Source organism: Cololabis saira, chromosome 24 (genome assembly GCF_033807715.1).
Source record: "Cololabis saira isolate AMF1-May2022 chromosome 24, fColSai1.1, whole genome shotgun sequence".
NCBI lineage: Eukaryota > Metazoa > Chordata > Actinopteri > Beloniformes > Belonidae > Cololabis > Cololabis saira.
In genome coordinates, this window is record NC_084610.1 from 23,892,892 (window position 1) to 23,947,834 (window position 54,943).

A 54,943-nucleotide genomic window follows, 5' to 3' on the forward strand; every position below is an offset into this window, starting at 1 on the left:
GTTTTACGCTTCATGAAACCTTTCAGTCGCTTTACAAACCTGAGCAGAAGGACTGGTGTCAGTTTAGGACAAAGTTTTGTACTTTTGAAACGGTTCAGGCCAGGACAGTAGGACCCCCAACTATCCAGGACAGTAGGACCCCCAACTATCCAGGACAGTAGGACCCCCAACTATCCAGGACAGCAGGACCCCCAACTATCCAGGACAGTAGGACCCCCAACTATCCAGGACAGTAGGACCCCCAACTATCCAGGACAGTAGGACCCCCAACTATTCAGGACAGGACAGCAGGACCCCCAACTATCCAGGACAGGATAGCAGGACCCCCAACTATCCAGGACAGTAGGACCCCCAACTATCCAGGACAGTAGGACCCCCAACTATCCAGGACAGTAGGACCCCCAACTATCCAGGACAGCAGGACCCCCAACTATCCAGGACAGCAGGACCCCCAACTATCCAGGACAGTAGGACCCCCAACTATCCAGGACAGCAGGACCCCCAACTATCCAGGACAGCAGGACCCCCAACTATCCAGGACAGCAGGACCCCCAACTATCCAGGACAGCAGGACCCCCAACTATCCAGGACAGTAGGACCCCCAACTATCCAGGACAGCAGGACCCCCAACTATCCAGGACAACAGGACCCCCAACTATCCAGGACAGTAGGACCCCCAACTATCCAGGACAACAGGACCCCCAACTATCCAGGACAGCAGGACCCCCAACTATCCAGGACAGCAGGACCCCCAACTTGGTCCAATTTCTTTTTTTTTTTTTTCTTTTTTCTTCCTTTTTTAATCTCGACATTTCAACTTTTTTCTCGACATTTCGACTTTTTTCTTGAAATTTTGACTTTTTCTCGATATTTCGACTTTTTTCTCGACATTTCGACTTTTTTCTCGACATTTCAATTTGTTTTCGACATTTCGACTTTTTTCTCAAAGTGCATAATGAAAAAAAAAATCTTCCCCCAGTTCTAACTAATATAGAAACATGCAGCATGTGTTTCTTCATTCTAATTCTGATACAAGACTTTTCATTTTTTGCGGCTCCAGACATATTAGTTTTTTGTGTTTTTGGTCCAAAATGGCTCTTTCAACATTTTGGGTTGCCGACCCCTGCTTTAGGTGAATCATCAGGAGACACTGCTATGCAGATGACAGTCGATTATACTTATCTATGAAGCCGGATGACTTAAATCAGCTAAATAAACTTCAATCTTGCCTCAAGGACGTAAAGACTTGGATGAGCTGTAATTTTTTATTACTGAAATCGTTGTGGTCGGCCCAGAACACCGTAGAAAGGTATTTTTGGGTAATATACTACTCTGGACGGCTTTACTCTGACCTCTGGTCTACAGGACTGTAGTACTCTCTCTGCTGGTACTAATACTACAGGACTGTAGTACTCCCTCTGCTGGTACTAATACTACAGGACTGTAGTACTCCTTCTGCTGGTACTAATACTACAGGACTGTAGTACATTCTCTACTGGTACCAACACTCATACTACAGGACTGTAGTACTCCCTCTGCTGGTACTAATACTACAGGACTGTAGTACTCCCTCTGCTGGTACTAATACTAAAGGACTGTAGTACTTCCTCTGCTGGTACCTCTACATACCCTCCAATCCTTTAATGTGAATACTTCACCAGCTAGTACTAGTACACCTTTGGAGGTCCTGCTGCTGCTAGCATGTGGTTCCTCTTCCGTCCTCTCAGACTTATTTGGTCTTTGCGGTTTGACGTCAAACTGGATTGAAGCGGCGAGTAAATGGGAAGTGAAGAGGAGGTGGTTCTGCAGCAGAGCTGCTTTCAGACGACTCTGTCTAGTCGTAGCAGCTGAACCGTCATGGAGCTGCTGTGGAAGATCCTGCTGCTGGTTCTGGTGCTGGTTCTGGTGCTGGTTCTGGTATCTGCAGAGGACGAGGAGGTGACGGAGGTCCGAGGAGATCTGGGTGGAGATGTCACTCTGACCTGCTCCGTCAATATTCCGGACACTTACTGGTACATGGATATCCACCACCAGCTCAAAGGATACATTGGACGCTCTTATTCCTTTAGTCCCTGGTACTCTCTTCCTGATTTTGAAACCAAATATTTAATCCAAGAAAACAGACTTGTGATTAAAAACCTCACAGCAGAAGACTCCAGACGTTACTTCTGTGCAGAGAAGAAGAATGGAAAGATTATGTTTGTGGACACTTTCCACCTGATCTCAGGTAAGTTCCTGACTTTTTCAGTAGAATATGAGAAGCTGCAGGATGTCTAGTCAAAGAAGACTTTTATTTTGACGGTCAGACGCTGCCGTCACCGTTTCCTTCACTTCCTTCATTTCAATATGGAAGGTTTTACAATCCAAAACCATTATATCAGTACAATCTAGAGTCGTCTGCATACAACACTAGACTAGGTCTTGACTTCCTAAGCCAAACACTAATCTCCTGAAGCAGACAGTAGAATATAGATCAATGGAATTCTGTACCACTATATGACTAAATTAACCCAGAAATCAATATTCAAAATGCTAATTAAGAAACACCTTATGTAAAGGATATTATACACGCACACACAGCCTGAGCTCAGAGCTTCATTATTACACTATTAAAGGGTTAAAAGACCTCGGTGGAAACTTCCTCTGTGGTTTTAGACCTCATGAAACCTTTCAGTCGCTTTACCAACCTGAGCAGAAGGACTGATGTCAGTTTAGGACAAAGTTTTGTACTTTTGAAATGGTTCAGGCCAGGACAGTAGGACCCCCAACTATCCAGGACAGCAGGACCCCCAACTATCCAGGACAGCAGGACCCCCAACTATCCAGGACAGTAGGACCCCCAACTATCCAGGACAGTAGGACCCCCAACTATCCAGGACAGTAGGACCCCCAACTATCCAGGACAGCAGGACCCCCAACTATCCAGGACAGTAGGACCCCCAACTATCCAGGACAGTAGGACCCCCAACTATCCAGGACAGTAGGACCCCCAACTATCCAGGCCAGCAGGACCCCCAACTATCCAGGACAACAGGACCCCCAACTATCCAGGACAGTAGGACCCCCAACTATCCAGGACAGCAGGACCCCCAACTATCCAGGACAACAGGACCCCCAACTATCCAGGACAGTAGGACCCCCAACTATCCAGGACAGCAGGACCCCCAACTTGGTCCAATTCTGTTCTCTCTTTACTGCTTCCTTTAGGTGAATCATCAGGAGACACTGCTATGCAGATGACAGTCGATTATACTTATCTATGAAGCCGGATGACTTAAATCAGCTAAATAAACTTCAATCTTGCCTCAAGGACGTAAAGACTTGGATGAGCTGTAATTTTTTATTACTGAAATCATTGTAGTCGGCCAAGAATACTACAGGACTGTAGTACTTCCTCTGCCGGTACCTTTACATACCCTCCAATCCTTTACTGTGAATACTTCACCAGCTAGTACTAGTACACCTTTGGAGGTCCTGCTGCTGCTAGCATGTGGTTCCTCTTCCGTCCTCTCACACTTATTTGGTCTTTGCGGTTTGACGTCAAACTGGATTGAAGCGGCGAGTAAACAGGAAGTGAAGAGGAGGTGGTTCTGCAGCAGAGCTGCTTTCAGACGACTCTGTCTAGTCGTAGCAGCTGAACCGTCATGGACCTGTGGAAGATCCTGCTGGTTCTGGTGCTGGTTCTGGTGCTGGTTCTGGTCTCTGCAGAGGACGAGTACGTGACGGAGGTGAGAGGAGATCTGGGTGGAGATGTAGATCTAACCTGCTCCATCAGGAGACCTGACATCCACTGGTACATGGAGATCCACCATCGGTTCAGAGTCGCCATCGGACGTACTTTTTCCTCAGATCCCGTCTACTCATCTCTTGATTTTAAAACCAAATATTTAATCCAAGAAAACAGACTTGTGATTAAAAACCTCACAGCAGAAGACTCCAGACGTTACTTCTGTGGAGAGAAGAAGGATGGAAAGTTTATATTTGTGGACACTTTCCACCTGATCTCAGGTAAGTTCCTGACTGTTCCAGTAGAATATGAGAAGCTGCAGGATGCTTTTATTTTGACGGTCAGACGCTGCCGTCACCGTTTCCTTCACTTCCTTCATTTCAATATGGAAGGTTTTACAATCCAAAACCATTATATCAGTACAATCTAGAGTCGTCTGCATACGCCACTAGACGGGCAGCAAAGGGACGGTTTTCTCTTCCTAAGCCAAACACTAATCTTATGAAGCCTACAGTAGAATATAGATCAATGAAATCATGGAATTCTTTACCACTTTATGACTAAATTGACACAGAAATCAATATTCAAAAAGCTAATTAAGAAACACCTTATGTAAAGGATATTATACACACACACAGCCTGAGCTCAGAGCTTCATTATTACACTATTAAAGGGTTAAAAGACCTCGGTGGACAAACTAACTTCCTCTGTGGTTTTAGACCTCATGAAACCTTTCAGTCGCTTTACAAACCTGAGCGGAAGGACTGATGTCAGTTTAGGACAAAGTTTTGTACTTTTGAAACGGTTCAGGCCAGGACAGCAGGACCCCCAACTATCCAGGACAGTAGGACCCCCAACTATCCAGGACAGTAGGACCCCCAACTATCCAGGACAGCAGGACCCCCAACTATCCAGGACAGCAGGACCCCCAACTATCCAGGACAGCAGGACCCCCAACTATCCAGGACAGTAGGACCCCCAACTATCCAGGACAGTAGGACCCCCAACTATCCAGGACAGTAGGACCCCCAACTATCCAGGACAGTAGGACCCCCAACTATCCAGGACAGTAGGACCCCCAACTATCCAGGACAGTAGGACCCCCAACTATCCAGGACAGTAGGACCCCCAACTATCCAGGACAGTAGGACCCCCAACTATCCAGGACAGTAGGACCCCCAACTATCCAGGACAGTAGGACCCCCAACTATCCAGGACAGTAGGACCCCCAACTATCCAGGACAGTAGGACCCCCAACTATCCAGGACAGTAGGACCCCCAACTATCCAGGACAGCAGGACCCCCAACTATCCAGGACAGCAGGACCCCCAACTATCCAGGACAGTAGGACCCCCAACTATCCAGGACAGTAGGACCCCCAACTATCCAGGACAGCAAGACCCCGAACTTGGTCCAATTCTGTTCTCTCTTTAAATGCTTCCTTTAGGTGAATCATCAGGAGACACTGCTATGCAGATGACAGTCGATTATACTTATCTATGAAGCCGGATGACTTAAATCAGCTAAATAAACTTCAATCTTGCCTCAAGGACGTAAAGACTTGGATGAGCTGTAATTTTTTATTACTGAAATCGTTGTAGTCGGCCCAGAACACGTAGGAAGGTATTTTTGGGTAATACACTACTCTGGACGGCTTTACTCTGGTCTCTGGCCTACAGGACTGTAGTACTCCCTCTGCTGGTACTAATACTACAGGACTGTAGTACTCCCTCTGCTGGTACTAATACTACAGGACTGTAGTACTCCCTCTGCTGGTACTAATACTACAGGACTGTAGTACTCCCTCTGCTGGTACTAATACTACAGGACTGTAGTACTCCCTCTGCTGGTACCTTTACATACCCTCCAATCCTTTACTGTGAATACTTCACCAGCTAGTACTAGTACACCTTTGGAGGTCCTGCTGCTGCTAGCATGTGGTTCCTCTTCCGTCCTCTCACACTTATTTGGTCTTTGCGGTTTGACGTCAAACTGGATTGAAGCGGTGAGTGAACAGGAAGTGAAGAGAAGGTGGTTCTGCAGCAGAGCTGCTTCCAGACGACTCTGTCTAGTCGTAGACGCTGAACCGTCATGGACCTGTGGAAGATCCTGCTGCTGGTTCTGGTGCTGGTTCTGGTCTCTGCAGAGGACGAGAACGTGACGGAGGTGAGAGGAGATCTGGGTGGAGATGTCACTCTGACCTGCTCTGTCAGGAGACCTGACATCCACTGGTACATGGAGATCCACAACCAGCTCAGAGGAGGCATTGGACGTACTTATTCCTCGTATCCTGAGTACCTATCTCCTGATTATGAAACCAAATATTTAATCCAAGAAAAGAGACTTGTGATTAAAAACCTCACAGCAGAAGACTTCAGACGTTACTTCTGTGCAGAGAAGATGATTGGAAAGATTGTGTTTGTGGACACTTTCCACCTGATCTCAGGTAAGTTCCTGACTTTTCCAGTAGAATATGAGAAGCTGCAGGATGTCTAGTCAAAGAAGACTTTTATTTTGACGGTCAGACGCTGCCGTCACCGTTTCCTTCACTTCCTTCATTTCAATATGGAAGGTTTTACAATCCAAAACTATTATATCAGTACAATCTAGAGTCGTCTGCATACGCCACTAGACGGGAAACAAAGGGCAGGTTTTTACTTCCTAAGCCAAACAGTAATTTTCTGAAGCAAACAGTAGAATATAGACCAATGAAATCATGGAATTCTTTACCACTATATGACTGAATTTACACAGAAATCAATATTCAAAAAGCTAATGAAGAAACACCTTATGTAAAGGATACCATACACGCACACACAGCCTGAGCTCAGAGCTTTATTATTACACTATTAAAGGGTTAAAAGACCTCGGTGGACAAACTAACTTCCTCTGTGGTTTTACGCTTCATGAAACCTTTCAGTCGCTTTACAAACCTGAGCAGAAGGACTGGTGTCAGTTTAGGACAAAGTTTTGTACTTTTGAAACGGTTCAGGCCAGGACAGTAGGACCCCCAACTATCCAGGACAGCAGGACCCCCAACTATCCAGGACAGTAGGACCCCCAACTATCCAGGACAGCAGGACCCCCAACTATCCAGGACAGTAGGACCCCCAACTATCCAGGACAGTAGGACCCCCAACTATCCAGGACAGTAGGACCCCCAACTATCCAGGACAGTAGGACCCCCAACTATCCAGGACAGTAGGACCCCCAACTATCCAGGACAGCAGGACCCCCAACTATCCAGGACAGTAGGACCCCCAACTATCCAGGACAGTAGGACCCCCAACTATCCAGGACAGTAGGACCCCCAACTATCCAGGACAGGATAGCAGGACCCCCAACTATCCAGGACAGTAGGACCCCCAACTATCCAGGACAGTAGGACCCCCAACTATCCAGGACAGTAGGACCCCCAACTATCCAGGACAGCAGGACCCCCAACTATCCAGGACAGCAGGACCCCCAACTATCCAGGACAGTAGGACCCCCAACTATCCAGGACAGCAGGACCCCCAACTATCCAGGACAGCAGGACCCCCAACTATCCAGGACAGCAGGACCCCCAACTATCCAGGACAGCAGGACCCCCAACTATCCAGGACAGTAGGACCCCCAACTATCCAGGACAGCAGGACCCCCAACTATCCAGGACAACAGGACCCCCAACTATCCAGGACAGCAGGACCCCCAACTTGGTCCAATTTCTTTTTTTTTTTTTTCTTTTTTCTTCCTTTTTTAATCTCGACATTTCAACTTTTTTCTCGACATTTCGACTTTTTTCTTGAAATTTTGACTTTTTCTCGATATTTCGACTTTTTTCTCGACATTTCGACTTTTTTCTCGACATTTCAATTTGTTTTCGACATTTCGACTTTTTTCTCAAAGTGCATAATGAAAAAAAAAATCTTCCCCCAGTTCTAACTAATATAGAAACATGCAGCATGTGTTTCTTCATTCTAATTCTGATACAAGACTTTTCATTTTTTGCGGCTCCAGACATATTAGTTTTTTGTGTTTTTGGTCCAAAATGGCTCTTTCAACATTTTGGGTTGCCGACCCCTGCTTTAGGTGAATCATCAGGAGACACTGCTATGCAGATGACAGTCGATTATACTTATCTATGAAGCCGGATGACTTAAATCAGCTAAATAAACTTCAATCTTGCCTCAAGGACGTAAAGACTTGGATGAGCTGTAATTTTTTATTACTGAAATCGTTGTGGTCGGCCCAGAACACCGTAGAAAGGTATTTTTGGGTAATATACTACTCTGGACGGCTTTACTCTGACCTCTGGTCTACAGGACTGTAGTACTCTCTCTGCTGGTACTAATACTACAGGACTGTAGTACTCCCTCTGCAGGTACTAATACTACAGGACTGTAGTACTCCTTCTGCTGGTACTAATACTACAGGACTGTAGTACTCCTTCTGCTGGTACTAATACTACAGGACTGTAGTACTCCTTCTGCTGGTACTAATACTACAGGACTGTAGTACATTCTCTACTGGTACCAACACTCATACTACAGGACTGTAGTACTTCCTCTGCTGGTACCTCTACATACCCTCCAATCCTTTAATGTGAATACTTCACCAGCTAGTACTAGTACACCTTTGGAGGTCCTGCTGCTGCTAGCATGTGGTTCCTCTTCCGTCCTCTCACACTTATTTGGTCTTTGCGGTTTGACGTCAAACTGGATTGAAGCGGCGAGTAAATGGGAAGTGAAGAGGAGGTGGTTCTGCAGCAGAGCTGCTTTCAGACGACTCTGTCTAGTCGTAGCAGCTGAACCGTCATGGAGCTGCTGTGGAAGATCCTGCTGCTGGTTCTGGTGCTGGTTCTGGTGCTGGTTCTGGTATCTGCAGAGGACGAGGAGGTGACGGAGGTCCGAGGAGATCTGGGTGGAGATGTCACTCTGACCTGCTCCGTCAATATTCCGGACACTTACTGGTACATGGATATCCACCACCAGCTCAAAGGATACATTGGACGCTCTTATTCCTTTAGTCCCTGGTACTCTCTTCCTGATTTTGAAACCAAATATTTAATCCAAGAAAACAGACTTGTGATTAAAAACCTCACAGCAGAAGACTCCAGACGTTACTTCTGTGCAGAGAAGAAGAATGGAAAGATTATGTTTGTGGACACTTTCCACCTGATCTCAGGTAAGTTCCTGACTTTTTCAGTAGAATATGAGAAGCTGCAGGATGTCTAGTCAAAGAAGACTTTTATTTTGACGGTCAGACGCTGCCGTCACCGTTTCCTTCACTTCCTTCATTTCAATATGGAAGGTTTTACAATCCAAAACCATTATATCAGTACAATCTAGAGTCGTCTGCATACAACACTAGACTAGGTCTTGACTTCCTAAGCCAAACACTAATCTCCTGAAGCAGACAGTAGAATATAGATCAATGGAATTCTGTACCACTATATGACTAAATTAACCCAGAAATCAATATTCAAAATGCTAATTAAGAAACACCTTATGTAAAGGATATTATACACGCACACACAGCCTGAGCTCAGAGCTTCATTATTACACTATTAAAGGGTTAAAAGACCTCGGTGGAAACTTCCTCTGTGGTTTTAGACCTCATGAAACCTTTCAGTCGCTTTACCAACCTGAGCAGAAGGACTGATGTCAGTTTAGGACAAAGTTTTGTACTTTTGAAATGGTTCAGGCCAGGACAGTAGGACCCCCAACTATCCAGGACAGCAGGACCCCCAACTATCCAGGACAGCAGGACCCCCAACTATCCAGGACAGTAGGACCCCCAACTATCCAGGACAGTAGGACCCCCAACTATCCAGGACAGTAGGACCCCCAACTATCCAGGACAGCAGGACCCCCAACTATCCAGGACAGTAGGACCCCCAACTATCCAGGACAGTAGGACCCCCAACTATCCAGGCCAGCAGGACCCCCAACTATCCAGGACAACAGGACCCCCAACTATCCAGGACAGTAGGACCCCCAACTATCCAGGACAGCAGGACCCCCAACTATCCAGGACAACAGGACCCCCAACTATCCAGGACAGTAGGACCCCCAACTATCCAGGACAGCAGGACCCCCAACTTGGTCCAATTCTGTTCTCTCTTTACTGCTTCCTTTAGGTGAATCATCAGGAGACACTGCTATGCAGATGACAGTCGATTATACTTATCTATGAAGCCGGATGACTTAAATCAGCTAAATAAACTTCAATCTTGCCTCAAGGACGTAAAGACTTGGATGAGCTGTAATTTTTTATTACTGAAATCATTGTAGTCGGCCAAGAATACTACAGGACTGTAGTACTTCCTCTGCCGGTACCTTTACATACCCTCCAATCCTTTACTGTGAATACTTCACCAGCTAGTACTAGTACACCTTTGGAGGTCCTGCTGCTGCTAGCATGTGGTTCCTCTTCCGTCCTCTCACACTTATTTGGTCTTTGCGGTTTGACGTCAAACTGGATTGAAGCGGCGAGTAAACAGGAAGTGAAGAGGAGGTGGTTCTGCAGCAGAGCTGCTTTCAGACGACTCTGTCTAGTCGTAGCAGCTGAACCGTCATGGACCTGTGGAAGATCCTGCTGGTTCTGGTGCTGGTTCTGGTGCTGGTTCTGGTCTCTGCAGAGGACGAGTACGTGACGGAGGTGAGAGGAGATCTGGGTGGAGATGTAGATCTAACCTGCTCCATCAGGAGACCTGACATCCACTGGTACATGGAGATCCACCATCGGTTCAGAGTCGCCATCGGACGTACTTTTTCCTCAGATCCCGTCTACTCATCTCTTGATTTTAAAACCAAATATTTAATCCAAGAAAACAGACTTGTGATTAAAAACCTCACAGCAGAAGACTCCAGACGTTACTTCTGTGGAGAGAAGAAGGATGGAAAGTTTATATTTGTGGACACTTTCCACCTGATCTCAGGTAAGTTCCTGACTGTTCCAGTAGAATATGAGAAGCTGCAGGATGCTTTTATTTTGACGGTCAGACGCTGCCGTCACCGTTTCCTTCACTTCCTTCATTTCAATATGGAAGGTTTTACAATCCAAAACCATTATATCAGTACAATCTAGAGTCGTCTGCATACGCCACTAGACGGGCAGCAAAGGGACGGTTTTCTCTTCCTAAGCCAAACACTAATCTTATGAAGCCTACAGTAGAATATAGATCAATGAAATCATGGAATTCTTTACCACTTTATGACTAAATTGACACAGAAATCAATATTCAAAAAGCTAATTAAGAAACACCTTATGTAAAGGATATTATACACACACACAGCCTGAGCTCAGAGCTTCATTATTACACTATTAAAGGGTTAAAAGACCTCGGTGGACAAACTAACTTCCTCTGTGGTTTTAGACCTCATGAAACCTTTCAGTCGCTTTACAAACCTGAGCGGAAGGACTGATGTCAGTTTAGGACAAAGTTTTGTACTTTTGAAACGGTTCAGGCCAGGACAGCAGGACCCCCAACTATCCAGGACAGTAGGACCCCCAACTATCCAGGACAGTAGGACCCCCAACTATCCAGGACAGCAGGACCCCCAACTATCCAGGACAGCAGGACCCCCAACTATCCAGGACAGCAGGACCCCCAACTATCCAGGACAGTAGGACCCCCAACTATCCAGGACAGTAGGACCCCCAACTATCCAGGACAGTAGGACCCCCAACTATCCAGGACAGTAGGACCCCCAACTATCCAGGACAGTAGGACCCCCAACTATCCAGGACAGTAGGACCCCCAACTATCCAGGACAGTAGGACCCCCAACTATCCAGGACAGTAGGACCCCCAACTATCCAGGACAGTAGGACCCCCAACTATCCAGGACAGTAGGACCCCCAACTATCCAGGACAGTAGGACCCCCAACTATCCAGGACAGTAGGACCCCCAACTATCCAGGACAGCAGGACCCCCAACTATCCAGGACAGCAGGACCCCCAACTATCCAGGACAGTAGGACCCCCAACTATCCAGGACAGTAGGACCCCCAACTATCCAGGACAGCAGGACCCCCAACTTGGTCCAATTCTGTTCTCTCTTTAAATGCTTCCTTTAGGTGAATCATCAGGAGACACTGCTATGCAGATGACAGTCGATTATACTTATCTATGAAGCCGGATGACTTAAATCAGCTAAATAAACTTCAATCTTGCCTCAAGGACGTAAAGACTTGGATGAGCTGTAATTTTTTATTACTGAAATCGTTGTAGTCGGCCCAGAACACGTAGGAAGGTATTTTTGGGTAATACACTACTCTGGACGGCTTTACTCTGGTCTCTGGCCTACAGGACTGTAGTACTCCCTCTGCTGGTACTAATACTACAGGACTGTAGTACTCCCTCTGCTGGTACTAATACTACAGGACTGTAGTACTCCCTCTGCTGGTACTAATACTACAGGACTGTAGTACTCCCTCTGCTGGTACTAATACTACAGGACTGTAGTACTCCCTCTGCTGGTACCTTTACATACCCTCCAATCCTTTAAAGTGAATACTTCACCAGCTAGTACTAGTACACCTTTGGAGGTCCTGCTGCTGCTAGCATGTGGTTCCTCTTCCGTCCTCTCAGACTTATTTGGTCTTTGCGGTTTGACGTCAAACTGGATTGAAGCGGCGAGTAAACAGGAAGTGAAGAGGAGGTGGTTCTGCAGCAGAGCTGCTTTCAGACGACTCTGTCTAGTCGTAGCAGCTGAACCGTCATGGAGCTGCTGGGGAAGATCCTGCTGGTTCTGGTGCTGGTTCTGGTCTCTGCAGAGGACGAGTATGTGACGGTCCAAGATCTGGGTGGAGATGTTACTCTAACCTGCTCTGTCAATATACGAGACATGTACTGGTACATGGAGATCCACCACCAGCTGAGAGGAGGCATTGGACGTACTTATTCCTCAGATCCCGAGTACTCATCTCCTGATTTTGAAACCAAATATTTAATCCAAGAAAACAGACTTGTGATCAAAAACCTCACAGCAGAAGACTTCAGACGTTACTTCTGTGGAGAGATGAGGAGTGGAAAGATTACGTTTGTGGACACTTTCCACCTGATCTCAGGTAAGTTCCTGATTTTCCAGTAGAATATGAGAAGCTGCAGGATGTCTAGTCAAAGAAGACTTTTATTTTGACGGTCAGACGCTGCCGTCACCGTTTCCTTCACTTCCTTCATTTCAATATTGAAGGTTCTACAATCCAAAACCAATATATCAGTACAATCTAGAGTCGTCTGCATACGCCACTAGACGGGCAGCAAAGGGACGGTTTTCACTTCCTAAGCCAAACAGTAATCTTCTGAAGCAAACAGTAGAATATAGATCAATGAAATCATGGAATTGGACTAAATTAACACAGAAATCAATATTCAAAAAGCTAATTAAGAAACCCCTTGGAATATCATATGTATAGGATATTATACACGCACACACAGCCTGAGCTCAGAGCTTCATTATTACACTATTAAAGGGTTAAAAGACCTCGGTGGACAAACTAACTTCCTCTGTGGTTTTTAGACGTCGTGAAACCTTTCAGTCGCTTTACAAACCTGAGCAGAAGGACTGGTGTCAGTTTAGGACAAAGTTTAGTACTTTTTGAACGGGTTCTCAGTGTTTATTAATCGTTGTCTTTTCCAGTTCCAGTTGTGTCCGTCACTCCTCATGAGGACTTGAACCTCCAACCAGGAACCACAGACGAACCAGGAACCACAGACAAATCAGGAACCAGAGACACCAGAACGTGGAAGAATGATGCGATTGTTCTCAGCTCCTTCTGTCTGAACATCATCCTGACTTTAGTGGTCGTAGGTGAGTGTTGTTTCAGTCGTGTTGTGCCAATTGTCCTTCAACAATTATTCATAATTTATAAATATATAGATTATTTATCAAATTGAAAAACGGGAAATGCCCACGACCTCTCACCACTATTTTCCGTGTCACTAACACGGAAATGGTATAATTCCGTGTGAGCACCACGGATATTGTACCATGCAAAGTCAATGGGATCCGTTGTTGTGATATATACACGGATTATTACATTATTATTATTTATATATTATTCTTTGTTATAGTGGCTAAATTATGAGGTTTTGTCGCGCAAGGTACTGTTTGTTGCTGTCAGTTTGTAAAAGCATGTTTTTAACGCTGTTTTAGCAGTGTTTTATTGAGGTTTTAATGGGAGCACCAAGGATATAGTACTATGCGAAGTCAATGGGATCCGTGGTCGTGATATATACACGGATTATGACATTATTATTTTTTATATATTATTCTTTGTTATAGTGGCTAAATTATGAGTTTTTGTCACGCAAGGTACTGTTTGTTACTGTCAGTTATTAATGCTCATTAGGCACAGAAGTTTTGTTATGAGGTTCGACACACGTTCTGGGCACGACTTGTTCGCCACAGTATTTTCCTCATTGTCTTATGGTTTTCTTTTAATATCTTTAAAATTTATAAACACAAAAACACGAAAGTTTCCTTGATAATTCAATAATCCAGTAGGTTCATGTTAAGGACATCCGTTTTAATTACCGTAGTTCTCTTTCGATTATGACATGTTATTAATGCTCAGTAGGCACAGGAAGTTTGTCATGTATTGTTATAGGTTTGTCTATGAGGCCTATTTCGTGTCTATTTTTGCACAGTTCACTAACGCTTTGAGCTAGGAGGCTGCAATTCTAGACTCTGTATCAGGAGGTGACTCATCCACTGTACCGAGTTTCAGATCTGTGTGACCTTCGGAAGTGTCAAAGGTCACTGCGTGTGTTGCTTTTCGGGCCTGCAAAGCCTATTTCGTGTCTATTTTTGCACAGTTCACTAACGCTTTGAGCTAGGAGGCTGAAATTCTAGACTCTGTATCAGGAGGTGACTTTCATCCACTGTGCCAAGGTCCAGACCCGTGCGACCTTCGGAAGTACCAAAGGTCACCGTGTGTGGTGCCTTTTTCAGGCCTTTTTTGTGTGTTTTTTTTATAATTCACTAACGATTTGAGCTGGGAGGCGTATTTTTGACTATGTTGCAATGCAGAAGGCCCTTTGCTAGGATTTTTTGGTCCCGTGGCTGTACGACTTCCACAGAGCTAGTTGACGTTGCAGAGGGTTCACAGAGTTGAGACTTGGCAAGCCCAATCTAGGCCCCATATGGAGGCCACATGTCAAGTTTTACTTGATTTGGTCAAATGTTGTGGCAACGGCGTCCGTTCAAATGTTGGAAAAGGTGAAGTTGCAAAGCCCCGCCAATCGAAAAGTACAGGTCCGATCTGTGCCTACTGAGCATTAATAACATGGGGTTAGCCATAGGACGGGGCAATAATATCACGACCAAGGATCCCATTGACTTTGCATGGTACATTATCCGTGGTGCTCACACGGAATTATACCATTTTCCGTGTATATACCACGGAAAATAGTGGTGAGAGGTCGTGGACATTTCACAGATTTTTGTGAGATCAGGTTGGATTTAATCAGGAAAGTGATAACTAAACAGCTAAATCAGTCTCAAAGTAGCTGTTTATATAGAATATATATAGAGTAACGATGAAGGAAGGAGTCCGAGCTCAGACCTTTACAACCAGCAGTTGTGACAAATATGTATAAAATAAACACAAACAACTTCTCTCATTCAAATTAATCAGAATTTATTTACACAAGTGTCAAAAAGATGATAAAACAACACTTTCCGATGTCTAAACTACGCATAAACTAACTAACTAAGCATTAAACACAAACTTCCGATCATCTGCATGTGTCAAAACAACGTCACGTCACGTGGACCAAACAAAATGGCGTGATTTAATCAACTGTAAACTGCATGTTCATTGTCAGGAACTCAGTCGTTGAAGTTTTCTCTGTCATCTTTGTGCAGGTTTGACTTGTCGGTACTTCAGGAGGAAGAGGAGCAGCTGCAGGATGAAGGATCCTTCACGTTTCACCCCGGAGAACTCGGAGACACTGGAAAATGCACAGGTAAACAAGTTACTCTTACTTCTTCAAAGTGGGAGTTCCTCAAGCGTCAGAGGTGATTCTAATGAAAAACCAGTAAGTGCATCATTGTAAGAATGTCTTTCTGTTTTAAGGACGAGGACGTCGACCTGCTTCCATCTGGAATCATGTCAGAGTGTTTTTACCACAAAGTTCAGCTTCCTGGCCGATTCTCTGCTGATTAACACACATGCACAGGTGGACTAGACCAAACACACACCTGCACAGGTGGAACAAGACCAAACACACACCTTGTTGAGCCGCATTTTGTAATAACGGTGCATTTTGTAATAAACATCCAAAATGTAATAACTTTGTCATTTCATTTTGTAATAAACTGCTCCACACTATCTGGTAGTGTTTTATTTTTTGCTTTAAACATGATTTGCATTGTTCTATAATAAACCAAGTCAACTTCATAATATGAGAATTGAAAAATAAGGGATTAATATGATCAAAATATCCCGCTTTATTTATGATGCATATAGATCGTTTTTGTAGTAAAACAGTTATGGTTATGGTTTTAAACGTAGATCCCCATAGTTCCACACAGTAAGTTAAATAAGGAAGTATAAGAGAACAGTAAATTAAGTATAAACTTTTATGATTTAACATGTCTTTGGTTTTGTACATGGCTGAGACCCACCACTGCTGAAAATAAAAGTAACGCTGCAAATATAAAGAAACCCCGCTGCAAATAAAATAAAAAAACGACGCAAATAAAAAAGCCACAACGGAAGTGAATTACCGGGGACTATTTTTGCCGATGCACCGGTGTTGCACATTAAAAATGACACGTAGCAACGTTGAACACTAACCTTTTCACTTATTTTCTCGTTCGTTGTTCTTCTTATTCCTCGCTCTTCTTATTTCTTCCTTTTCACTTACGTCCTCTTCGTCTTCTTCTCCTCTCACGTAAAAACACCGGTGCATCAGCAAAAATAGTCCCCGGTAATTCACTTTCGTTGTGGCTTTTTTATTTGCGTCGTTTTTTTTTATTTGCAGCAGCGTTTCTTTATATTTGCAGCGTTTCTTTTATCTGTGTCAGGGTTTGACATTTCCCCCAGTTTGTGTTTGTGTTTTGCTCCGCCTGTCTTCCATCTGCCCTGATTGTTCACACCTGTGTCTCGTTACCCCCTTGTGTATATCTGGTCTTGTCTTTCCCTTGCTCCTTGTGGTTCGGTCCTGTTTCTTTCCTCCATGTGTCCTGCCAAGTTTTTGCTCTAGTTTTTTGATCCCTGTTTCTGTGTGACTTTTGATCCTGCCAAGCAGCGCTTTTGGTTTTTGGTTTTTGCCTTTTTGTAAAATAAACCCTTTTTTGTTGAACTCCTGCCTCTCGCTCTCCTGCATCTGGGTCCTCACCACACCAGCCCTGACAATTTGCAAAGCATTTATTTATTAGTTTCTTTAATTTTCAGCAATGGCGGGTCTCATAATTAAGGTTCTGATAACAGCGTTTCCACGTTTTGGAGCTGCCGGTTACCTGACATATCAACAAATTTGGAAAACGTAGACGCTTATTCTGGCTCTTTTAAAGCTGCTTAACGTTTCTGTAGGAATCAGCTGTGCAACCAACACTCAGACTGAAACGTTGCGTGAACAAAATCGCAAAATGGATGCGATTCTTGAACAGAATGGCAGGCCAGCTGTGGTTTTGGAAACTCATTGACAGGATGGAAAACACCTTGGAGATGTTGGAAGCTCGGCTTGGTGGGAACTGACCACACATTTGACTGTTTGGAGTTGCCATGGAGACGAAGCAGAGAGACTTTAAGGCAGACCTACCTCCTACAGATCACCTCCATAAACATTTCAATCATTTATGGTTCAGCATTTACAGAATGTATTGATCCAGAGATCAATAAACACACATGAACAACAAACTAACAATAATGAACAAAATAAAGGACAGGATACATTAAAGACAGCATATATGTTGGTTTGCTCTCTGTTATTTATTGATGTCTTATATACAGGTGAAGGTTGGAAAATTTGAATATATTGCAAAACTTCATTCGTTTCAGTAAATTCAACTAAAGGTGAAAAAAAAATACATTTCCCACTACATTCAAAGTGAGATATTTCAAGCCTTTATTTGTTATAATTTTGGTGATTATGGCTCACAGTTTATGAAAACCCCAAATAAAAAACAATTCAATCATCAAAATTGTAACAAATAAAGGCTTAGAACATCTTACTTTGCATAATGAGACTATGTAATATATTAGTTTCACCTTTTAAGTTGAATTATTGAAATACATTAACTTTTACACCATTTTCTAATTTTCTGACCTTCACCATACTATATTTATATTTACCTGCATAAAGTACATCTTGGCTGAATTTTCATTTCATTTTATTCTTTATTTCATTCAAAAATAAAACAAACAATTCAATACAAATGTTCCTAAATTGTGAATTAAAAGGGAGCAAAAAGAAGAAGAATCTTATCTAATCTGCCCCTTTTTCCCCAAAAAATAAATGTACAAATAACATAAATTAAAAATTTTAAAAACTACTAAGTAAATAAAAAACTAAAATAAAATAAAATTACCGCCGGCTATGGGGATGTCAATCAAACTTAACTAACATATTTCATTATATTTACTTAACATACAGGCTTTAATTGTTCTTTTGAATGTAATGTTTGATTTGATTCTTTGTTTTCTTTATTCAGATTGTTCCATAAACTGATTCCTTTCACAGAAACACAACGTTCCATCAATTTAGTCCGGAATCTTGTTTTTTTTTAAATCTCTGTTCCTTTTAAGTTATACTTGCTTTCTCTTTTTTCAAATCTTTTCTGAATGTTGATTGGTAAAGTTTTTTTAATGAGCTTTAAACATAATTTGCAGAATACTAGAACACAAGAAACATCCTCCGTTGCTGCATCCGGTTTATCTGGTTGGACCAAACAGCCGTATCTCATTCACATCAATGGAAAAAGCAGTTTTTACTGCCTTGTATCAACATTTAAATCACTGGATTATTTTATAAAAGTTTGTATTAGTAAAAGGAACAATTGCATAAATTTTCAAACAATTTCAACAATTGTAACTGAAGGAATAATGGATTTGTTGGATCTCTATATCGTTTTCTACTGATTATTCTTATGGCTCTTTTTTGCAAAATGAAAATTGATTGGTTGATTGGTTAAGTATTTTTATGAGCTTTAAACATAATTTGCAGAATACTATAATCTACTAATTCATGAAATTTCAACAATTTTAACTGAAAGAATAATGGATTTGTTGGATCTGTTATGATGTGTGGTTGTTGAGGACCCAAGCGCAGGAGAGCAGAGTAGGAGGCAGGAGTGCTCAACAAAAAAGGGTTTATTACAAAAAACAATGCTAAAAACGCTGCAGGGCAGGATAAAAAAAAACCAGGATCAGGAAAAACTACGAGGAGACATGGAGGAAGAACCAGTACGGACCGACAGGGAACAAAGGAATGACAAGACCAGATATACACAGGGGATAACGAGACACGACGAGACACAGGTGCAGACACAATCAGGGCAAATAGGAAACAGGAGGGACAGAACTGAAACTCACACTGGGGCGAAGTGTCAAACCCTGACAGGATCTCTATATTGTTTTCTACTGATTATTCAATAAGTTCTGCACAGTCACAGTCAGACCAATATAATTTCAAGGGTTTTATTTTCACCAACGTAACTTATGTTAACATAAGACAGAATAATACATTCATAAATAACCATCTTCATGTCTCAGAGAGGAAGTAGAACCTGAAGAAAGGGTTCTTGAGGTCCAGCTTGTTTCCAGACCTGAAGCCCGACTGGTCGACCGTGGCCGAGATCTGGACCTCGTAGCTCTGTCTGCTGGGAGAGAACGGACCCGTTAGTCCGGGTAGTTTTCATTTGATTTGAAGATTTTATTTCAAACATGCATGTAGGATTGAAGTAAATACTTACACTGCAAACACTCAAAATCTTACCAGGAATATTTGTCTTATTTCTAGTTAAAATGTCAAATTTTTTGTCAAAAGATCTCATTACACTTAAAACAAGACTCATCACTGGAAAAAACAACAATTTTCACCTGTTTCAAGTAGATTTTCACTTGAAATAAGTAGAAAAATCTGCCAGTGGAACAAGATTTATCTTTTCATTATAAGCAAAAAAACCTTGTTCCAAAACAAAACAAAAAGAGGTTTTTGTGCATCAGGCGAAAAATTACGTATTCTAATAGTGTCAAAAAGGGGCGTGGCCTAACGGCTCAACAGCGCCCCCTAGAAAACTTTGTGCCTCAAGCCCCACAATACGGTTTGACGTACATGCACCAAAATCGGTACACACCTGTATCATGTCGCAACTTAAAGAAAAGTATCTTGGCGCCATGGCCGAAACCAAACAGGAAGTCGGCCATTTTGAATTAATCGTGTAATTTTGACGCAATTTATGTCATTTATTCGGCCGTTAATACGGCCCGAACCGTAACGTGCACCCAGGTGTGTTATACATCAAAATGAGCGTCTCCATCCTGCGACTACGCGCATTACTTTTCTCTTTCAAAAGCGTTACCGTGGCGACGCTAGACTCCAAAAAGCGCGCCCACCCTTCATCTGATTGGTCCATATTTGATAGTTCCAGGAAGTCGGCCATTTTGAATTAATCGTGTAATTTTGGCGAATTTTATGCCATTTTCACGTGTCATACTTTAATGAACTCCTATCATTTCGTGGAATTAAACTGTGGAATGGTTTGAATTTGGAGTTAAAAGAATGTACAAACATAAAACAATTTAAGAAGAAATATAAAGAAATACCGTATTTTCTGGACTATAAGCCGCTACTTTTTTCATAGGTTTTCAACCATGCAGTTTATACAAAGGCTATTCTGTGGATTTTTCTTCCACCGCTCGGGGCGCTCTAACCAGAATTAGAATCAAAACTAAGACAAAATAAATGCAAAGAAGAATACGCTACTTTTTTTTTTAGCAGATAGAAGTAGAAGCAGATTTCAAACAGATAAACAGATAAATAAATAGCGGTTATTTTCTCTTGGTTCTGTCCCGTTTTAATCAGCAAAGTTGCTGCCGTGTTAAAAGACACTGTTAGGAAAGGATCTATTTAGGTACAAACATGTACATCATTTACAGTTCAAAATCCTTCTGTACATGTAGTAAAAATCTAATCGAACAACAGAAATATCTGCGGCTTGCATACCTTTTTTTTTTTAATAGAGTGGATGCGGCTTATATGCAGGTGCGGCTTATAATCCAGAAAATACGGTAGTTTATTTGAGGTGTAAAAGTGAAGACTGTGTTTAAAGATCACCAGCTGTGTGTGTTCTGCTATTTTATCATGTTGTCTTTGTATGTTTATATACTTAGATATATGTATTATATTTATATCATAGTTATATTATATTTATGATAGAGCTTACATCTTGTATTAAACAGGTTATTTTTGTAAAGATGATATATATTTATACAAATTAGTGTATTGTATAAAAAATAAATACAGACGTATAATTTATGTTTAGTTGTGGAAAGGGGGTGGATTAAATAAGTTTATTCTTCCTCCCACTCCTTTTCCAACATGTAACTCGAAATATGTGTTTTGATGTTGTTTTTTTTCTTTATTTGGTGGAATGCCCACCTGATTTTTGATTGATTTTGAGTTTTTATTTCGGTCCATTTGGATACAACATAATACAACATAAAAATAGTCCAATATATTAAATGGCACCGAAAAGGTACAGGCTGAAGCCAAGGCTTATTATACCAACCCTTTTATGAATCTCAACTCAGGAGGTTTTATACAAAACAAAACTAGTCATTTGGATTCAAACATTGAAAAAACCTGGATTTGTTTTCTTATCTTTTTTCTTGTTTTTTATACGTGTTAGAAACAAACAAAAATTAACGAACGATGAGTCAGACTGGGGGGTCATGTGACCCACTTGGCCCCACCAATGATCCAGCTGGATCCAGTTTCGTACCTGCTATCCGTCACCAGCAGAACCGACCCAGACAGAGTCTGTCCAATCTTGGCGAAGAGCGGCGTCTGAAACAAACACCGGACCTGAGACCAGGGGGTTAGAGGCTCGGTGGGGGCCGTGGACAACCACACCGTGGACCTGGAGACACAGGGGGAGAGCAATTAAATATGTTTAACTGCAGCTTAGATCAAACCACACCGTGGACCTGGAGACACAGGAGGAGAACAATTAAATATGTTACTGATGTATTTAACTGCATCTTAGATCAAACCACACCGTGGACCTGGAGACACAGGGGGAGAACAATCAAATATGTTTAACTGCAGCTCAGATCGAAGGTGACAGCTCAATGGAACCACAGCCTTCCACTCAAGTTATACACAAAGTAATGTCCATGAAGACGCCAACGATCGTTGAGAGATTCCCTCTCTGACCTCTTTCACCAAACATTTTAAATCATGGCTATTGGAGGAACAACACTGTTATCACAACCAGGCTTAAACTTGTGTAGTTTGTTTTAATGTTAATTATCTGTTTTTTATTGTTTTTAGTATTTTTTTTTTACTGTTTTAATTTGTACGTACTAGGGCAATGTACAATGCAACACACACTTTGTACTGTATGTTACACAACTTGGATACTCTTGGTACCATAATATTACCATCGTTGGTATTTCATTATAGTAATATGCATTTTTTTGGTCAAGTCACTTTAAACTAAAGTCACTTTAAGATACAATCCATACTGTTTTTAAATGCTGCTAAATCTATTTTTTTCCTACTATGTATGTTTTATATTTGTTCCCTGTTTGATTGTATTGTTTGACTGAATTGTTGTTGGTTTGGACTGTGGGTGGAAACTAGCATTTCTGCTAAAATCCGGTGTATTTACACTGATTAATGTGTGTTCAATAATATGCATTGACCTTTCTAAATAAACTTAAACTTAAAGTTAGAGGTGCCAGTAGGCTTGTGTGGAGGCTTCGGCACAAGAACCGAGTTCCCGTTTGGTATCTTCAAGGCCTTGAAACTGAAGCAGCTCATACTCCTTTTCCACCATACCGGTTCCAGGGCTGGTTCTGGTTCTGTTTCTGGTTCTGGTTCTGGGGCAGTGCTGAGTTTGGAACCGGGCTTTCTGTTTCCACTGACAAAGAACTGGTTCCGGGCCAGAAGAACTGGTTCCAAGGTAGAACCAACTCTTTGCTGGTCTAGTACAGGGATCATCAACCCGTGGCTCTTTAGCGCCGCCCTAGTGGCTCCTGGAGCTTTTTCAAAAATGTTTGAAAATGGAAATCGATGGGGAGGGAAATATATATTTTTTGTGTTAATGTGGTTTCTGTAGGAGGACAAACATGACACAAACATTCTTAATGTTTTCCAACGCTGTAAAAATGTGTAGAATAAATATTACAAGGTTTGTACGGAAGAGTATCAGGGCCATGCAGGAGAAAAAATATTTGAGAGGGGAAGATTTTTTTTTTTTATTATTTCATTATGCACTTCGAGAAAAAAGTCAAAATGTCGAGAAAAAAGTTGAAATGTTGAGAAAAAAGTTGAAATGTCGAGATTAATGTTGAAATACAATTTCAAAAATAAAGTTGAAACTTTTGCCTTTTTTATCAACATTTCAACTTTTTCCTCGAAATTGTGACTTTTTTCTCGAAGTGCATAATGAAAAAAAAATCTTCCTCTTCTAAAATATTATTTTTATTTTTCTAATACTCTTCCATAGATTTGCGTAACAAAAAGAGTTCATGTGTTTTCTTTTATTCCTTTTTTTCTCTTTTTTTTCTTCCTTTCCTTTTTAATTTCAACTTTTTTCTCGACATTTCAACTTTTTTCTCGAAGTGCATAATGAAAATAAAAATCTCCCCCAGTTCTAACTAACATAGAAACATGCAGCATGTGTTTCTTCATTCTAATTCTGACACAAGACTTTTCATTTTTTGCGGCTCCAGACATATTAGTTTTTTGTGTTTTTGGTCCAATATGGATGTAAAACATTTTGGGTTTAGACCCCTGATTTAAAGGAAAGAACCGCTTACGTAAGCGGAGGGGCGGAGTTATTAAGACCAACCAATAGCAAGACTGGGAGACGGAGACATTTTCAAATAAGTGAGGAATTAATGTGGATGCAGCAAAGCAGAGACGTAACTGACGTTCGCAGTGACGTAATGACGTGACTCCCCTTAGCACCCGAGCTGTGGAAAAACAAACTGGTTCTCAGCTGGTTCCAAGTTGTGAACCTGGAGTTGTGAACCAGAACCAGCATGGGAACCGGTTTGGTGGAAAAAGGGTATAATGGGCCCGAAAACAACCTAAACCAGCCTTTTACCCTATAAAATCTGCCAAACGTGGAACAGACGAGATTTGATCACTGAAAACTGATGTACTCCTGAAACTAAAACCTTTCAACGATTCTAAAAGAAAACACCAATGAATATATAACAACTATGTCAAACTGAAGAAATCGATCACTTGCTTGCAGGGCCGCTGCAAGGGGTGTGCGAACCGTGCGACCGCACGGGGCCTCGCGCTATGGGCGTTTTTTTTTTTTTTTTTTTTTTTCAATTTTTTTTTTTTCAATTTTTTTTTTCGTTTTTTTTTTTTGTTTTTTCCCTTATAAATATCAACAGTCACGTTCCATTACAGACCTAAATGTGTACTAGTCTGTGCATATCAATAAATATATGTGCAATGATGCGTGTGTCTGTTGTTCAATACAACTGATCAGACCAAGTGCAGACACAAGCTGCTCTGATCCAGACGGTGGAGGTGGAACAAACTGTCACACAATGTCGAGAGAACGAGACAGATTCAGGAAATTTCCATCACGGGATGAAAAAAGAAAAAAACGAAAGAGAATGGAAGAGTTTAATGCCTCTCTGAAAGGCTCGTTTGATAAATTTGTTACAAAAATCGGGTCTCAAGCAGCCGTGGGGCCCCGCGTCGAGGCAAGCCCAGATGATGATGAGGCAGGGGAAGGTATCCAGTATTTTGATAATTGGAGAGTTAAAATTGCGCATATAGACACCCGATCCGACCCGAAAAACCCAAAAATTTTGCCCCCCCAGCCATTTCGCACAGGGCCTCACAAATCTCCCAGGCGGCTCTGCTTACTTGGATCCCAGAAACGCCACATCGAACCAGAAGGCGAGTCCGTGGACCAGACCGGACTGGAGCAGCGTGAACACGAAGGGGATCTCTATCCTGGAAGAACAGGAAGTAATTCAGATTACTGACCGAAAACAGGAACCTCTGGATGACATCACAGCAGGATGGGACCAGTTCTTGTGCAGTTTATGGTCCGAAGTAAAGCTGCTTTCATCAAGGAAAATTATGACTAAATATCGTTGTCAACGAACCTTTATCACCTGAGGAAAATGAGACGCAACGAAAACGCTGGTCATGTGACGATAACGATAATTAAATATATAATGCAATATCGTAAAGGAATAAAAACCAGACTAAAATGTAGATTACAAGATAAAAACTCTGCTAAAATGTGTCTTCATTTTCATCGACCAAAACGAGACGAAATGTTCTACCGAAATGTGGATCCAAAGATCTAAAGACTAAACCAGAGGAAACTACTGAAAACATGGACATTAAGGATCTTTGTTACAACATTTCGAGTTTTTATTTTGTAATCTACATTTTAGTCTGGTTTTTATTCCTCTACGATATTGCATTATATATTTAATTATCGTTATCGTCACATGACCAGCATTTTCGTTGCGTCTCGTCTCATTTTCCTCAGGTGATAAAGGTTTGTTGACGACGATATTTAGTCATAATTTTAGTTGATGAAAGCAGCTTTATTGCGGGTGGTTTGGACCTGCAGCACATAGCAGCATGTTAGCGGAGCTGTGACTCACCTGTAAATCTCCTCCTCCGTCACCTCCAGGAAGTTGATGGAGTGTTTCACAGACCGACCCACCAGGACGTGCATGTCAAACGTGTCCTGGAAACGACACTCAGTGTTAAAAAATATTTAAAAAAAATACACACACAAAAAAAATATATTAATAAAATACATATATATGATATATTAAAATATATATATATATGATATATTAAAAATGCATATATATATATATATATATATATATATATATATATATATATATATATATATATATATATATATATATATATATATATATATATATGCCTCAGGTTTTACCAATATATATGCAGACTAAGTGAAATAAATAAATAAATAAAATAATAATAACAATAGTAATCAAAAAAAAAGAAAAAAAATGGTAAAAACCTGAGGCATATACAGTATATATATATATATATATATATATATATATATATGTATATGTGTATATATATATATATATATACACATATACATATATACATATATATATATAATATGTATATATTAAAGATATTAAAACACAAACAAACAAACAAAAAAAATATATTAATAAAATACATATATATGATATATTAAAAAAAAATATATATATATGATATATTAAAAATGCATATATATATATATGCCTCAGGTTTTACCAATATATATGCAGACGAAGTGAAATAAATAAATATATATATATATATATATATATATATATATATATATATATATATATATATATATATATATATATATATATATATATATAAGAAATATATATATATACAATATATATATATACACAATATATATAATATTATATATATTTTATAATATATAAAATATATGTATGTATATATATATATATATATATATATATATATATATATATATGCCTCAGGTTTTTACCAACGTGGTATTAACCATTAATATATATATGCAGACAAAGTAAAAGATAAAATAAAATAAAAGGTTGCAGGGTCGCACCACGATGGGCTGTGTGAAGAACTCGTCCACGGCGGCGGCGTGCAGGCCGCTCAGGTTGACGCCGTAGAAGTTCCTCTGCTGCCTGCAGAGACCAGAGAGAGCACAGAGAGCGTTACACGGTCATGATCGCCACATCTGGCTGCTCCCAGCTCTAGCACTTCCTCTGCTGCACGCCCGGCTGGACGCCACATCTGGACTTTAATCGCATCCGCAGAGCCGCAGAGCCGCAGAGCCGCGGCGTGAAGGACAGGTAATAACTCAGAGCCGTGCAGGCATCGCCGACGACGCCGCTGCTGCAGCTAGGAAGTATTTTCCAAGAGAGCTGGAACCAGTCTGGTGGAAAAAACCTTGGTTTGTAGTTTGCTGTCATTCCTGCAGGCCAGCGTAGCCTGACCTGTAGCGTTAGCGGCGCGGAGCGTAGCAGCGCGGAGCGTAGCGGCGCGGAGCGTAGCGGCGCTCGCACCCGCTGCAAGTCGAGCGTGAACAAAGCAAACGGCTAAACAGAGGATGTATTGTTTGCAGGAATTTTTCCTGGATTGTGGGAATACAAGTCTAACGTGGAAAAGAGAAAATGGTGCAGAACAACAGCACGACTTTATTTATCGTCCTTTTCCATTCAGGGGTCACGACACCGGATCAGGGGTTTCCATCTGCCCCTCCTGCTCCACCTCCAGCTCTTTATGAACTCTCTTTGTGTCCAACTCGTCTAACTCTGGGTGATTCTGTCCATCTTTGCTGATCTGACCATCTTCATCTTCTGCACCTCCAGTTCTACTTCCTGTTTCCTTGTCCGTGCTGCAGTGTTGTTGCAAGTTCCTACTCCTCATGAACTAGTTGACATAGTTTAAAAATGAATAGTTCACATTCATAGTTCACCATTTTCACTTTGAACTAGTTCAAATTCAGTTCATTTCAATATTTTTAGGTGAGAAGTTTGAATGAAACGCCCCCCTATCCTAAAACTGTTCCCTGGATACAATCGTCCTGGTGACTTTTCAACTTTTCAACTTTACTCAGAGGATGTAAATCTCCAACAATGTCGTCCGTTATCTACGGAATAGTATCTGGGCCATGCAGGAGAAAAATATCTGAGAGGAAGATTTTATTTTATTGTGCACTTTTTTCTCAACATTTCAACTTTTTCTTCGACATTTCAACTTTTTTCTCGAAATTTTGACTTTTTTCACGAAATTTTGACTTTTTTGTTAACATTTCGAATTTTTCCTCGAAATTGTAATTAAACATTAATCTCGACTTTCCAACTTTTTTCTCGACATTTCGACTTTTTTCTCGAAATTTTGACTTTTTTCACGAAATTTTGACTTTTTTGTTAACATTTCGAATTTTTCCTCGAAATTGTAATTAAACATTAATCTCGACATTTCAACTTTTTTCTCGACATTTCAACTTTTTCCTCGAAATTGTACTTCAAAATAAATCTCGACATTTCAACTTTTTTCTCGACATTTCAACTTTTTTCTCGACATTTCGACTTTTTTCTCGACATTTCAACATTTCGACTTTTTCCTCAAAATTGTACTTCAACATTAATCTCGAAATTTCAACTTTTTTCTTGACATTTTGACTTTTTATTTATTTATTCATCCATTATATTGCTAATTCAATCTGGAGCATTTGTTTTGTTTGTCTGTCAATGTTTGTCACTTTGTCTCCAACTCGTCTAACTGGTTGATTCTGTCCATCTTTGCTGATCTGACCATCTTCATCTTCTGCACCTCCACTTCTACTTCCTGTTTCCTTGTCAGTCCTGTCGTCTCCAACCACAGACGAGGTCTGATCTTCTATCACAAATAACTGAGGTCCACCCTCACCATTCTGCCTCTTCACCTCTTTTCCACAATCTGTTTTCATCAGTTGAGCCCAAATATTTAAACCCCCGCTCCTTCGTCACCTCCACACATGTTTGCAGATGACCTTCATCTCTCTTCTCCATACAGACCACAGTGTCATCTGCAAACATCCACAAACACAGAGACTCCTGCCTAAGGACGGGAATTGAGAAGATTTTTCGAATTCCAAATTTCCATTTTCGATTCGATTCTCTTATCGATTTTCTTATCGATTCTCATTTGGAAAACAGGTTGATTAGCATCAACTTTGCACAAAAAAATACAAGTGAGGTCAACAGTGAGGTCTTGAAAGAGGTTTTGAAAATAAATATAAAATAATAATAATAATAAAATAAATATTCTTCTGTAGAAATTAACTAAATACAACACATTATTATGTGGCAATTACACAAGAATGTCCAGTAACATGGTCAACATTTTTCTAATAGAAATTAAAATTCTCCTTTTTAAAAGGACTGATTTTTAAAAGGATATCTGAGCTGAGTACTCAAAAATAAAACTACCGTACGTTAGCCAGTGACAAATACAATCAACTCAAGTCCAATGGAACTGGGCATTGTGCAATTCTGCAACCATCAACTATGGAGAATTAATTATTTTGCAGAAAAATAAGCATATCTGCTTTCTCAGGAAGGATACTTGATCTTTCTGGACACAGTAGTTAGTAATAGCAGGTTTTACAATAAGGCAAATGGCGCTAACATGATAGGCAGTGTTAGTTTTTTAGTTACCTGTAGTATTAACAGCAGAGGACTGGCTAACGTTGTCACTGCTGCTAGTTTGAGAAGATTCACTCTGGACTCGTAGCAGATCAAACATGTGACATTCATTAATAGTTATTCCATGCTGTGTATGTAAATACTTTTGCATGTTGCAAGTGTTTCCTCCCTTTGTTGAAATGTCCACATTGCAAGTTTTGCAAGTCGCCCTGTTGTCATCCTTTTTGGTAAAATGTAACCAAACTTTCAAGCATTTATGCCGCTTTGTCGCCAAGTTTTCCCGCTGGGCGCGAATGCTGGTGACGTCATTCACGCCCACTGGAGTCGATAAGGGAATCGTTTGCAAAAAAGGCAAACGATTCGAAGGAATTGAAACACTGGGAACCGGTTCTCAACAAGAACCGGTTATCGATTCCCATCCCTACTCCTGCCTCACCCCGTCCAACCCACGCCAGCAGCAGAAGGAAGGAGCTCAGTGCCGGTCCAGCTGCAGTCCCACCTCCACCTGAAACCCCCCTGTTACATGTGCTGGACGTTTCCTCATCTGTCCTCTCTCTCTAAATCTAAGATCTGGTTCCGGTCCGTCTGATCCTGAACTGCTCCGTCAGCGTTCTCAGAGCAGAAACTACATCGGTTCTTGGTGTGAATCCATTGCAAACCTTTCCGACCTCACCAACTCCACCTTTGTCAGAGCCAGTTCCAGGAACATTTGCATCTCATATGTTGTTCCTGAAACGACATACGAGAGTAAACCGATGCTACGACTAACGATGGACATAAAGAAGGTTTGAAACAGTTAAAGTTAGTTTGAAACTCTGAGAAGTCTGAAACTTTGGTGAAAACGTTCGTCTGCTCCCTGGATGTTGGCCGTTCAACGTCTTTGGAGATATCTACGGTTCATAACTGGTTGTAGCATCTCACTCACCACTGTGAATTGTATGCTAAAGCTGGCTTGCCTTCTCTGAATGTTAGACGATTTACACACTGGATGACTGATTTAAAAGGCTCTTCTTGGCTTGGTTCCTGTTTATTTATGTTCATTTCTTCAGAGAACTAAAAGTAGTTATGCTTTAAGGTCGAATGACACTTTGCACCTGCTGTTCCTCGTGTTCAGACTAACTCGGGGAAAAAAACTTTTAGTTTCTCTGCACCCTCTGCGTGGAATATCCTCCAACATGAACTGAAAATGCCTGAACTTGTTTCATTTGAAGCTTTTAGCTCACTTCTTAAAAACCGACAACGGGAATCCTTTCGGCAGTTCCTGTGTTTTTAAACTACATTTGACCGTGTTCTTAAATTTAAAATTATTTCTGAAGTTGTTGTTTTTTACATATTATTGAAGTCACCACTATTGCACTTTATTCGCTAACAGTTTGCACTCTCATTTTTAATGTTTATTACATGATTTCTGTTATTTCGGTTTTATCTGGTTAAATAAAGGTGAAAAAAAAAAAATCTCTTAACAATATCTCATCAGTTTGACAACGAAACCTCAGGTAAACATATAAAACCACAAACGTACGCATTATTGGGGGTGTGGCTTCATTTGAGTGACAGTACTGACGGGCAAATTAATTATTTTATGTCTGCTGAATATTTTGAATCAATTCATTGAAGAAAATCACTGAATAATCCAGTTCTTCATTAGATATCTGACTTTAAATTTTGACTTTTTACTAATTTTTTCGCTGACGGTAGAACTTGAGTGCTGGTTTTACTTCATTTTAGTCTTTTTAACGGACCTACAGCTGATTCTGGCAGTTTAAGTAGACGACTCTCCTGTTATCTGGATAAATATCTACGTACTACTGACTATCAGCTATGAACCTGCCAGGTTGGACTGGGTTGGGCAGGTCAGACGAGGTAAACTAACCTCAAACAGGTAGCTTGTGGTAACTGAGGTAAAGTGGGCGTGTTCTTTTTGAGTGACAGGCTTGTTTGACCCTCCCGTGACGTGGTGGAGGTGAAGAATAGTTTCTCCAGGTCTTTTTATAAATTCAAAAATGATCCCAAAACAGATTTCAAACCCACTCTCAGCATCTCAGAGCTTATTTTTGCAACTTGTTGAATTATGGCAGGAATTTCCCCCCCCAGCGTAACCGTGGAAACCATGGGCGCGAGCCGGACCTGGCGGCCTCAGGAGCCCGGTATCGGAGCGAGACGGAGCAGGAAACACGGCTGAACGCCGGGACCACCCGCGGGGGAGAGGCCAGTGTGTTTGTGTGCTGATGCATGCAGACGATGTGTGTGTGTGTGTGTGTGTGTGTGTGTGTGTGTGTGTGTGTGTGTGTGTGTGTGTGTGTGTGTGTGTGTGTGTGCGTGCGTGCGTGCGTGCGTGCGTGCGTGTGTGTGTTGGTAAATCTCTAGGTAGTGTAAACTCTAGTGTGTTAGAGTCAGTGGTCATAGTTGCAGCTACAGAACAAGACTAGAATAGTTAGTCTCAAATATAGCTTGGTGGTAGATATGCTGCTATAGGCCTATGCTGCAGGGGGGACCGACATGATCCAAAACGTACGAAAAAACGCACGAAAAATCGTGCGAAAAATCGTACGAAAAATCGTACGACAAAACGCACGAAAAAACGTACGAAAAAACGTACGAAAAAACGCACGACAAAACGTACGACAAAACGTACGAAAAATCGTACAAAAAAACGTACGAAAAAAACGTACGAAAAATCGTACGAAAAAAACGTACGACAAAAAACGTACGAAAAAAAACACACGAAAAAACGTACGAAAAAATGCACGTAAAAACGTACGAAAAAACGTACAAAAAAACGCACGAAAAATCGTATGAAAAAACGTACGAAAGAACGCACGAAAAAACGTACGAAAAAATGTACGAAGAAACGCACGAAAAAACACATGAAAAAACGTACGACAAAAAAGCACGAAAAAACGTATGGAAAAATGCACGAAAAAACGTACGAAAAAAACTTACGAAAAATCGTACGAAAGAAATGTACGAAAAAACGTACGAAAAAAACGTACGAAAAAACGCGCGGAAAAACTAAGAAAATGTCGAGAAAAAAGTCAAAATTTAGTAGGGGGGGGGGTAATAAAATAAAATATAAGGTGTACCACCTTACACTTAGCTTCGGGAGCTGTGTGCTGGCCTGCGGTCCCCACCCCTGGTCATCCCGTTGCTGCCCCCCCCTTCTCCTCCCTTTTCTCTCTTTTGTCCTGCAGGTGGCCGTGGGTGGCTTGTAGCTTGCATTACGGAGCACAAGTCTTTTCCTGACCCTGCACCCCAACCTGGGACTTGCTGATTGGGCCGGAGCTTCGGGAGCTGTGTGCTGGCCTGCGGTCCCCACCCCCGGTCATCCCGTTGCTGCTTCCACCTGCCTGCTGTGCTGTTGCCGTCCCTGACCCACCAGTCTGGCCCTCGGCAGGAGGGTCCCCCCTGATGAGCCTGGTCCTGCTCAAGGTTTCTTCCCTCCTAAAGGGGAGTTTTTCCTTGCCACTGTTTGGCTTAAGGTTTTTCTCCCACTAGGGGAGTTTTTTACCTGCCATTGTTTATGTAATATCTGCTCGGGGGTCATGTTCTGGGTATGGGTCTCTGTAAAGCGTCTAGAGACAACTCTGTTGTATTAGACGCTATATAAATAAAATTGAATTGAAATTGAATTACACTTATAGAACAAGACTATAATAGTTAGTGTTTAGTAAAGCCTATAGTTAGTGTTTAGTAAACCTCTAGCTGGTGTTGGTAAATCTCTAGGTAGTGTAAACTCTAGTGTGTTAGAGTCAGTAGTCATAGTTGCAGCTATAGAACAAGACTATAATAGTTAGTCTCAAATAAAGCTTGGTGGTAGATATGCTGCTATAGGCCTATGCTGCAGGGGGCACCGACATGATCCAAAACGTACGAAAAAAAACACACGAAAAAACGTACGAAAAAATGCACGAAAAAACGTACGAAAAAACGTACAAAAAAACGCACGAAAAATCGTATGAAAAAACGTACGAAAGAACGCACGAAAAAACGTACGAAAAAATGTACGAAGAAACGCACGAAAAAACACACGAAAAAACGTACGACAAAAAAGCACGAAAAAACGTACGGAAAAATGCACGAAAAAACGTACGAAAAAACGTACGAAAAAACGTACGAAAAATCGTACGAAAAAAACGTACGACAAAACGTACGAAAAAAACGTATGAAAAACGTACGAAAAAAACGTATGAAAAAAACATACGAAAAATCGTACGAAAAAAATGTACGAAAAAACATACGAAAAAAACGTACGAAAAAACGCACGGAAAAACGTACGAAAAATCGTATGAAAAAACGTACGAAAGAACGCACGAAAAAACGTACGAAAAAATGTACGAAGAAACGCACGAAAAAACACACGAAAAAACGTACGACAAAAAAGCACGAAAAAACGTATGGAAAAATGCACGAAAAAACGTACGAAAAAACGTACGAAAAAACGTACGAAAAATCGTACGAAAAAAACGTACGACAAAACGTACGAAAAAAACGTACGAAAAACGTACGAAAAAAACGTATGAAAAAAACATACGAAAAATCGTACGAAAAAAATGTACGAAAAAACATACGAAACAAACGTACGAAAAAACGCACGGAAAAACGAAGAAAATGTCGAGGAAAAAGTCAAAATTTAGTAGGGGAGGGGGAGGGGGGTAATGAAATAATGTCCTTACCACCTTACACTTATAGAACAAGACTATAATAGTTAGTGTTTAGTAAAGCCTATAGTTAGTGTTTAGTAAACTTCTAGCTGGTGTTGGTAAATCTATAGGTAGTGTAAACTCTAGTGTGTTAGAGTCAGTAGTCATAGTTGCAGCTATAGAACAAGACTATAATAGTTAAGCCGCGTTTATACTTGCAGTTCAGAACGCGTACGCGAGACGCAGGATACGCGTGACGTCACGTCTCGCGTATCCTGCGTATCCTGCGTACATTTGACGCGTCGACGTGCACGTTCTCAAAAAGACACTGAACGCGTACGCGACCTGCAGTTCTCGCTCTGGCCGCTAGTATCGCTGTTCCCGGTCTGATCCCGGCTGGCACGATTATGCTGCTCTCCCCTGGAGAAAGTTCCCCGTGCATATATTTATGCAATATTTAACTTCCCCCCAGGGTTTCCGTTGTCCGGTAAAATATGCCGAAGTCCGGTATTTTATAATCTCTCCGGTCAAAATACTCACTGGTGCTGCGGGACTAGAGTCCCCGGGAGTACCGCGGATGGCGAGCCCCGGCGGAGGTATGCGCCGAGCCTCGGTGCCTCCCGGAGCCGGGAGGAAGCGGAGCCGGGAGCCAGGAGTCAATTGACGGGACTTATTTTATTTTAAATACTCTGTTTTTCAATAAAAATACTATTGAATGACTTGGAATCATATTAGGAACAATACATTTTTTGACCATGTTAATCTTTCTTATATATTGACATCTACTTCTCCATATGAACCTAAAATTAACTGGATTTATTGTTTCGTCATTCTTGTTGAGATGGGTGAGGAGAATGCTGGATAAATTAGTCTGGAAAGACTATCCACTTTTGATAATAAGCAATAATAATAAGATAAGATAAAATAGTCCTTTATTATTACTCCCTCAACGGGGAAACTCACGTAGCAGAAGTACACACACACACACACAGGGAAGGGGGTAAAACAGTAATATAAATAAGTAATACACATTAAAAAAAGAGTAATAATAATAATAATAATAATGTTATGGTTTTCTTTAGCTTCCTTCTAGGCACCCAGAGCTTTACAGAGATCATTATTCATTCACACACATCCTCCCCGGTGTTAGCTCCGTCTGTAGCCGCAGCTGCCCTGCAGACTGACGGGAGCGTGGCTGCCATATCGCGCCAAACGGCCCCTCCGACCACCACAAACATTCATACACACTCATACACATTCACACGATGTTATAATCTCCTACATCATCCAATATTGTCCTGTAAAAGTGTTCGTTTTTCTAATCTGCTACCGCTGCTGCTGCTACTACTTCTGCTACTTAATATAAGTAGCTTTTCCAACTGTTGCTCTGCTTACTGCCCCCTATCGGTCACCATCGGTATGACAGGCTCTACTCGGGTGGTACGCGACGTACGCAGTGGAGCATGAACAGACACAAAGCAGGCTACGCAAGCTACGCAGGTTACGTGCGTAGAGTATATTTCCGGCTTTAGTCTCAAATATAGCTTGGTGGTAGATATGCTGCTATAGGCCTATGCTGCAGGGGGGACTGACATGATCCAAAACGTACGAAAAAACGTACGAAAAATGTACGAAAAAACGTACGAAAAAACGTACAAAAAAAAACGCACGAAAAAACGTACGAAAAAATGTACGAAAAACGTTAGAAAAAACGTACGAAAAAAACGTACGAAAAAAAACGTACGAAAAAACGTACGAAAAAAACGTACGAAAAAAACGTACGAAAAAACGTACGAAAAAAACGTACGAAAAAAAAACGTACGAAAAAACGTACGAAAAAAAACGCACGAAAAAAACATACGAAAAAATGTACGAAAAACGTACGAAAAAAGTCGTACGAAAAAAACGCACGACAAAACCTACGAAAAAACGTACGAAAAAAACATACGAAAAATCGTACGAAAAAAACGTACGAAAAAACGTACGAAAAACTGTATGAAAAAACGTACGAAAAAACGTACGAAAAAATGCATGAAAAAATGTACGAAAAAACGCACGAAAAAACACACGAAAAAACGTACGAAAAAACGCACGAAAAAACGTAAGAAAAAACGTACGAAACAAATGTACGAAAAAAACGTACGAAAAATCGTACGAAAAAAACCTACGAAAAATCGTACGAAAAAACACGAAAAAAAAAAGAAAATGTCGAGAAAAAAGTCAAAATTTAGTAGGGGGGGGTAATGAAATAATGTCTTTACCACCTTACACTTATAGAACAAGACTATAATAGTTAGTGTTTAGTAAACCTCTAGCTGGTGTTGGTAAATCTCTAGGTAGTGGAAACTCTAGTGTGTTAGAGTCAGTAGTCATAGTTGCAGCTATAGAACAAGACTATAATAGTTAGTCTCAAATATAGCTTGGTGGTAGATATGCTGCTATAGGCTTATGCTGCAGGGGGGACCGACATGATCCGCTGGGCGGGGCCTCTCACCCTTCTTCTCCTCTTCTATTCCCTTCCTGTCTTCTCTATTTCCATTTTTATTAATTATAAATATCTCATAGCTATCATTTTTGTCCATCGTTCCTGTAGTTTCTTGTGCCGGCCCCCCTTTTTTCTCTTTTGTGCATGTTTGCAGGCCGGAGCCTCAGGAGCTGCATGCTGGCCTGCGGTCCCGGTCGCCCCCGCCCCATCCCCGGTCATCCCGTTGCTGCTTCCACCTGCCTGCTGTGTGCTGCTGACGTCCCCGACGTCCTGGTCCTGGTCCAGGTCCTGGTCCAGGTTTCTTCCCTCCTAAAGGGGAGTTTTTCTTGCCAATGTTTGGCTTAAGGTTTTTCTCCCACTAGGGGAGTTTTTACCTGCCATTATGTAATAATTGCTGGGGGGTTTATGTTCATGTTCTGGAAAGCGTCTAGAGACAACTATGTTGTATTAGTCCAGGGGTCGTCAACCCGTGGCTCTTTAGCGCCGCCCTAGTGGCTCCTGGAGCTTTTTCAAAAATGTTTGACCTTTTTTTTCCTTTTTTCTTCTTTTTTCTTCTTTTTTTCTTCTTTTTCCTTTTTTTCTCTTCCCTTTTCCCTTCCTTTTTAATCTCAACATTTTGACTTTTTTCTCGACATTTCCACTTTTTTCTCAAAGTTTTGACTTTTCTCAAGATTGTACTTCAACATTAATCTTGACTTTTTGACTTTTTTCTCGAAATTTTGACTTTTTTCTCGACATTTCGACTTTTTTCTCGACATTTCGACTTTTTTCTCGAAGTGCATAATGAAAAAAAAATCTTCCTCCTTTAAAATATTATTTGTATTTTTCTCCTGTCTGGCCATAACACTTTTCCATAGATTTACGTAACAAAAAGAGTCACGTGGAAAGACATTAGAATGCTATATTTGCAGCCGAGGACCCAGTTCTAACTAATATAGAAACATGCAGCATGTGTTTCTTCATTCTAAACCTGATACAAGACTTTTCATTTTTTGCGGCTCCAGTGACATTTGTTTTTTGTGTTTTTGGTCCAATAACATTTTGGGTTGCCGACCGCTGTATTAGACGCTATACAAATAAAATTGAATTGAATTGTAATTGTGTGCGTGTGCGTGTGTGTGTGCGTGCGCGTGTGTGTGTGTGTGTGTGTGTGCTACACACCAGAAACTGGCCCGGGCCTGGTGTTCACAGTACAGCTGCTCGTCGCTGAACGGAGCCACGTGGAGGTCGGCGCTGGACGGAAACATCCGGCCTGGACGGAGGAGAAGAGGGCCGGTTGAAAACTGGACTGGACCGGTCAACCCAGTCTCATAAAAACTGCCTACGTTGGTCCCAAGTGCAAAAACGTAGAGGGGTTACAATAATAGCCCTTGAATTGTTACATTGTTACATTTTTTCTGCCTATTCGTTTTGCGTCCAAGTCACGTGACTTTCAAGAAATGTCCGTGACACCAAAAAAACATGGCGGACATTTCTCATTTTTTAGTGAAAAAAAATCAATATTTTGAGTTAGTTTCTGCATAAAAATGCGTTTTGATTACATTTCTAGCGAGAAATATATATTTAACTTTCATAATATTCACTCAGTGAATGTACATAATCACTCGCTTTCTCGTTGTTGCGAAGTTGAAAATGTTGGAGTTTCACATTATTCTGGCGAGATCTGAAAAAACTTCGCAACAACGAGCAAGCAAGTTTTTAGTTTTTTAGTTTTGCGTATTAGGGCCAGGCAGGAGAAAAAATATACGATTTTTTTTTATTGTGCGCTTCGAGAAAAAAGTTGAAATGTCGAGATTTATGTTGAAATACAATTTTGAGAAAAAAGTCAAAATGTTGAGAAAAAAGTTGAAATGTTGAGATTAATGTACGTGTAAGTACAATTTCAAGAATAAAGTCGAAATTTCGCCTTTTCTCTCAACATTTCATCTTCATTCACAAAGTTTTGACTTTTTTCTCAACATTTCAACTTTTTTTTCGAAATTGTACTTCAACATTAATCTCGACATTTCGACTTTTTTCTCAATATTTTGACTTTTTTCTCAAGATTGTACTTCAACATTAATCTTGACATTTCGACATATTTCTCGACTTTTTTCTCGAAATTTCAACTTTTTTCTCGACATTTTTCTCGAAATTTCTACTTTTTTCTCAACATTTCGACTTTTTTCTCAATATTTTGACTTTTTTCTCAAGATTGTACTTCAACATTAATCTTGACATTTCGACTTTTTTCTCGACATTTCCACTTTTTTCTCGACATTTCCACTTTTTTCTCGAAGTGCATAATGAAAAAAAAAATCTTCCCCCAGTTATAACTAATATAGAAACATGCAGCATGTGTTCCTTCATTCTAATTCTGATACAAGACTTTTCATTGTTTTGCGGCTTCAGACATATTTGTTTTTTGTGTTTTTGGTCCAATATGGCTCTAAAACATTTTGGGTTGCCGACTCCTGGACTATATAAATAAAGTGTCAAGCTTGACATTCCCCCCAGCCTTCAGTTTCTGTTTTTCCCGCCTGTGTCCCATCTGCCCTGATTGTCTGCACCTGTGTCTCGTCATGTCTCGTTATCCCCTCAGTATATCTTGTCTTGTCATTCCTTTGTCCCCTGTCGGACCGTACTGTTTCCACCTCCATGTCTCCTCGTGGTTTTTTGATCCTGGTTTTTTGTTAATCCTGCTCTGCAGCGCCTTGTTTTTGCCTTTTTTGAAAATAAACCCTTTTTGTTGCAACTCCTGGCTCATGTTCTCCTGCACTTGGGTCCTTAGCAAACCAAACCACGACATAAAGTACATTTACATTTGCATTTACACAGAAGTAAAGTTCCCGTGAACCGGACCGGTTCCAGACCAGTTCCTACCGCCGGGCTTGAGCCAGCGCCGGGCTCGGAGGAAGCTCTCCATGAGCCGCTGGTTCAGCAGCAGGTAGCCCATGGGCTCGGACACGATGACGTCCACCGGGCCCGGCAGGCTGACCCGCTCCACGTCCCCCTCCAGAACCAGGATCTGCTCCGACAGCCGGTTGGACTGGACCAGGACCTGTGGGGACACGAGTGTGAATGGAGAACCGCAGGGCTCGGTCCTGGGGCCCAAACTGTTTATTCTATTTATTAATGATCTGGTTAATGTTTATTAATGATCTGGTTGATGTCACCAAACTGCTAAGGTGTATTGAATTGAATTTAATTGAATTGAATTGTCTTTATTTTTACAAGTACAAGTTATTTTACAAAATAAAATGAAAAAGTAAAATAAACATTGCTTTTGCCGAAAAAGTGTAGCTGAAGCCGAAGCTTCTTCCCTTTTTATCTTGTGATCAACTTAAATCTGAAACATTAGCATTAATCCGTGGAAACAAAAAGACAAAAGATAAATAAGACAAAATATAAAATTGACGTTTCACATTCTAGAATGTTTTTGATATGTTTTATATTAATTTACAATATTTTCTTTAAACATTTTCTTGAACTTGTAGATAGAACTACACATTTTTAGGTCGTTGTCACAACTATTCCATATTTCTCTAGCCTTAATTGACGTCCATCTCTTTTTAATATTAGTTCTTACTGTCGTCGTTTCCCCCTCAGGTCGTAGCTGTTTTTTTTTTATTTGGAACAAATCCTGAATGTAGTTTGGAAGCAGTTTCTGCTTTAAATGCAAATAAAACAGTTTTCTTCTCTACTATATCATGGAATTTTAAAGTATTATATTTAATAAAGAGATTATTTGTTGGTTCATAATAGTCAGATCTATTGATTATCCTTAAAGCTCTTTTCTGTAATAAGAAAATAGGGTTTATATTTATAAAAAAGGGTTTGGTTTCTGTTCGCGGATGATACAACTTTATATTAATGTGGGGAAAATCTTAACACGGGTATTGAAGGTGGTTAAACAAGAACTTAAAAGAGTAAAAACATGGTTTGATCTAAATAAATTATCATTGAATCTTAATAAAACAAACTTCATGATATTCAGCAATAAAAAATGTTGCCAATCAATATACAGAAATAATTTGAAAAAAGAGAAAATAAGATCTTTAAAAATCCAAAATTCAGGACCAAATTAATGGAACGTTGTGTTTCTTTAAAAGGTTTCAGTTTATGGAACAATCTGGATACAGAAGCCAAAGAATGCAAATCAAACATTACATTTAAAAGAATAATAAAAGCCAGTTTGATGAAGAAATATCATGATAATTATTAAGTTAGGTGGGTAGAATTCTGCAAATGATGTGGAAATTAGCTCATAAGAACATTTTGCCAATCAATATACAGAAAAATTTTGAAAAAAGAGATAATAAGTATAACTTAAAAGGAACAGAGATCTTTAAAAAGCCAAAATTCAGGACAAAATTAATGTAACGTTGTGTTTCTGTAAAAGGTTTCAGTTTATGGAACAAATGGATACAGAAGCCAAAGAATGCAAATCAAACATTACATTTAAAAGAATAATAAAAGCCAGTTTGATGAAGAAATATCATGATAATTGTTAAGTTAGGTGGGTTTTCTTTTATTTTCTCTCTCTCTTTTTAGCACCATTGTCATATTTTTTTTCTTTGAATCAAAAAAGAATACGACTATCTGTGTTTGACGACAGATATTTTGTGTTATTTTATAACTTTGTTGTAGTTTTTTTTTTTATTACGTTTATTGGACAGTGTTTTTTCTTTTGTTTGTTTTTTTATTATTACATTAATTGAAATTTGATTTCTTAGGAAAAAGGGACAGATAAAAAAAAGTTTTTTGTTTTTTTTTAAATTACGTTTATTGGAAAGTGTTTTTTTTTTAAATTGCGTAATTTGTAATTTATTTTTGTTTTTTATCTTTATTATTACATTGATTGAAATGTGATTTCTTAGGAAATAGTGACAGATAAAATAAGCTTCTTTCTGTTCCCTTTCATTCAAGGAAAGAGATTTGTTGTAATTATATTGAACTGCTTTGTTTTTCTTTTAATGAATGAAATAAAGGATAAATTAATAAATATCTGAAGAGGGAAAGTTAAACTTGGGTTTGAAAGGTGGACGGATGGACAGAGACGAGAGGGAGAACATTTTTCTCTCATATTTCTCTCCAGGTTTCTAAATTCTGCTGGTTCTGACCCGATCACGTGATCCAGAAACAATGTTGAAAATGTTGTTGGTTCCGGATCAGCGGCGGGTCGACCCGACCCGACCGCAGCCTCAGAACCCACTCCCAGGGAAGATGTTGGTTCTGGTTCTGGTCCAGAAGAATCTCCAGACCCGCAGGAACCGGGTCCAGTTTCACACTGAAAAACTCACAATCTTACCAGGAATATTTGTCTTATTTCTAGTTAAAATGTCTCATTTTTAGTAAAAAAATCTCACTTACACTTAAAACAAGAGTCATTACCAGAAAAATAACTTGTTATTTGACAATTTTCACCTGTTTCAAGTAAATTTTCATTTGAAATAAGACCCCGTCCACACGTAGCCGGATATCTGCGGATATCTGCTAAACCGGAGATATTTTCCTACGTTTTGACCTGTCATCCACACGAAAACGCAAATAAACGAAGGTTTAAAAAAACTCCGGGCAAAGTGAAGATTTTTGAAAACTCCGTTTATGTAGATGCGTGTAGACACACACAACCGGAGTTTTGCGTTTTCGAACGTCACATTATGCGCCAAAACAACAACAAATCTGCTCTGACGTGCGACCTTTGTTCACTACAGAACTACAGATGATCCAGCATCTGTTCTCCAAGCTATTTATTAAATAAATGGTCTCTGGTCTTGACCGGCCGCTTACTGCGTTACACCGACACAGAGGGCTCCGCGGAGCCGCGGAGGCTGAACCTCCGCGGAGCCCCGCCGAGCCCCGGAGCGGCGGAGCCGCGGAGCCCGTGGAGCTTCCCCGGGAGCCGCAGATGATCTACAGGTTAGAATGCTTATGAATGTGGTTGAAAACGCAGATCTTCGGTTACGTGTGGAAGGGTTTTTTTTTTTAAAAACGATGTAATGTGGATGCAAATTTTTTTATAAACGGAGGGGGGAAATATTTGTTTTTAAAAATACCCGGCTACGTGTGGACGGGGTCTAAGTAGAAAAATCTGCCAGTGGAACAAGATTTATCTTCTTATTACAAGCAAAACAATCTTGTTCCATTGGCAGATTTTTCTACTTATTTCAAGTGAAAATCTACTTGAAACAGGTGAAAATTGTTGTTTTTTCCAGTGATGAGTCTTGTTTTAAGTGGAATGAGATTTTTTTTACAAAAAATTTGACATTTTAACTAGAAATAAGACAAATATTCTTGTTAAGATTTTGAGTTTTTGCAGTGCGGTGAGTTGCATTATCTGCGCAAATCTTTGTTAGTTTGTTTGTGGTGTTGATTTGTACCGGCTGCTATGATTATATCCTGAAATGGTTTATGTTGGTGGAATCACAAGAATCTTAGCTTTCTAAGCAAGATTTGTAAGGTTGGTAAATTACCTACAGTAGTTTTGCCCGTGGGCGGGCCGTCAGAGCGGCAACGGGTATCACAGATTTAAATATGATATATTTTCAGGCGCTTAGATTTATTTTTTTCAGTGTAGCAGACGTATTTTTTACTGTGGTGTTCTAAGGAAAAAATGCACAATGTTTTAGGTCAGTGTATCTTTTGGTCATTGGATTTTTCCGTCATGAGTGGGAATCAAAAAACAAAAAACGATTGGTTTATTTGATTTTCCTTTTAAAACAAAAAACAAATATTGAAATACACTGCATTTTTTCTTTTTCTGTGTTAGTATGATTTAACAAAGATTCAAAATACGCTTTTATTTTCGTTTTCTATTTCATATAAGAAAAATGAAATCACTAGTCAACAGGAACGAAAAAACGAACCAAAAACAAACGTTTATTCATATTCGTGCACCGGAAGCTGGCATTTACAACCGAGTGAACTTAGTTCTGGATATTTGACAGGCATTCCTGTGACAATTCTCTCCAGGGGAAGTTGTTCTGTACCACCCCGTCCCACTCGAGCCAGCCACTCTAGGCTACTATCCCCCCCCCCTGTGTTTTCTGCGGTGCATTCACACTATACGCGAGGCATGTATTTTACTCGTATTTACTGACATTACGCCCCCAGATGTAGCTACAGTTGTCATAGCAACAGTAAACACCAGGTCAAAGCAGCAACAGGACTGTGGTCATTTGTTGTGGGGATAATGGGCTGACGTCAGTTCTAGAGCTTGTTAAAAGATAGAAAAATGTTCTGTACCACAGGCTGCTGCATGTTAGCATCTCAATATCATGTGAAAGTTCACTCTTCTGATGGATTTGAACTACATGCATTTGCAGCTACAACAATGTCAAGACGGTCATTCATGATTTCCACTGCAGCCTCCATGTTTCTACCGGGAGAAGGGTCGTGAAAAGCACGGAAAAATAATAATAATTAAAAAAAACTAGAATAGGCTACAATATGCCGACAGTCCATTATGCCGAAGGTCGTGCTATAATTGTTACAACGTTTGGGTAGGCTGTGACCTTCATCAGGTTAACTGTCAGACAGTTCATGTAGGTGGAAAAACACGTCACTCATTGTGTCATTCAATCTTCATTCATAAATTCTGGCTCAGGTCTGACACTGAGTGGCCTAAATAGTAAACGGTCACCTAGCGCGCATCAATTACCACTTGAAACAAGAAACACACACAGGAAAAGCGCCGAGATAAATATCTATCCATACAAAATAAAGAACAACAGCAACAACAATAATAATACATCTAATAATACATCTATTAGACCAAAAGGTAAAATAAAATTAACTTAGGCTTTTTTACCCACAAAATGACAAGATGGTGATAAAATGAAAATAATAAACTCTATTGTCATAGAACTTTTCTAAGTTTGCAAGGCACTTCAAAAACAGATTTAAAAAAAAGCACAGATAAAAACAACACAGACAACGAAATATACAGGCCCTAATAGCTTATAAGATAATATAATAGGCTATATTAGGCTATGAATAATTTTATAAATGCACAACGACGTCTGAGTTAAGGAAGTCTGAGAGAGAGAGAGAGAGAGAGAGAGAGAGAGAGAGAGAGAGAGAGAGAGAGAGAATTAGCAGAGCCTACAGACGTTTAAAAGTCCAAACAAAAGTATTTACTCACAAGAAGTGATTGTAATCAATTACATAATTTAAAGTAGATTTTTACTAAATATGATAATACATCTAGGCCTATGCGTGGACTAATGATCAGCTCTCAACGTAAGACTATATTCAATTCTCTGTGGATTAATGCTCCACCTGCATCAATTGGATCCTCGTCAAAAGGACATGTCATGTTCGTAGCCTAATATTAGTGAAAAGAAAAGTTGTAACACTGATTTTTTTTTTTCTAATCAATGAAAGACGGCATAACTGCCTCAACTGCACACTGACAGAAAAGAGGAGGGAAGGAAAAACGCAGGTGTACCGTAATCCACAATTAGTGCACTGAAATGTCAGGAGACATACGCATCTGGATTAGCCTGTGTCATACAAATATGTGATTAGAATGCAGACAAAAGATCAAAACAAATATGAAACAGAAAAATAATGCAGTTTAATTAATCAAATAAAACATCAAAATTATTGTCCTCCATCTGTAGTACAGAGCCCCGAGTCCCCGGGTACTAGAAGTCCCCTGTATTCAGTTGCAGTTTTACAGTCAGCCAGTAGAAAATCCTCTCCTGCCGCCACTTTCTTGCGTAATGTGCGCAGAGATTTCAGAGGATGATAGGGCTTGTTTTGCCATATCTAAAATCATCTGTGAGTAGGGCTCCAGAGACATGCTGCTGATGTGCGCTCTTGGTTGGTAAAGAACAGCTCATTCGCGCGCTTGCTTTGTAAATGCCAGCTTCCGGTGCACGAATATGAATAAACGGTTGTTTTTGATTCGTTTTTTCGTTCCTGTTGACTAGTGATTTCATTTTTCTTATATGAAATAGAAAACGAAAATAAAAGCGTATTTTGAATCTTTGTTAAATCATATTAACACAAAAAAAGAAAAAATGCAGTGTAATTCAATATTTGTTTTTTGTTTTAAAAGAAAAAACAAATAAACCGATCGTTTTTTGTTTTTTGATTCCCACTCATGACGGAAAAATCCAATGACCAAAAGATACACTGACCGTTTTAGAACCAGCCTGGAACTGGTTTGTTTGGTACCAGAACCAGAAAAAAGAAGGAAAAAAGAGCAAAAAGGGAAGAAAAAAAACAAAAGAAAAAAAAATAAAAAAAAATAAAAAAAAAGAAAACAAAAAAGGAAAAAAGAGGAAAAAAAAAGAAAAAAAGGAAAACAAAAGAAAAACCAAATTAAAAAAAGGACAAAAAAGAAAACAAAAGAGAAAAAAAGAGAAAAAAAGGAAAAAGGAAAAAAGAAAAAAAAAGAAATAAAAGGAAAAAAAAAGAAGAAAAAAAGGAAAAAAAAAGATGTGAACCCAGAACCCGGTTCTCTTTAAGGAGGTGAAGGGGTGAACGGACCTGGGCGTGCCGGGCCATGGGACCCGGGTCAGAACCAGAACCAGAACCCACCTGGGCGTGCCGGGCCATGGGACTGGACTCCACGGCGTAGACCCGGGACGCTCCGGCCTGGACCGAGAAGAACGACAGGATCCCAGAACCGCAGCACACGTCCAGAACCACCTAGAAGACAGAACCGGGTCAGAACACGTCCAGAACCACCTACAAGAACCGGGACAGAGAACCGGGTCAGAACCGCAGCACACGTCCAGAACCACCTAGAAGACAGAACCGGGTCAGAACACGTCCAGAACCACCTACAAGAACCGGGACAGAGAACCGGGTCAGAACCGCAGCACACGTCCAGAACCACCTACAAGACAGAACCGGGTCAGACCCGCAGCACACGTCCAGAACCACCTAGAGGGGGGACAGAACCGGGTCAGACTGAAGAGAACCAGAACCGAGACCACCAGAACCCCTCAGAACCGGTTCAGGTCTAGACCGGGTCCTGAGAGGGTCAGGCTCGGTGGGATTCTGTCAGAGTAAAAACTGAACTTCAAGTAGCGCTTTTACACCAAACCGGTTCCAGAGCTGGTAAAAGGTTCTTTACTCTAAACCAGGGGTCGGCAACCCAAAGTGTTTTAGATCCATATTGGACCAAAACACAAAAAACTAATATGTCTGGAGCCGCAAAAAATGAAAAGTCTTGTATCAGAATTAGAATGAAGAAACACATGCTGCATGTTTCTATATTAGTTAGAACTGGGGGAGGTTTATTTTTTCATTATGCACTTTGATAAAAAAGTCGAAATGTCGAAATATTGAGATTAAAAAGGAAAGGAGAAAGAAAGAAAAAAAGGAAAAAGGTCAAACATTTTTGAAAAAGCTCCAGGAGCCACTAGGGCGGCGCTAAAGAGGAAAAACAAAAATAGAAAAAAAAAGAAAAAAAAAATCAAGTTGACTTTACTTGCAAATACTAAAAATTAAGTAATTTATACAAAGACTAGTCTTTCTTGATCTACATAAAAATCTAATGCAAAAAAGTCGCCTTAATTTTTTTAAAGTAGATCAAGCAAGATATTTTTTACCGTAGAAAAAATGCACAATGTATCAGAACCAGCCTGGAACCGGTTTGTTTGGTACCAGAACCAGTAAAAGAAGGAAAAAAGACACAAAAAAAAGAAAAAAAGAGAAAAAAATTGAAAAAAGAAAAAAAGGAAAAAAATGAAGAAAAAGAAAAAAAGGGGAAAAAAAGAAAAAAAAAGGAAAGAAAATAAAAAAAAATTATCAGAACCAGCCTGGAGTGCGTGTATCTGAACCGGGTCACCTTGTCCCTGAAGTCGGGCTCGTTGTCCAGGAAGGCCCGCTGGTACGTGGCCGTGCTCAGGTGGTCCTGCAGCAGGTTCTGGTTCTGGCTCAGCCCGCCGTGGAAACTCCTCCGGTTCTCACTGCTGTCACTCATGATGGGACATGTGGGCCCGGCCCGGTCCGGGTCTGCACCTCTGGTCCTCCGGGCCTCTGGTTCTGGTTCTGGTTCTGGTTCTGGTCTCCTCAGCAGCTTCTGGAAACTCTTCAGGTCTGAACACAGGGAAACACGTCATGTGACCAGAACCGGCGTTTCATTTAAAACAATACACTTAAATTGCAAGATATAAACAGCAAAAACTCAAAATCTTAACAAGAATATTCGTCTTATTTCTAGTTAAAATTGACTTATTTTCATAAAGCGCCTTTGTGCAAAGCATATTTTACATAAATATATTTAAAAATTTTCAAGTAACAAAATAACATATTTGAACCATTTTTCAGTAATTTTATTGCCTGAAAAATGATTCAAATATGTTATTTTGTTATTTGAAAATTTTTAAATATGTTTATGTAAAATATGTTTTGTTGATGAGAAAATATGTTTCTCTATTTTTCTTATTTTTGTGAGGGGGATATATATTGTTTTTCAGCACTACCTTGTTCTCTATAGCTGATATAACATGAATTACTCCTATGTGGATCAATACAGTTATTATTTTTATCATCTGAGAAAATTAAATATATTATATTTGGTGCCTAACTGTTTCCCAAGTATATTAGTGCGTGTGTGAATGAATAAATGAGACGTAAAACGTAAATTTATTTGTAGAAAGATGCTTTATGAAAATAAGGGAAAAAGAGGAAGAAAGAGGAAAAAAGAAAAAAAAATAGGGAGAAAAGATGGAAAAGAATAGAGAAAAAAGAGGGGAAAAAAATATGAAAAAAAGAAGAGGAAAAAAGATGAGAAAAAGAGAAAAAAGATGAAAAAAAGATGAAAAAAGAGAAAAAAAGAATCCTTCCCTCAATAAAGTTCTTATTTTTAACATCTGAGTAAATTAAATATATTATATTTGGAGCCTAACTGTTTCCAAGTATATTAGTGCGTGTGTGAATGAATAAATGAGACGTAAAACGTACATTTCTTTGTAGAAAGATGCTTTATGAAAATAAGCAAAAAAGAGGGAAAAAAAGATGAAAAAAAGATGAAAAAAGAGGAAAAAAGATGAAAAAAAGATGAAAAAAGAGGAAAAAAGAGGAAAAAAGAAGAAAAAAAGATTAAAAAGAGAAAAAAAGATGAAAAAAAAAGAAAAAAGAGAAAAAAGAGGAAAGAAATATGAAAAAAAGAAGAGGAAAAAAGATGAGAAAAAGAAAAAAAGATGAAAAAAAGATGAAAAAAGAGAAAAAATAGGAAAAAAAAGGAGAGGAAAAAAGAGGAAAAAAGAATCCCTCCCTCAATAAAGTTCTTATTTTTAACATCTGAGAAAATTAAATATATTATATTTGGAGCCTAACTGTTTCCAAGTGTATTAGTGCGTGTGTGAATGAATAAATGAGACGTAAAACATACATTTCTTTGTAGAAAGATGCTTTATGAAAATAAGGAAAAAAGGAAAAGAGAGGAAGAAAGAGGAAAAAAAGATGAAAAAAGAGGGAAAAAAATAGGGAGAAAAGATGAAAAAAAGAGGAAAAAAGAGGAAAAAAATATGAAAAAAAGAAGAGGAAAAAAGATGAGAAAAAGAGAAAAAAGATGAAAAAGGATGAAAAAATAGGAAAAAAGGGAGAGGAAAAAAAGAGAGAAAAAGAGGAAAAAAAATAGGGAGAAAAGATGAAAAAAAGATGAAAAAAGAGAAAAAATAGGAAAAAAAGATGAAAAAAAGAAGAGGAAAAAAGATGAGAAAAAGAAATCAAGATGAAAAAAGAGAAAAAATAGGAAAAAAGGGAGAGGAAAAAAGAGGAAAAAAGAATCCCTCCCTCAATAAAGTTCTTATTTTTAACATCTGAGAAAATTAAATATATTATATTTGGTTTCTAACTGTTTCCCAAGTATATTAGTGCGTGTGTGAATGAATAAATGAGACGTAAAACGTACATTTCTTTGTAGAAAGATGCTTTATGAAAATAAGGAAAAAAGGAAAAGAGTCAAAGAAAGAGGAAATAAAGATCAAGAAAGAGAAAAAAATAGGAACAAAAATAGGGAGAAAAGATGAAAAAAGAGGAAAAAAATATGAAAAAAGAAGAGGGAAAAAGAGAAAAAAGATGAAAAAAAGAGGAAAAAAGGATGAAAAAAAGAGAAAAAAAATATGAAAAAAAGAAGAGGAAAAAAGATGAGAAAAAGAGAAAAAAGATGAAAAAGGAGAAAAAATAGGAAAAAAGGGAGAGGAAAAAAAATGAAAAAAGAGAAAAAAAGAGGAAAAAAATAGGGAGAAAAGATGAAAAAAAGATGAAAAAAGAGAAAAAATAGGAAAAAAAGATGAAAAAAAGAAGAGGAAAAAAGATGAGAAAAAGAAATCAAGATGAAAAAAGAGAAAAAATAGGAAAAAAGGGAGAGGAAAAAAGAGGAAAAAAGAATCCCTCCCTCAATAAAGTTCTTATTTTTAACATCTGAGAAAATTAAATATATTATATTTGGTGTCTAACTGTTTCCCAAGTATATTAGTGCGTGTGTGAATGAATAAATGAGACGTAAAACGTACATTTCTTTGTAGAAAGGCGCTTTATGAAAATAAGTCCATTTATTTGTATTAGTTTCCAGCGCAGTCTTGAACATCCAAGATGGCGGCGACGTTGACGTATCAGCAGCAGCTCCGTGGAAGGAGGAGACGTGGATATGAATGACGCGATACACCGCTACGAAAAAATGGTGGAAGCTCCGGCTGGCGGAGTTAGTTGTTAGTGGTTTCACGCATCGGAGGACAACCGATGGAAATCACTCCGTCGTACGTAACTTTTATTGGCTCGTAGATCCACATCACACTGGACAATCATCCGGGCGGCTGTACAGACCGTGCAGAATCTGGTTTCTTTCCTCCTTCTCTGAGTTGGCAGGCTGAGGGGAGACCACTTTTTTTTACTTTAAGGAAGAGAAAACCTGGTTTTCAGAATAGGTCCCCTTTAAAGAAAAGTCTCTTGGCGCCATGGCCGAAACCGAACAGGAAGTCGGCCATTTTGAATTAATTGGCGCAATTTATTCTATTCCTTCGACCATTAATACGGCCCGAACCGTAACGTGCACCCAGATGTGTTGTACATAAAAATGTGCGTCTCCATCCTGCGACGACGCACATTACTTTTCTCTTTCAAAAATGTTACCGTGGCGACGATAGACGCCAAAAAGCGCACCCCCCTTCATCTGATTGGTCCATATTTGAAAAGAAAAAAAAAGAAAAAAGAGGAAAGAAAGCGAGAAAAAGAAAAAGAAATAGGAGAAATAAGAAAAAAAGAGGAGAAAAGAGAGGAAAAAAATATGGAAAAAAAGGAAAAAAGATAAAGAAAGAGGAAAAAGAGAAAAAAGAGGAAGAAAAAAGGAAAAAAGAGGAAAAAAGAGGAAAGAGAAAAAAAGAGGAAAAAAAGATGAAAAAGAGGAAAGAAAGAGAGAAAAAGAAAAAAAATAGGAGAAAAAAGGAAAAAGAGGAGAAAAGAGAGGTAAAAGAGGGGAAAAAAAGAGTTCGAAAAATTGGAAAAAGAGATGAAAAAAGAGACAAAAAAGAGGAAAAAAAGATGAAAAAAAGAGAAAAGAGGAAAAAAAGAAACCGGACAGGAAGTTGGCCATTTTTAATTAATTGTGTCATTTTGGCGCAATTTATGCCTTAATGACTTTTGAATGGTTTGACATAAAGGGTCGTGGGTGGTGTCATCGGACCCGGTATTGAGTCCTTGACCATAATTGGTGAAAATTAGCCCTGCCCCTTCTTCTGATTGGTTGTCCCTATTTTCTGCCATAACTTTTGAATAGTTTGACATAAAGAGTCATGGATGGTGTCATTTCTGTTTTGCCTATGCTGATAAGTTGAGTTTTATGTGAACAGCAAAGGCACTTTTTATAGTATTATTGACCTAGGAATGTGGGGGGAACCCGGGGTGGCCATAAGTGCGAGGGCCCGTTCATCGCTGCTTGCAGCTTTAATTATTATTATTATTATTACTATTATTATTATTTTGTGTAACCGCATAATACTTCATTTGTTCTTTTTGCATATTCTATTATGCTAAAAGGTGGGCAAAAAGATCACCTTTCTGCTTCAAGTCCAGACCTTTTCGGTCAAAATAATTACCATGTTGACCAAAGAAAAACCTGTAAATGTTTATTATCTTGCTTATTGATTTTTTGCTTTAACCCGGTTCTCACCGGTCGGGGTCCTGAACTGCAGCAGGAGACTCCTCTTGTCCACCGTTGCCATGAAGGACTGACCTCCGACCTGACAGCCGTCCATCTGCTCCCGGACCGGGAACTGGAACACCGACGTTCTGCTGGCTGGAGGAGGAAGAGAACCGGTTACACTGCAAAAACTCAAAATCTTAACAAGATTTCTAGTTAAAATGTCTCATTTTTAGTCAAAAAAATCTCTATACTTAAAACAAGACTCATCACTGGAAAAAACAATAATTTTCACCTGTTTCAAGTAGATTTTCACTTGAAATAAGTAGAAAAATCTGCCAGTGGAACAAGATTTTTTTGCTTGTAATAAGAAGATAAATCTTGTTCCACTGGCAGATTTTTCTACTTATTTAGAGTGAAAATGTATATATGTATTGTACATATAATTGTATATATGTGTGTGTGAGTGTGTATGTTTGTGTGTGTGTAAGTGTATATATATGTCTGTGTGTGTATGTATTTTAGTGTATATTTTGTGTGTATTAATGTGTGTTTGTGTATGTGTGTATATATGTGTGTGTCTCCTCCCACCGTCCTGCAGGTCCAGCTTTGTGTGTATATATGTGTGTATGTGTGTGTGTGTATTAGTGTGTATTTTAGTGTATTTTAGTGTGTTTTAGTGTGTATTAGTGTGTATTTTAGTGTATTAGTGTGTATTTTAGTGTATTAGTGTGTATTTTAGTGTATTAGTGTGTATTTTAGTGTATATTAGTGTGTATTAGTGTGTATTTTAGTGTATTAGTGTGTATTAGTGTGTATTTTAGTGTATTAGTGTGTATTTTAGTGTATTAGTGTGTATTTTAGTGTATTAGTGTGTATTTTAGTGTATTAGTGTGTATATTAGTGTGTATTAGTGTGTATTAGTGTGTATTTTAGTGTATTAGTGTGTATTAGTGTGTATTTTAGTGTATTAGTGTGTATTTTAGTGTATTAGTGTGTATTTTAGTGTATTAGTGTGTATTTTAGTGTATTAGTGTGTATATTAGTGTATAAGTGTGTATATTAGTGTATAAGTGTGTATATTAGTGTATAAGTGTGTATTTTGTGTGTATTAGTGTGTATTTTAGTGTTTTTTTAGTGTGTATTAGTGTGTATTTTAGTGTATTAGTGTGTAATTTAGTGTGTATGTGTTAGTGTGTGTATTTTGTGTGTCTCCTCCCACCGTCCTGCAGGTCCAGTTTTAGTGTGTATTTTAGTGTGTATTAGTGTATTTTAGTGTGTATATGTGTGTATATTAGTGTATTTTAGTGTGTTTTAGTGTATTAATGTGTATTTTAGTGTATTAGTGTGTATTAGTGTGTATTTTAGAGTGTATTAGTGTATTTTAGTGTATTAGTGTGTATTTTAGAGTGTATTAGTGTATTTTAGAGTGTATTAGTGTATTTTAGTGTGTATATGTGTGTATATTAGTGTATTAGTGTGTATTTTAGTGTGTTAGTGTGTATATGTGTGTATATTAGTGTGTGTATTAGTGTTTGTGTGTGTCTCCACCCACCGTCCTGCAGGTCCAGTTTTCCCCCCTCCCGGGTCAGAACCAGGGTCAGGTCTTGTCCGTCCACCGGTCTGCTGACCCGGACCTGCTGCTGGACCTGGACCTCCATCTGGACCTGGACCTCCTGAAGAACACGAGCAGAACCAGAACCGGGTCAGTCTGGACCGTCTAGGCCCGACCCACAATCAACCAGAACCGGGTCAGTCTGGACCGTCTAGGCCCGACCCACAATCAACCAGAACCGGGTCAGTCTGGACCCGTTCAGGTCCGACCCACAATCAAAACAAAACTAGTCCCTGAACAGGTCCAGCTGGTCCACAAACCTTCACCAGAACCAACCAACAGACATCTGGATCCATGAGACCAACCAGAACCAGAACCAGGTCCTCTGACGTGAGTCACGTGACTAATGTTTCCATTTTTATTTATTATAAATATCTCATAACCATCGTTTTTGTCCATCGTTCCTGTAGTTTCTTGTTCCCCTTTTTTCTCTTTTGTGCATGTTTGCAGGCCGGAGCTTCGGGAGCCTCAGGAGCTGTGTGCTGGCCTGCGTTCCCCCCCCCCCCCCATCCCCGGTCATCCCGCTGCTGCTTCCACCTGCCTGAACCAGAACCAGGTCCTCGACGCTAGGTGGCGCTGTAGGCCCAGTCAGAACTCCAGTCCGGTTTTGCTAAGGCAGCGGTCGGCAACCCAAAACGTTTTAGATCCATATTGGACCAAAAACACCAAAAAAAATATATGTCTGGAGCCGCAAAAAATGAAAAGTCTTAAATGTCAAGAAAAAAGTCGAAATGTCGAAATTAATGTTGAAGTACAATTTCGAGAAAAAAGTCGAAATGTCCAGAAAAAAGTCGAAATTTCGAGAAAAAAGTCGAAATGTCGAGATTAAAAAAGAAAAAAAGAAAAAAAGAGAAAAAAGGAAAAAAGAAAAATAGAAAAAAAGGAAAAAAGAAAAAGGAAAAAAAAGAAAAAGGAAAAAAGAAAATAGAAAAAAAGGCGGGGATACGCTGCTGAATAAGCCCCGCCCCCTTTCTGTCTACAACACAGATCCAAAACAACGTTCAGGAGAAATCCAGGGTCTAAATCCAGACTTGGGTTCCAGTAAACCCGACTCATGCATCCCCCGGTCCCCGGTCCCCCCTGTAAAGGTGCAGTAGTAGTAAATAGTAAAGGTGCGGCGCCCCCTGGTGGCGTTACCTCGGCGACGGCCTCCTCCTCCTCCTCCTCCACGGTGAAGACCCTGACGGAGAAGCAGAGCTCCTCTCTCCTCCTCTCCATTCTGCAGAGTGAGGGATGGAGACAGAGGGGAGGAGGAGACGGAGTAGAGGAGGAGAGATGGAGGGATGGAAGGGGAGGAGACGGAGGAGAGGAGGAGGAGGGACTAAAGTCTGGGTGGGCTGAACCTGCCAGATGAATCTGATCTGAATCTGATCCAGAAGTTCAAATGTCCTCAGAACCACCAAGTGATAATAAATAATAATTAAAGTTGCAAGCAGCGATGAACGGGCCCTGGAACATGCAATTTTCACCAATAAAAGTCAAGGACTCAAAACCGAGTCCGATGAACCACCATGACTCTTTATATCAAACCATTCAAAAGTTATAGCAGAAAGTAGGAACTATCAAATATGGACCAATCAGATGAAGGGGGGGGCGCTTTTTGGCGTCTATCGTCGCCACGGTAACGATTTTGACTGTGAAAAGTAATGCGTGTAGTCGCAGGATGGAGACGCATATTTTGATGTATAACACACCTGGGTGCACGTTACTGTTCGGGCTGAATTAACGGCCGAAAAAATGGCATAAATTGCGCCAAAATTACGCAATTTATTCGATATGTTCAAAATGGCCGACTTCCTGTTGGGTTTGGGCCATGGCTCCAAGAGACTTTTCTTTAAGTTGTGACATGATACACGTGTGTACCGATTTTCGTGCATGTACGTCAAACCGTATTGTGGGGCTTGAGGCACAAAGTTTTCTAGGGGGCGCTGTTGAGCCGTTAGGCCACGCCCATTAATGCAAACCATTAAATATCACATTTATCACCAGGTCTGGCTTGG

The 54,943-nt window shown here is 39.9% G+C and overlaps 1 protein-coding gene across 1 annotated transcript; it reads right to left on the minus strand.

Moving 5' to 3' along the window:
* Positions 1–19,090: 19,090 nt before the first annotated feature.
* LOC133425114 (histone-arginine methyltransferase CARM1-like) lies at positions 19,091–54,189 on the minus strand. The gene is made up of 12 exons (XM_061715793.1): positions 54,081–54,189; positions 52,884–53,004; positions 51,359–51,484; positions 47,033–47,283; positions 45,775–45,885; positions 39,106–39,283; positions 37,405–37,495; positions 26,529–26,610; positions 25,546–25,631; positions 24,788–24,877; positions 21,669–21,806; positions 19,091–19,541 (listed from the first exon to the last, which is right to left on the minus strand). Exons 1-12 carry the CDS (start codon positions 54,159–54,161, stop codon positions 19,427–19,429), a joined length of 1,470 nt encoding a protein of 489 aa, XP_061571777.1. The 5' UTR covers positions 54,162–54,189; the 3' UTR covers positions 19,091–19,426.
* Positions 54,190–54,943: the final 754 nt, after the last annotated feature.

What these genes read in the sequence shown, in the direction of transcription:
- LOC133425114 (XM_061715793.1), bottom strand. Translation starts at nt 54,161, where the DNA reads ATGGAGAGGAGGAGAGAGGAGCTCTGCTTCTCCGTCAGGGTCTTCACC. An exon ending in GTGGCGTTTCTGGGATCCAA is followed by an intron (nt 21,807 to 24,787) that starts GTAAGCAGAGCC and finishes CTGTGTCTCCAG; the next exon opens with GTCCACGGTGTGGTTGTCCA. An exon ending in CTGCTGGTGACGGATAGCAG is followed by an intron (nt 19,542 to 21,668) that starts GTACGAAACTGG and finishes CTCTCCCAGCAG; the next exon opens with ACAGAGCTACGAGGTCCAGA.